This window comes from Protopterus annectens, chromosome 1.part0 (genome assembly GCF_019279795.1).
Source record: "Protopterus annectens isolate FY-2018-M chromosome 1.part0, PAN1.0, whole genome shotgun sequence".
Classification (NCBI taxonomy): domain Eukaryota; kingdom Metazoa; phylum Chordata; order Ceratodontiformes; family Protopteridae; genus Protopterus; species Protopterus annectens.
In genome coordinates this window covers 344,405,730-344,477,818 of record NC_056725.1, presented here as the reverse complement: position 1 = coordinate 344,477,818, position 72,089 = coordinate 344,405,730, and positions in this window count along the sequence as shown.

The following is a 72,089-nucleotide window of genomic DNA, read 5'->3' as shown; positions in this document are numbered from 1 at the left end:
GAGGGATTGGGATTTCTGTAAGTGGGGCATGTCCAACAGCTCTAGGTTTGACATAGCTTTGTATGTTAGGCAGAGATCGTCTCTGAGTAGGTGATATGCAATGGAGTAAAGCTGGAGTTTTTTGAGACGGTCTGTGTAGGGCATCTGTTTGAGGCCAGTAATCCTCTTTGTGAGGTATTTCTGTGGCCTTTGCAGTTGTTGTAGATGTCTTGTGAGGTACATACCAAAAGGGGAATTGTACTCTATAATGGGTCTAATGAGTGACGAGCAGAGGGGAACAATGACCTCTTTTTTCCTGGATGAATAACCTTTTGTGATGAGGTGGCCACATAGAAGGATTTCCTGACTACTGCAGTGATGTGATTATCAAAGTAGAGACTACTGTCCACCTGTGTCCCAAGGTCTCTTATCATACTTTCAGTGTTAAGTAGACTACAGCCTATGTGGTAGTTCATGGGTACAGAGTTTTTACCAAAGGGGATGACAATGCACTTTTTGGCACTGAGCTTGAGGCCATGGCTTTGACACCAGGCATCTGTCTCAGTAAGGTCCTTTTGTAGGATGTCCACATTGTTAGGAGTTTCAATTATTGCTCCTAGTTTGCATTCATCTGCAAACTTCATTAGCCAAAGACCTTCTGTGTTAGCCTGTACTTCAGAGAAGTAGATACCAAACAGGAGAGGACCCAGGACTGAACCCTGTGGTACTCCACTTGTCACTGGTCTGAAGTTGGATTTGGAGTCTGCTACTTTCACAGCATGGGTTCTGTCAGCGAGCCAGTTGTAAACCCATCTTGTGACATAGGGATTTATACCTAGTTTAGTGTGTTTATCTATAATTCCAGAGTGGGGGGTGGTGTGAAAAGCCTTGGCGAGCGCTAGATAGGCTGTGTGAACCACCTTACCCTCGTCTACGGCTTTGGTGACTGCTTCAAAGAAGTCTATCAGGTTTAGAAGACATGATCTGCCTTTTACTAACCTGAAGTGGGTGGGGTCCAGAGTTTGGAGATTACCAATGTCTTTGTTTATAAGTTCCATGATGATACGTTCCATGGCCTTGCAGACCAGGCTCATCAGGCTAATGGCATGGTAGTTCCAAGGGTCCATGGTGGCTCCCACTTTGTGGATTGGGATAACCATCTATGTGCACCATTCAGTAGGCACAAAGCCTGAGGTGAAGCTATGACTGAACATGGTACTTAGGTGGGGTGTCAGTTCCTTTTGTAGTTCATGTAGAAAGTAGCCTGGGATGTTGTCAGGTCCCATGGATGCTGTGTTCTTGGCCTTTGAGAGTGTGATTTTTTACCTGTGCAGCCATGATTACAGGAACTTTGCATTCTTGCAGTATAGAGATGGGCCTTTTAAGGGTGAGAGGGGGCTAAAGTTAGCACTGAACCTATCTGCTAGGATGTTGGCAATATCAGTTGGTTCTGTATATTTAGTGCCATTGTGCTGTAACTAAGAACAGATCTGATTCTTGACATAGCTATAGAATGCTTTGTGGTTGTGTTTAGAATCAGTGGCAATTTTGTTTTCATAACTAGCTTTGGAGGATTTTATGTGGCATCTCAGCTTCTTACTGAGGCTGACCAGGGAGTTCCTCCAATCATGGGATTTTACTCTTGTTTGCAACAGTTTCTTTCTTCTGTTGTAGAGTTTGTTTATGGCAGGGGACCACCAGATTGGCTTCCTTTTTTGGAGGATAGAATCTTGGTTCTGTTAGGGATAGCATAATTCATGCACTTGTGTAAGTGCTTATAAAAGGCATTTGTGTAGGATTCAACAGTCGTACCTCTATTGTCTGTCTGCATGGGTGTCGTGAAGTTTGCCACTTCTGTCTTAATAAGCATGAAGTTGGCTTTGGAGAAATTTTTTATGGTGGTTTCCCTAATGAGGGGTGAGGGTGAGATGTGGATGGCTAGGGTGATTAGCTTGTGGTCAGATCTGACCAATGAGGAATTGACCTCTGGTGTGGCACACTGGTCGTCCATGTTGGCAATGACCAGGTCTAAGATATTGCTGCCCCTGGTGGGGTGTAGATAAGTTTATCCAAGGCACTGGAATTTATGAATTATAGAAAATATTGAGCAAAAGAGTTGGTACATGAGTAGTTTTCCCAGTTAATGGTGGGGTAGATGAAATCGCCCATTATTAGGGTGTTGGGTTGTACCCTAATATTTTCCAGTGTATCAAGAAATGAGGACTGGGAATCCTGGGGCATGGTGGGAGATCTGTAGCAAGCTACAGTTTGGATTGCGGTCTTGCCTAGAGTTAATTGCATTTGGATAATCTTGGATGCATTATGCTGAGCAACTAGCCTGGAGGTGTGGATATCCTTAATGAATATGGACACGTCTCCACCTTTAGTGTTTTGGTCCAGGTTAGGTGGCCGAAAAGTGTGGTATGAATTATAGCCTGGTAATGCAGGGGTGCTCTCTGGAGCCTTGAACCAGGTCTCTGTCACTGCACAGATGTCAATGCTCTCCATTTTAAGGACTGCCTTGAGTGAGTGCATTTTGAGGTTTAGACTTCTATCATTGAGTAGCATTACCCTCAGATCTTACTTGCTTGTACCTGTTATGGTGGTGAATTTGTCATTTGAACCTTGCCTAAAAAAGGCACTATAGGGGCGGCAAGAGCCTTAGTCAGTATCCGGAATCCCAAGGGTGATAGGTGCAGGCCATTTCTGGCAAAGCATCGTGGTTTGTCGATCATGTCATCCGAGGCAGACAGATACTGGATCCTTTTAGAATGACACCAGAAGCTTAGCCATTTGCTGAAGTCAATCATTCTGTCCTTGTACTGTGGTATCATTCTGGGTGATGGCAGGATGCTACTCAGGGCTAGGGTCATACCTGCCTGGGCTACAAATCGGAGAGCTCCTCCATGTCTCTTTTCCTGTAGTCCAGGTAGGTAACTCTCAGGCCATTCACACCAACATGGACAATGACAGACTCATATTTGTACTTGTTGTGGAGTGAACTGAGTGTGTGCATTATGTGGTGGATCCTGGCACCTAACAGGCAGCTGACAGTAACTTTCTCCTTGTTTAGCCTGGTGAGTGGAACATCAGTGTGGCTGACTATACAGTCACCTCTGACTAGCATGTTGGGTACATTGTTATGCCTTATGGGCTGCGGTTGAGTGGCACACTGAGTTTATGGACTATGTGCCATTTGAGTATTGTTGGGGGTGGAGGTTGCTTGCATTTCTGCTTTGGAGGTCTCTGTTGCTTGAGCAGATTTTTATTGAGAGCCTCCGTGAATGTAGGTGTGTGTTTTGTGTTTCTATGTGTATGCTTTAGTGGTGTAGGTTTTGAGGGACTATGTGATGAGTGTGGTGTGGTGCAAGTGTTTACCTTCTCCTCTTAACTATCAAGTCCATTCTTGGGTGAAGAAAGCTTTGCTTCCAGTTTGGCTATATAAGTGCATCTCTCACAGGTTATATTGTTGGGTTGTAAGAGGAGAGGGTTGTCTGTGTACATGAGGCAATTGCTGAATTGCCCCAAGATGCCCAGATTCATCAGTTAGACAGGAGAAAACACCAGGAGCTGACCTTTAGACATGGCTGGATAGGTGCTTATTTATTAAGTACTAAAAACTGTTTTCCCCTAGACAAGTGAGGAAAGTTGAGTGCTGTAGTAAATTGTAGCTTATTTAGTGCTTACAATGAGTTCTGAACAAGTGCTGAGCTCAAAGAAACAGATTTGAGTGCTAAAAGTAAAAAAAAACTGGCTAGTTCTAAGGGAAATTTTGAATAGCAGACTTCAGGAATAAGCCTTTCTTCCCTTATAAACTGCACCGCATACTGTTCTTCAGTTTTGTTCTACATTTGCATCAGAGTAAAAACACATTTCATACAAAAGAATTTAAATAATGTACCAAAGCCCTAAAGCACCAAATTTCACTCACTTGCCAAAGATGAATTGAGTGTGTATGTATGTCTGTGTGTGGATCTGTGCATGTATATGTGTGTGTGTAGATGTGTGTGCATGTGTTTCTTTGTGTGTGTCTGTGTAGTGTATGTCTGTGTATGGATGTGTGCATGTGTGTGCGTGTGTGTGTGAATGTGTGTGTGTGTGTGTGTGTGTGTGTGTGTGCATGTGTGTGTGTGTGTGTGTGTGTGTGTGTGTGCGTGTGCAGTGTGTGTGTGTGTGTGTGTGTGTGTGTGTGTGTGTGTGCGTGTGTGTGTGTGTGTGTGTGTGTGTGTGTGTGTGTGTGTGTGTGTGTGTGTGTGTGTGTGTGCGTGTGTGTGTGGAACTATGTGTGTGACACAGCAGCCTCAGCTTTACAGTGCTTTTTCTAATTTCATATCCAGTGCTAATTTTTAAACAGATCCATAAGATTCACTACCTTCTCCCCTAAATACCAAACAAAACACTTTACCCACAGACATACTGTTGCCACTCAAAACATTACCAAAAGCAGCAGTGCACTGCTGTGAATCAACATCAATAACACTAACAGAGACCACAAAATGAAAGCAATGCATTCACCAGTATAAAAAAGCATATCTCATTTAGTAAGCAATAGCAAAAGAAGATCTCCATATCTAATCAAAATCCATAACATTCATAATTTCCTAAATGTCTTTCACTAGAGTATGACGAAAGCCACATAGCCTCATCAACAACAACATTTATCCTGCTGCCATATGAACTTCCTGCTGAACTCATATAGGGGTCATCCTTGTAAGGATTTAAAACTCCAGCATCAGAAGTTAAACAAACAGCTTCGATATTGCTCTTAATTAAGGAAAAAAAAAACATCCCAGTCCACAGAATCACTTTCATGCACTGAACTGACAACTATGGTGTAATGCCTTACATGACACCAAAGGTCAGAGGGCAATCCACAGAGCATTACATGGAGGCAGAGCATCACAGAATGAAGAAAATAATAGAACAAAAGGTAAAATGATCACAAATCATGAAATTAGTTTTGGCAAAACTATAGAAAGACGCACTAAACCAATAAAACAACCATGTAGGTAAAATCAGCGAACAATTCCTTTAATTCCTCGGAAACTTATTTTTTTACTCTTTTCTCTTTTCCCTTTAACACATTCTATCAGTGAAAATGTTGTAGTAGATCTATTTATCTATCTATATATATATATATATATATATATATATATATATATATATATATATATAAAAAGAGAGAGAGATGGAGAGAGAGAGAGAGAGAGAGAGAGAAAGCGAGAGAAATATAGGTACAGATCTAGATATCTATAGATATATATACATATATATACATACACATACCACAAAATTTGGTAAATGAATAAATTAATTTCCAAATGTTAGAATTTTGCATTTGTTTTTAGCTTTAGACTGCATGCACGCTGTAATTACATACAACAGCACAACTTCTGTAATATATATATATATATATATATATATATATATATATATATATATATATATATATATATATATATATACACACATACATATATACACATACATATATGAGAATATCAAAGTCTGTAATTAAATGCATTATTAACCAAAACTTTATGACTAAGAAACTGATGGTGAAACTCTATGAAAGAATGTTTTAGAATGCATCCAGAAAAGCACATCGCTTGCCATTTACTGCTTTTTGGAGATACACACGGCTAAAGTGCAATTCACAGATTCATCTACGCCCTTTGAAAGCAGATGTGATGAAGAAAGAAGCAAGCCTACAAGCCTTTTCCAACTTATCATAATGTCTAAGTCTGGAGCACTTTAAGGTAGATTATAATTACCTGAGAGGGTAATTTCAGTGATCAAATGTTTCAGTAGGGAGGACTTGACCAAATTTTCATAGATCATTCATCATGCTCCTTTTATTATTGCCTTCACTAAGTTTTGTTTATAAATACTCTGTCTCTGATGTACTGCTCTACAATGTACTCTTCAATTAATAAACCTATTACAAGCGTTACAAAGAAATATATATTTCATCAATAGAAATCATGACCTAGTCCAGTTAATTTGTCTTCTCACTACATATTTGACGATCTGTAGCTTTTAGATTAACAGTAGTGTATACATTTTATCCATCCTTAATTAAAACTACCTCAGTATGCCCAGTGCATTCCTGAATGTTGTTTTTTTTATTTTATTTTATTTTAGTTGCTGTTCAGATATAGTTTGGAAGCTGTCCACAATCAATGATTTTATTTATCTGTCTTTTTGCTTTGTATTTTTTTTTTTGTCATGGCATCCTCTATGACAATCACAGCATGGTTTTCAAAGAGGCCCATTTGTCACTCAGAAGATGTAAGGGAGTGAGAGGTTTGAGCAAGAGATCTCAGCCAGCACTCTGCTGAGAGTTACAAGATGTTAAAGGTATCTACAGTCCTTCCTGATGAGTGACAAGCACAGTGTGGTAAATGGCTAGAATTCATGCACTCTTAGTCAGGCTCAGACTCTCAAGTCATTGCACATATTGAGCATACTCCCAGAAACATTCTATAGGGTGTCTCCTACAGCAGGACAAGAGTAACACCCTTCCTTCAGTATGTGCAACTTAACATTAAATGCTCCCTTCCACCCCTCTCTACCTGTCTTCTTCAGTGCCCAGGCCACTGATCAAACCAATGCCATTGGTGGAACAGCTAGGGCTTCATCCATCCAGGTCACAGAAATCACTCCTTTCTGTGAAGTACAATCAACCTATAGTTTGTTTAGTTCCATGGAACTAAGTTTTAACATAAACAAAACTGAAGCCATGATATCTGAAAATGTTAAGTGCCTCTCTCAGGTCTCTAATGAGGCTTGCAACCTCATATCCGGAAGGGTATCTGCACTCTGTTAAATATTTGAAATACAGTGTCCATTGGCTTCAGCAGCAACTCACAGTCAGTACCCAGTCTTTACCATAATGACTAAGGTTAAGCTTATGCTGACAGCAGGTCACAAAATACAATATCTGATGACACAAAGCCAAACCATTAGAAAAATAGTACTGCTTCCTGACCTGGACTATGGTATTCCAGTGGCTATTTCAGGCTCTAATACCGACTACAACAGACTTCAAATCCTTTTGAATAAGATTTATGGGTTTTCTGGTGCAATTTCTTCACTGTGAACACCAATGTGCTATTTTGTCTAAGATAAAAGTTCTACCCATAGCATATGGAGTGAATCCTGCTTCTTTTTCCCCTATGTACCATTTTATTCTTGAAGTACTATCTCATACTAGGTTCATACCTGTACAAGGGTGGGTCAGAAGGCAGCTATTGTCTGGGGGTCAAAGTGTTAGAAGGTGTGATCAAGAGTTCCTGCAGCTGGTGCAGAAGTAGTTTTTTTTTCTCTTCAGCAGAAGAGCTGGGGGATATGCTGAGGAAGCTTATGCACCAAATCACTTCCTACGGTAAGAAAAAAGTATTTTTCTGGTTTGCTCTTAACTCAAACACCTGAGGGGGGCATGGATTTGGCTGTAAAGAAGCCGATGGACTATTTACTTCCTATAGTCAGCCAAAGTCCTTTTTTTTTTGCTCTTCACTTGTCGATCTAAGGGGCTAGACCAGTACTTAGGAGACCAGCACTGGGCATTAGTGAGTCAGTTACAGCTCTGGCAGTAAGTAGAGAGGACTGATGCTTTGAGCCATTAATAAGGTTTTCATGGTTTAATTCCTTTAGGCTCTATTTGCCTACTATATGACTCTGAGCAAGTCAGCTAACCAGACAATGCCCAGGGAAACTAAGAAATTAGGCAAGACAGCTCAATGTTCTCTAGGGCTGCATTCCTAGAAACTACCTATAAACCAATACAATGGAATGTTTCAACAAAGTATCCTCTTACTTGAGACCAAAACTAAGGAACAATTTGCCCTTAAATACACTGAAATCTCCTACATTTTCAAAATTTAAATTCTGTCTGTCAACCAACCACTAGACAAATGTTGATTGCAGCTGTTCTTAGTGGGAAGCCTTTGCATTTAGTTCAAATTCAATGTCAGCCACTGCTGTTCAACTTCTGATTTTGAAAACCTGTAAGTTTGTGTGTCTATATACACACACCCACACACAGAAACATACAAAGATGTATATATAGGTATTTAGAGAGAGTTATCTACAGTATGTATATATTCATACATAATATCTGAGTATATACATATATTTATATACAGCTGTGTATGTAAACATAGTTTATGTATTACATACACAAACACGTGTGTGTGTGTGTGTGTGTGTATATATATATATATATATATATATATATATATATATATATATATATATATATATATACAGTATATATTATATATATTTATTATATATATATATATATATATATATATATATATATGCATGTGTATATATATAGATATATATATATATATATATATATATATATATATCAGAGACAGAAAGCTTGCTATGTGTGTATATATATATATATATATATATATATATATATATATATATATATATATATATATATAGATATCTCTGTCTATATCTATCTATATGTGCAAACGGTTCTACCTGACTTCGTCGACAGCGCAGAAGACCGACATCGGAATCCGGAGCTCCAGAAGATCGAAAGCGAAGAAGACCGACGAATCGCGAGTGTCAGACCATCGCCAATGCAGCACACCGTCACGCCGGATGACAACACCAACGCCGAGGATGCCGACATGGGGAAAGGCTGTGAGTATGCGGTAGTGACGGACGTTAGGGTGCGAGGCAGGTAAGTGTGGAGATTGACGGTCTGTGGGGATAGGGGTGGGTTAAGTGAGTTAGGGTTAGGGAGCGATAGGGGTGGGTTAAGTGAGTTAGGGTTAGGGAGCGATAGGGGTGGGTTAAGTGAGTTAGGGTTAGGGAGCGATAGGGGTGGGTTAAGTGAGTTAGGGTTAGGGAGCGATAGGGGCGGGTTAAGTGAGTTAGGGTTAGTGAGCGGGTAGGTAAGTGTGTGATAGTGACGGACCTTAGGGTTAGGGTAAGGTTTAGTGTGGGCTTGTAAGGATTTTGGTGTGCTTGTGTTGTGTGTGTGGTTTGTGGAATGGGGATGTGTTTTGTTTTTAATAATTGTTATTGTGGTGTGTGCAGTGTATGGGGTTTCGTGTTTGTGTACCGTCGGTTATTTCGTTGTCGGTTATGTGTGGTTTCGTGTTTATGGACTGTCGAATATGTGGTGTCGGTGATGTGGTTGTCGGTGTTGTGTGGTTTCGGCTATGTCAGGTAGAACCGTGCAAACATATATTTGTATATAACTGTGTCTGCAAACGTAGTTAACGCATTGCATACACACATACAAACACACAAACATGTTCATGTATGTAAGTGTATGTGCATGTGTGTGTGTGTGTGTGTGTGTGTGTGTGTGTGTATATGTATCACTATCAATGTCAGTGGCACAACATGTAGTACACTCATCTTTGATGTATAAGGCTATGAGTTCTAATCCCAAAACAGGTAGATTGATTGCTATATACACACACACACACACGCACACACACACACACACACACACACACACACACACACACACACACACACACGTATGTATCTGTATGTACACAAATCTGTTTACACACTCATACTAAATTTTCATCCCTTTTAGACCTTCACTCCTTTTTCTATAACCGCCATCTGATTTTACTTAATATTTTTGCTAAAATCCATTGACTATTAAAGAATAATTTAATTGACTCTTTCATTCCATATAACCCATAAAACATAAAATAACTTTTTATCTAGTCTTTCAACATATTCTTTATTTCTCTTTTTATCGTACCCTTATTTAATCATATCTATGATTATTATGTACAGCTCTTTTTTATCTTCAAAAAATCATATTTACATAGTTTTCTCCATAAATGTTTTACTCTTTTACATTTCAAAAACACATGTTCCATAGTTTCTTCTTCTTGATAATGTAAACATATTCTATCACTTTTCTTGTTATATGGCATATTTTCTTTTACTGGCAATCTATTACTAGTCTCAACAAAAAAAGTTTGCCTTCTATTTTCTGATTACACCATTTGCATCTTAATTTTTTCATCTGTTAGATTTTCTCATGGTTTTACATAGTAATGTTTTATCATTACATTTATATACCATACTTTTCTTTTTCTATATCATCCATTTTCCCCGAAAATGTTTTTCTTGATAATATTTTATTTCATTACTGATAAACTCTTTTTCTCTTTTACTCTTTTTTACCACATGCAAATTTATCATAAGTATATTTTACAATTTCTTTACTAATCTGTCTTATTTTTCATTAAACCACTTTAACACTTTGTACAAATTTATTGAAGCAGCCTATACTACTGGGTTAATTAACCCTAACCATCCACAATTTTTATAACTATTATTATTAAGTATTGGCAACCCTTTCCCTTTATACTATTCACTATCTTCCACAGTATTTTCCATTTTAGTTCCAAATCTCTTTTGTATTATTTTCATAAAGATCCTATAATTATTATTATTCAATACTATTGATTTTCAGTTTATCCTTTCTTCTTCCATATGAATTTAAGCATTCCACTACATAATTCTTTATATATAAAAGTTTCATTTAAACATTCATTCAAAATCTTTATTTTTTTTGTTTGCCAATCCCTTAAATTTTTATACATTTCATACTCTATTCCATCTGGTCTGCACCCAAATCTATATTTAATTGCCCCAATACTTGATATAGCTCATTTAAAGAAATCTCATTTTCCAACTTGTTATTTTCTTTAGTCTGTTATTTTTTTTTCTTTCCATGTGTTTCACTACCTTCTTTTTTTTCTTTAAACATTTCTTTTATATATTGTAATACACTATTCATAATCTTTTCTTGAGTTCTTTCTATTTATCTTTTTACATGTTTTATTTCTCTAATTACACTACCATCTTCCTTTACTAATCTGCTTAATTAATTTCATGCTTCTCCTTTTCCTTGTAAAAATATATTTGCTTATATAACAATTCCTGTATTTTTCTTCATTTCTTTCATATAATTCTTTTTTTCTGTCAAAGTACTTTCTATCATTATGTTCCTTCCAATGCTTCATTATATGTTCTTTTAGATTTTTCTTTCACTACTTTTTTCACATCATATTGCTACTAAAAAAACATTTGTTTATATTTTTTCTAAAATATCATCCACAGTTCAAACCAATTTTTATAAAATGTTCTTAAAGTAATATGATCCTTCCATTGCTGTATTACTGATCTCTTCCCTTGTCCATTCCATGCTTTCTCATTTATCCTTTTTATTCCTTTGCCTATTTTTATATATCTTTCATTTTCCTTTATCTCTAGTCATATTGAAAAATGATCAGAAAATCCTGTATCAACTATATCCCCTTCTCCTATCACTAAACATTGTGATACTATAAAATAATCTATTTGATGTCTATACCTGCCCATTTTGTAAGCCCATAAGAAGCAAGGGATGATGTTCTGTCACACAGGAGCAACGTGGCTAAACCTTATTTTTTCTGGTAATAATACCGTATCTGATAGGAATAGTAATATACCTCATAATGCTCCTGGAATGTGTGTAACCTATTCCAATGATGTTTGCTTGATTTGTGATGTGGTTAGAAAACACTGTCATAGCCTTACATGTGATGATATGTATAAAGAGCTACTTGGTGATACTCCTAGGCTTAGGTATAAGACTGATAGTTCCCTGAAGAAAATGTTATAATACAAGCCCTTTAAAAACATGATGAATAGACCTGTTAAGCAAGGAACTTTTTGTTGTGGTTCATGTAGCATGTGCAGACACATTAGGATTTCAGACTTTTACATACATCCTGTCACTAGGATTAAGTATGATTTTAATTTCTTTGTGAATTGTAGGAACTGTGATTTGATATATTTAACTACCTGCACCATATGAGATAGTTGTTTATGCTGGTAAATCTGTCAGGGCATTGAGAGATTACATATAGTAACACATTTATAGCATTAGGAAATGTGACAGTAAAAATGCTTTATTTAAATATATTTTACTAGCTGGCACTGATCACACATTTAAGTTTCATGTTTTAGAGCTGTTTAAAATTAATGCTAGAAGTGGTGATATTAAAGTGAAAACAGAATGTATTGAAACAAAATTTATCTTAGATCTGCAAAGTGACAGAGGGAAGGGCTTAAATGAGTTTGTTTCTTTAAGACCACTGTTAAAATCATGTGGTCTGAGGAGGTAATTTTGAAATAATGTTTTAAGCTGTGTTTGGTTACTTTGTTTTAGATCTCAAGAACTGCCTATATAGGGAGTGAAAGTGTTAATTTTTTAATTGTATATACTTTGTTTTCATCATTGATTAAAGTATTCTAGCCTGCCATGTTGACTGATTGCATATCTCTTCTAATACACCATGAATTTTTGTGCCAAGGTTTTAACTTACCACATCTTAAAACTTCTAACATTTTTTTCTTATATAATTTTCTTTCTTTTTATGCTTGCCTCTTAAATCATAATTCAAGTCTCCTGTTATTATAATATTCATATTTATCACTACATAGTCTAATGTCTGATGAAATAATCTTCCCTTTCTTTACAATTAGCATAAGCATATAATGGTATAATTCTACATACTTGCTCCTTCTATTTTAACTTTGCAATAGTTAATCTACCCATTTTTGCTGAATTTACATCTAATATCTTTAATGTAATTCTACAGAATCTGGCTATTTCAGAGCATCTCTCATTTCATAAATTCTGGATTATCCTTTCTCCCCATTGTCTCTCTGTAATCTTTCTTCAGTTGTTAAAATTTTTATGTCTTCTAATATAATGACATATACCTCACATGTGTTACACCACTCCAAAATTCCTATCTTTCTTGTTATATTCTTAAAACTATTTACATCTACTTTAAGCACTGTAAAATTTTAATTTTTCCTTTTCCTTAAATTCATGGTTTCACAAGTTCATAGCAAATTACTAGACTCTCTTTCTTAATAGACCATTCTAAGCCTAGCCAATTTCCTCCCCCAGGCTATGAATCAAACATTGTACCATGTGTCTGTGAGTTAAACACCTTAACCATTATATCAAGCCCCAATCATTATCGGTATATATTCTTTTTATCAATTTCCTTTCTTTTTCCTTTTATACTTATTCCTTTAAATTTTCTTTTCTCCTGTCCTTTACCCTTTTACCAATAGAATCATTTATTTCCCTTTAACTAATTCCCAGTTTATGCCTTCTTCATCACTTATTTCAGTGTTCTTCTATGTCTTAATAATTATTGTTCTCATCTTATTTTTCTTCTATTTCTACTACTTCTAATTTTTTTTCTGTTTGTTCATTTTCTTATCTTTCTTCTCCTTTTCTGTACTGTTATTTTCATTTTTGCAATCCATCCATACATGTGCAATTTTGTTACATTTATAACATGTCAATTCACATTTTTGCATTATGTTCCATTTAACCACAAACATAAGATTTTCGTTGTTGCTGTTACTTACCAAATGTCTTTCTTTTCCACAAAAAAATGCTTTCTGTTTTCTCCAGTATTTTACAACATTTCCATTCCCCTCCACATTTACCATACTTGGTATATGCATATTTTTTTCTCTATTTTTAACACAATATTACAATCATAGCCACCAGTCCATAAACCTCTTTTGGCATAAACTTTTTTAATGTCCAGGGTTTCTTTACATAAAGCTTTCAAATATCCTTTCAAAGTCTCTCTTTCTACCTCTGTTTGAAATTGTGCATGGATTTTCTTTTTGTTTCCCTGTTAAACTCTTTTATCATATAAAGATTCCATGGGTTACAGGCTTTCTTTTTTCATATTCTCCAAGAATATTTTCCAGTGAAAAAAGTCTCATATATAATGTCACAAAATGTTTATTTATTTATAAGAATAAATGTTTTACCTTATGTGCTTTTACACTCAAATGAGCTATTAAATTGTCATACACTTCATACCTGTCCATTTCTTTGTCTTCTTTTCTTTGAATCATTGCCATGTGCTTCCATTTTTCATTTTATTTTGCCTTCTTTTCTGCTACTCTACTTTATTTTACTTTCTATGCATATGTTTTCTTTTCCATCTCACTACTATTCTTCAGGATCCTCCTTTTGTATTTTCTCCATACTGTCTCCTCCTAGGAAACATCTTCTTCATTTTTTGGCTCACTCTGCTCCACCATTTTTTTAAGTAAATCATTCCTCAACCTTCCCAACTGGAGGTTATAAATACACATCCATTAATTGTTGACTGATCTCCATCAGACAGGTTTCATAGGTTCATAGGTTCATAGGTGTGTACTAGGCTAATAGTCCTGGAGCCTTTACAAGCCAAGCCCATAGAAGTGCCCTGGCACTGTGCTACGCAATGTTAGTTCCCAGTGCCTCTATCAAGTAGAGTTACTGGAGTGAACCCAGGGGTGAACTTTCAATTTCCCAGCCACTCAGCAAGATTTCTCTTGAAGAGGAACAGTGAGGTGCTCTGTTTGACATGTATGGGAAGTCTAATCCAGAGCATGGGCAGTCTCGGGGTTATTAACCTGCCCCTCCAGCATGTTCTATTTTTTGTGGTAATGAGGTTGAGGTCTCTGGAGAATGTGGTGTGGAGGGATTGGGATTTCTTTAGATGTAGCATTTCTAACAGAGCTGGGTCAGACATGGCTTTGTAAGCCCAACAGAGATCGCCTATTAGTATATGATATGAGACAGAGAATAACTGGTATTTTTTGAGTTTGTCCACATAGGGCATGTGTTTGAGGCCTAGGATCCTCTTTGTGAGGTACTTTTGTGAACTCTTCAGCTGTTGCAGGTGTCTAGTGAGGTACATGCCAAATGGGGCATTATACTCTATGATATGTCTAATGAGGGAAGAGTAGAGAGAAATGATGACCTCTTTCTTCCTGGATGCTAAACTCTTGGTAATGAGATGTGCCACACAGAAGGACTTTCTGACCATAGTGGCAACGTGGTGGTCAGACGAGAGGTTGCTGTCAACCTGTGTTCCCAGATCTCTTATAACACCTTCAGTGTTCAGTGGGCTCCCATCAATGTGGTAATTAGTGGGAATTGAGTTTTTCCCAAAGGGGATGATGGCACATTTTTTGACATTAAGCTTAAGCTTAAGACCATGGTTTTGACAGTGAGGCCTGTCTGTAGGAAGTCTGCATCACTTGGGAAGTTAATAATGGCTCCCAGCTTGCAGTTGTCTGCAAACTTGGTCAGCCAAAGTCCCTCCATGTTGGCCTGGACTTCTGAGAAGTAGATGCCAAACAGGAGAGGACCCAGGACTGATCCCTGTGGGACTACACTCATGACTAGTCAGCAGCCTGACTTGGAATTCGCTACTTTCACACTGTGGGTTCTATCTGTGAGCCAATTTGTAACTCACCTAATGATATAGGGGTTGATGCCTAGTTTGTTGAATTTATCAATAATTCCTGAGTGTGGAATGGTATCAAAGGCCTTGGTCAGATCAATGTAGGCTGTATGAACTGGCTTACCCTCATTCTCAGCTCTGGTAACTGACTCAAAGAAGTCAGCCAGGTTAAGCAGGCATGATCTACCTTTCATAAAACCAAATTATGTGGGATCTAGAGTTTGGAGTTTCCCTATATCCTTGTTAATTAGGTCCATGATGATGTACTCCATAGCCTTACATATCAGACATCAGGCTAATGGGGTGATAATTTCCAGGGTCTGAAGTCACTACTCCTTTATGGACTATAGCAGCACACCATTTGGTAGGGACAAAGCCTGAGGTGAGGCTGTGAGTGAACAGGGCATACAGACATGGTGCCAGTTCACTATGTAATTCATGTAGAATACAGCCAGGGATATTGTCGGGTCCCATTGAAGCTGTATTCCTGGTCTTCGACAATGCAGCTTTAGCCTGTGCTGCAGTAATGCTGGGTGCCTGGCATTTTTCCTGTATTGAGATTGGTCCTTTAGGGGGGAGTGAGGGATATTGTTGGTACTGACTCTGTCAGTCAGTATATTGACAATATCTGTTGGCTCAGTACAGGTGAAATAACATTGTGCAATAACTCAGAGCAAATCTGGGTATTGCTGTGGAGATTCTTGTTATAACTATAAAAGGTTTTGTGGTTGTTTTTAGTGTCTGCCACAATTATGCATTCATAGCTGGCTTTGGAGTTTTTGATGAGGGATCTCAACTTTTTGTTGAGGCTAATAAGGGATTTTTTTCAGTCTTGGGACTTCACCTTTTTCTTCAGCAGTTTCTTCCTTCTGTTGTAGAGTTTATTAATGGCAGGGGACCACCAGATTGGCTTAATTTGTTTGGAGGAGAGTTTCTTGGTGCTGTTGGGTATTGCTAGTTCCATGCATTTATGTACGTATTCGTACAGTGCATTTGTGTATGATTCAGCAGTCATGCATCTACTTTCCATTGGCATGGGTGCCGTGAAGTTAGCCACCTCTGTTTTTAGGAGTCCAAAGTCAGCTTTGGAGAAGTTTTTCATGGTGGATACATTTGCTTGGGGTGTGGGTGAGATGTAGATTTCCATGGTGATTAGTTTCTGGTCAGATCTAACCAGGGAGGATTTGACCATTGGTGTAGAGCAACAGTTGTCCATGTTAGTAATAACCAGGTAAAGAATGTTGCTTCCTCTAGTGGAGGTAAGAATGAACTGGTTCAGGGCATTGGAATTAATGAATTTCAGGAAGTGTTGGGCCAGTGCATTGGTGCATGAGTAGTTTTCCTAGTTATTGGAGGGGTAGTTGAAGTCACCTAGTACGAGAGTGTTGGGTTGGATCTTAATGGTTACCGGGGTGCTTAGGAATGTGGAGTGAGAGTCTTGGGACATGGTTGGGGACCTATAGCAGGCTATGACCTGAATCGCTGTCTTATCTTGCTTTGAAACATTTCCTCAGAAACCTGCACACATTCTCTTATCTCAAGATATGCTTTCTCTTTCATTTTGTTTACCACTCCATTGTCTCCTTCTCTCTCCATCTGCCTCCCCATTTTTCCATGCTGTCTCTGTACCTGGAACAGAAACAGGAAGTGTCCTGTAAAATGGGTCCCACTTGCAACAATGATAAATAGTTTTTTTATTGATGTATACATTACATATTATTTACATGTTTACATATTTACATTATTTACATCTATTTACAAGTCTCCATCCATTATAAACTTCATTTTAAGCATTTCCCCCACAACCAAAACATTATTTTTTCCAAAATCTTTGTCAAGGTCCATTTTCCATTGTATTTAATTTCATTTATTCACTCGTTCCATATAGCCCATGAAGCATAAAATATTACTCTGTTCATTTTCTTCACTTCTTCCTGTTTACGTGCACCATAATAACCAAATTCTATTATGTCTATATTTATTTGTTCAAATTTTAACAAACTTTTCACCGTATTAGCTTTACATATTACTTTCCACAATTATTGACTCTTTCACATTTCAAAAACACATGGTCAGTAGTCTAAAACTCTCCACATTTATTATATATAACCCAAAAAAGTTCTGGGCCGGATTTAATAACCTCCTCCATCCTGGCAAATCTACCACCCCCACCCCTGAGAAACTTATAGGGAAAAATCCTGTAGAAATTTTTAACTCCTTTTTCACGGATACCATACAGTCCCTAAAATTACTAACACCTCCTTCCACCCCCAAGTACTTCCGACTCAACTCCATCCTCCTTTAAACTCAAACCTGTTCCTACCCAGTACATCCATCTCTATTAAAAAACTAAAACCAACCACCTTAGCGGCAGATCACCTTCCAGCGAATACCTTCAGATAGCGTCAGATGTTATCTCCTATCATCTATCTTGATCAATAGATCCATAAAAGAATCCATAATCCCATCTATTTGGAAAATCTCATATATCATCCCTCTCCACAAAGGTGGTCCCTCCACGGAAACTTCCAACTACAGACCGATAGCAATCTTGTCCCCACTAGCTAAAATCATGGAGAGGTGTGTCCACAGACAACTTATGAACTACCTTACCCTCAATTGTCTCCTGTCCAATTCCCAACATGGGTTTCGCCCCCATCACAGTACCACCACTGCTCTCATCTCCTTTACTGACTCAATTAACAATAACTGCAACAATAAACTCATTTCCTCTGACATGGTCAACCACCAACTACTGCTCCAAACACTGGAAGGCTTTCATCTAGACAACCCAGCCCACCTCACTGGTAGGCAACAGGCTGTACAATGGCAAGACAGGCTATCTGACCTACTACCTAATACCATTGGTGTCCCCCAGGGCTCTATATTAGGTCCCCTCCTATTCTCAGTCTTCATCAACAATCTTCACGCCACCTGCATTCAATATGCAGATGACTCCACCCTGATCTGCTCTGACATCTCTCTCTCACAACTACAAATAAAGACCCAAAACTGTTTCACGAAAATTGAAAATTGGTTCACTGAATTGAAACTACTACTAAATCCTGCAAAAACCAAGATGCTACTATTTTTTCCATCAGTAGCTACTCTAGGTAATGATCCTCTTTTTCCTAATAGTCTCTCATTCCATGTAAAATCCACCAACGGGACCATCATAGACCCTGTTCCCAACACTAAACTATTAGGAGTAACAATTGACCACAAGTTGAAATTTGACACTCACATTAGCAACACCATCAGGACAGTCAATAAAAAACTTGGGTCAATGTATCGTCTTAGGTATTTCCTAACTCCTCACAACATACTTACCATTGATCGAACTCATCTTCTCTACCCTCATGTACGCTTCCCTATCCTATCTTTCCTCAATAAGCGTGAACTCAACATGCTCACATAATCACATAGCAAGATTTGTAACAGGAACCCCATCATTGCCTTAACCTAAAGAAACTTGGCTGGCTTGAACTGCCCAATCTTCTCAAATTCACTCAACTTACGGAAGTATTTAAAATAATTAACCAGCCTGACAGAGTCCCTGCTCTGGCCAAAGTATTTCCACCCTATTCAAACCTGAATTTCCTCCGTTCAGTGCATAGTGTTCAAATTAAAACCATCATATCCAAGAACTCGGATGCCATCTATGCCAACTCCATAGGGAAAACCTGGAATGCACTTCCCAACAATTTAAGATGCATAACCATTCAAAATTAACCTCAGCCAATTTCTGAAATCACACTGGTTATGCCCTTGCCCTAAACCAGACTAAACCTAGCCAACAACCACTTCGCTAGACTCTTTAATCCATGGTAGACTAGTTGACTATCATCCCCTCATCTAGTATCTCCTCCCCACCTCACCTCCACCGTGAAGGAATCGTGAATTAATTACTAGTTGTTATCTTTGTTCTCATTTATATATATGTTAAAAATGTTTTTTTTGTTCTCTACCTGTATTTTATCTCCTTAGAATATTATGTATGTCGGTTACTTTCTTAGCATGTTGTAGTGGAGCTTTTCTCCCCGGGCCTCTGCTGAAAATGGACAAGTATCCAGCTAGACCAGCCCGGTCAACAAATGTAAAATAAAAAATATATATATTCTATCTTGCTTTTTTTTGTATGGCAAATTTGCCTTAACCAGCAATTTTCTAATAGGCAATCCCCATAAAAATCATTACATTCTTTAATCTTTTTATAGTTATTATATCTCATCATTATGACTTTGTTCTTATCTATTTGTCAGTCTTTCCATGGATCAATACAATAAAATGCTTTCATATTACTTAAGTACCATTCATTTCTATTTTTCTCACATATATTTTTTTTATTTGCCATAACAGAATTTGTTTTGGTACTCTTTCATTTCTTCATTCACAATGCTTTTACTTCATTTTTAATTTCCATTCCTTCCCACATTTCTTTGTATTTATAATATAGTATCACTTCTATCAAGTTTTTATTTTCCTTTTAATTCCTTTAAATACCTTTTATAAAATTAAAGATGCTGCATGCATTATTGGGCTTATTAAACCCAAACCTCCTTGTTCTGTTTTCATATACAGAATCCCTATTTTGTCTGAATTCAGTCTAGATACTCATATAAAAGAGAATATAATCATCATTAATTCCTTTTCATACTTAATAAGAATCATATAAATGTTAGCAACATAAGCAATTTTTCCTATTACTATGGTGTTCAACAAGTGTTCTTTTTTCTATATGAAAATCTATCTGATTTCCAAAAATTAGTCTTAGCCTTTACTTCTTTGAGTACGTTATCCCATTGTTGTTGTCTGTATTCATTCTTTCCAAATGTTATTCCGAATATATTTATATATCTTTCATTGAACTAAACACCTACTATCATACATTCAAAATCAAATCCTTTAATTTTCTCCTTATTTATACTTAACATTTTTTGTAAATTAATACTTCATTTTTCATTTACTTTTTTATTTATACTTTATTTTTAACAATTAATATAATATCCACATAATTATACATTATTGACAATTTTACTTCCTTCATCATTTTGTATCCACTGCTACTTGACATTTTATTAATTTCCTTCACTATTATATTCATATCTAATGAGAAAATTACCCTACTAGCTGGGCAGCCCTGCTTTATTCCTCATTCTATTTTTATTTGTTCCCCAATCCAGCCAGTAACATTTGGTTTCACATAGTTCCTATCATAAACAGATTTTATTACATTTAAAGGGGTGCTGTTTATAATGTACATAGCAGGGATGTCAGCCTTCCCAAAGGGAGTAATAATGCATTTTTTTTTTTTTTTTGCATTTAGCTTTAATCAATGGCTTTGGAACCAATCATTTGTCTGCATAATATTTTTGCTTACATTATTTGTCTTCAAAATCCCCCATAATGATTTATATTGAATATTATCATAAGCTTTACTTATATCCCTTATCATAACCTTCTACATGTTATTGATCATATCATCAATTATTTCTCTTGTTATCCATAATAACTCATGACTTCCTTTTCCTTTTCTTCCAAATATATTTTTGTTCATATATTCTATCCATTTTTTCAGTAACCTTTTTGTTATTATTCTCAAAAAACAATTATAATCTGTATTATTCAATGTTATAGGTCTCCAGTTTTTATCTCTTCTTTATTTCCTTTTTTAAATATAAATTTTATAACTCCTGTACATACCTCTTTCTCTTTAATTCCAGTTTCTAGCCATTCATTCATAACTTCTACAACAATTATTTTTTGCCACACCTTCATTTCTTTATACAAACCATATTTAATTCTGTCCAGTCCTGTTGCAGAATTCATGTTAATATCTTTCAGAATTTCATTCAATTGTTTCATGGTTATTTTTTGTTCTAGATACTCATTATCTTCCTTATTTAATTTTTCACCTTTATAAATTTGTTCTATATTTTCTTCTCTCTTAACAAATAATTCCAATACATATTATTTAATTATTTCATATATTCCTTCTTGCTGTCTTATTTGCTTACTTTCCTTATTTTTAATTATCTTATTATTTTTCCTTCTTTTATTATTTTACTCAAATTTGGTGCTACCACTTCTTTCTTTCATTGTAAACAATACTTTTGCTTATATAACAAATTGCTAATTTTAATTTGATTAATTTTTATATATTTCTCTTTCTTTTTCATAAAAGGAATTTTTCTTCTCTAATAAGTCTCTAAATGTTTCTTGACTTAAAATGTATATCTCTCTCTTTTTCTTTTCTTCCTTATACATTCTAGAATACTTTTTTATATTTTTCTTTAAAATTAAGCCTCCAAACAGTCCAGTTATCATAAAACTCCCTCACAGTCATATGATTTTTCCATAATTCCACAAGTTCTTTTTTCTTCTTCTAAATCTAATTTATTTTTATTAATGCTCTTTATTAATTTCCCTATTCTTATATATTCATCATTTTCCTGTATTTAACACATATTGACACATGATCTAAAATCCAGCATACTTAATTCCTTTTTTATAACTTTTAAACTATCAGATATTAAAAAAATAATACATTTCTGTCCTAATTACATTCCTTTTATAGGTCCAGTGGTTATTCTCCCATACACTTAACTCTAAAGTTCTTATAATTTCTTTAGTCATTTTAACATCACAATTGCTCTTAATTGTCCTTAAATTACAATTAAAATCACTGAACACTATAATGTCCATATTTACACAAACATATTCAAGAATGTTTTTAAACATCATTTCTCTCTCTTTTTTGTTACATATGCATATAATTCTATACACATATTTTTTTCCATCTCACATATATTACCACAGTTTGGCCTAGTTCCACTATGGGTACATCTAATATTTTAATGCTTCCTTGGCATAATATACATATGCCCAAGCATGTTTCTTTCCCCATGTTTCAAACTACCACAGCATTCCAAAGTTTTTCAATTTGTGTTCTTTCTTCCTCTGTTAATAATCTGATATCTTCTAAAACAATAATATGTGCATCTACTGCACCACACTACTGTAATATACCTATTCTCCTCTTACAATTTTCATACTGTTTCTTGTCCAGTTCACATTTAAAGCTAATATTTTCAGCTTTTAAGAACAGTTAGTATAATAAAATGTTTATCCCTTTCCTTTCTCGTTTTCCCTAAGCATTATATTTTTGAATTTTCTTTTCCTTTCTTTAACTCTTTTCCCTATTGAATTCTTTTTATTTCTTACTGTGCACCAATCCACTTCTTCCTCACTTATCTCCTCTGTTTCTTTTTCCTTTTTATTTTCTTTAACTTCATGTATAACCTCTTTATCAGTCATATTTTTGTACATTTTCATATATAACACATTCTACTATATCTTTATCCTTTATAACTTCATTTTCATTTTCTTGCACATTCATTTCATATTCTAGCCATAAATGACCAGTATTGCCACATTTTCTGCACTTTAAATCACATTTTTTGCATTATGCTCTGTTTTACCACATAAATAGCATTTTTTATCACATTCATTGTTTAAATAATTATTTTTTTCACAAAAATAACATGTTTTTTGGTTTACCCCTGTATTTCACAAAACCCATATTACCATGAGCATTAATAATACTAGGTATGAGCATAACGTTATCATTTTCCATTTTCAGTATTACTCCACATTCCCGTCCCCAGTCCATAGTCCTCTTTCATCATATACTTTCGTAGTGTCCATTACTTCTTTACATATAGTTAGCAAATGTTCTTTCAGTTCTTTTGCTTCAACTTTAGTTCTAAACTGGATCATTATTCTTTTTTTTTGTGTGTGTCTGTAAAAAGCGTGCACGACATATTCTGACCATGGATAAATATTTTTCTTTTGTTCATATGCACCCAAAAAAATTTTCCATGGCCTGCTCAGTCTCAAATATAAAGTCACAAAATGTCTCTTTATTAATTAAAATGAATGCTCTTACGTCTTTTGCTTTGACACCCAGAGGTGCTATGACAGAGTCCCAAACCTTATACCTGCCCAAACTTTCTCCTTTTTCACAGCTCACATGTACTGTATACTTCTTTTTTTTCTTTTATTTCTTCTTTCTTCTTTGCTCCTTCTCCCACCATTTGTGAATACGTTTTTTGTCTCTTGAACTTTTTCTGGCACAGTCTTTTCTTCTCCTTTTTCTTCTTCTATTTTCTCCATGATGTCACTCCATGAAATTGCTGCTGCACTTTCTGGTTCACTTCGGTTTACCATTTCTTTCAAATAATCACCTGCAACCCTCCCAATTGGAGGGGTGTAATTATGCATTTCTCAGAGGTAACTATCTCTCCTTCAAACAAGCTCCTCTGAAAGTTTTCCTCTGAATCCATCTCTGATACAGCTACAATATCCTTTTCTTCCAATATCACTATTTTTATGCACTCACACCATCAGAAAAAAATTCTGGTAGTGATTTTACCATTTCAGCTACATTTTCATCAACCTTCTCTTCATTTTCACCCAAAGCTAAATCAGCCATATTTTCTTCCTGTTCCTCCTGGCTGCCTCTGAGCCTGGACAAGAAACAGAAACTCAGGATGTGTAACACACAAATCCTTCCCCCAACTACCAAGAGTAGGGGAAGTTCCCCAATGTCCTGGACAAATTTCCCCTAGTAGTATAAATACCACCTTGTGTCTCTCCTGTAAAGAGGCTATAGCTTAGTGGGACTAACACCATCAGCAAAGCATAAAAAGGATAAGTAAATACATGCATGTACTGTATATATATATATATATATATATATATATATATATATGTGTGTGTGTGTGTGTGTGTGTGTGTGTGTGTGTGTGTGTGTGTGTGTGTGTGTGTGTGTGTGTGTGTGTGTGTGTGTGTGTGTAATTACATGTATTACTACTCAAGGTCCAACATGCATAATGTCAAAGTCTGGCTGACACCATTTCATGGGCAGAAACAGATGGTTGACATGTGCATGACATTGACAATTCTGAAGTAGGGAAATATTTCCTTTCCCTGGGATCTGTGTAATCTCAAACTTAGTATTAGCAGGGGATTGCCCCCTTGCAAAAATCCTTACTGTCAGTTTAGCTTACTCTGAGGTAATCCTCAGAGCATTTGTATAATGTGTCAATATTTTTACATTGATGTTCCAGATACTGACGTTGTGCTTGTTTGACCTATTGTAATTATTCCATATTCATATATGGTTGTAAAATGTAGAAAATGCATTTGGTAGAAAAACTTTTGCTGATGTAAAAAGAGAGAATACATGAATGAGTGTATGCTCATTGGTATGACTCACATATGGTTGAATTTAGGTTTATATTGTTTTGGTAAGCAGGACTGTGCAGGAAAACTAATGTCTGAATTAAAAAGTGATGGCTGTAAAGATGTGCAAGACTGTGTTTTAGTAGTTGGTGTAAATATGCAGGTCATTGTGGGTTAGGGAGAGATGGAATGTTAGTGGTAAGTGGACAGATTCAGTGTTGGATATGTTTTATGCTGCGTGTGCTTTGCATCCTTTTGTCTGGTGTAGTGCTACTACTGAGGAACGGATGTTTAGTAATGTAATACGTTGGGTCACGTTAGGATCAGAGGTAATGTTACGGTTAGGGTTAGCACACATGAGTACGGTGCTGCAGGGCACCAAAGCCCCAAACCCTAACCCTACACATTAAATTCCTAAAAAACACTGTCCCATACAGTATCACTGCCGAGACAATATAACTTACACAACTAATATATTTATATTTATTGATATAGCTGTTTCTTAACTGGGAGAGAATTATTCATTGTTTTGTGATTCTCTCTTAGGAGTCATTCAGTGTTTTGTGATTCTCTCACTCTTTTTTGTTCTACCATTTGCGATTCTCTCTTTTGAGATTTTCACCTTTCGTGATGTAATCATATCCATCCATCCATCCATCCATCCATCCATCCATCCATCCATCCATCCATCCATTCATTCATCCATCCATCCTCAACCCCTTTTCCCATTTTTACACATGGGATCAGTGTCACTTCACAGTGACAATCATCTTGAGCCTAGGTTGACATTGCTGGGTGGCTAGCCCTGCTGCAGTAATTCATTTGCACCACTCATGCATGCACACACTCTCACCTATGGCCAATTTAGAATGTCCAATCCACCTGCTTCATGTCTTTGGAATGTGGTTGGAAACAGGAGCACCCAGAGGAAACCCATGTGAACATGGAAAGGACATGCAAACTCCACACAGAAGGCTCCCCAGCCGAAAATCAAACCAGAAAATCTCTTGCTGTGAGGCGACAACGTTAACTACTGCACCACTGTGGCACCCATATTATATATATATATATATATATATATATATATATATATGTGTGTGTGTGTGTGTGTGTGTGTGTGTGTTAATGCATACGTATATGTTCTCTTCTTTCAACTATGCCATTATTTCCTGTTTTCCCTTTATATACTTACAGAACAAGGTTATAGCTAAAGAAAGCTGTAAAAAATAAAAGTAAAATTAAAATAAACAGTACTAGCTTGTACCTTATTTTAGCCCTCAACTTTATTTCTATGAGTTTTGTTTTCATTTTTCTTAAGATTCTTTTTTCTGAAGAATGGTACCCACCTTGATTCTATGGATTCCCTTGAAGAAATTGAACCTCCATCTTTGCCTACATTCCTTAGGACAACACAAGTTAAGTTCTTCTTTCTTTTCCATCCTCTAGATCACCTCTGTCCTGTGTGTTTACAGGGATAAGATATCCTAATCTAAAAGGAATAACCTAAATTAGTCTTGACCAATTGTCTACACAAATGATTAATTTCCAATGTTTTTCAGTTTATGCATTTTCCTCTTTATCTGGATGATCTGCTAACATTCTTACTGGACATAAATGTTTATGTACAAACTGGGCATGCACAGAAAGGCATGTACTTAAAAGGTCTGCACTGTGGGCCTTCTGACAATCTAAATTATCATGGTGAATTGGAGGAGATAAACCTAATGGCTGCATAGGTGATAGCCCTGTTTGATTAGAGAAGCCTACAGGATACTGATATCACTGCATCTGTATAGTTACTGTGCAAAGGGATAATTGAACCCTAGGTGACCAAAATTCATATAGTGGGCCAAAATTCTGGAGAAAATGGTTACAGATCACTGGTGTTAATGTTTATGCTGCTTTATTGTCCATTAAGAAGGTGTGACATATTAGACAGAGTATACTACTTGTTACATATTAGCCACAGCTTTTACTTATGGCAGTAATTTACTGACATGTTTGCATTGCTGTGGATTACATATAGGTGGGAGTGTGGCATCCAAAAGCACAAAAGATTTCACAAATGGCAATGTAAAAGTCTGATGCATGTTCACACTTTAAAGGCAATGGGTTATCCAAACCTGGTCATATTGACTTGCAATCTGCTATACCCACTGTGCTGAAGTCTATACAATGTGAAATATAACTGAGTACATGTGTGAATATAGACTAGGGATCCCATTTCTAGGATAAGATGTAACAAACTGAATTTGAGAACAGAAGTGGAAAATGTGTTACTGGAATTAGATACATCTCACTGTGTTCATGTATAAAGGTACAGAATATTATCTACTGCAGCAATCTGAATGCAACAACATGCATTTGCTGATTAGCTTCTTCACAATGTGAAGTCTTCTTTAATGCTGTACATTTGATTTTACACTTATGAAATGCTTATATCATTTGACTTCCACTTATACTCCTGCATCATTGCTCAGGTTGTAGCTGCAAAGGGTCCTCAGCCAGCACACCTACCAGGCTGACATATCAGCTTATAAACAAATACATATCAGGTTGTGAGCAAATAATTAAACAACATTTTCTGCTTGATAAAGGCCTTTTTTATTTTATCAGTTTCTGCATAGTAGTTGCATAACAGATAGAGCTATTAACTGAATCAGAATCCTATATCTTGGAGGAGAATTTCCTTTGGGTTTCACTGCCTGCACCCCACTGTATGGATGAATAAGTGGACGGTCATGATTTAGACTGATGAGGCACATACAACCAGCTATGGAGTGTGTGCAAACTAGCTAGGGTTAATGGTGGGTGGAAGTCCCATCCACATTTCCTATGTTAACTCTTTCACTGCAATGGAGCTCAGAAAGTTTGCACTGTAACTTCCAATGGGTGGACCCTAAGCCTTTTGACAGAATCAAATTATGTCATCACATTTCAAACAAATGTTTATATCTCTGGAACCATAGGGCACAGGTCTCAACCTGCTAAGAGCCCAATGTAGAACACAGACCATAACAATGTGTGACAATCAGTCAAAATGTGGCATATCCTATTTTTGCACTGCATGAAAAGTGTGCCTTTACCATGGCCATGGCCTTTCAACCAAAATACACACATACATACACATTCATCCTGGTCATACCTTTCAACTGCCCAGAATTTTACAGAATACCCAAATCTTTGCCTCATGTTTTTAGTTTGTTCCTCATAAAATAATGTAATTTTCTGGCAAACCACAGAGGAATTAAATAACATATAATGACAGAAATTTGAGTCTCAGACATCATATCCTTCAGATCATGTATGGTAACACAAAATGTGTTATTCTAGCAACTTGCTAAGTTTGTAAGAGCTATACTTAATAATTGTCCCTAGTTGTGTGGCTTTATCACCACATAATGTTTGGCTATTGGCTTTATCCAGATTTCTTACTCTAGGAGATTGAGAGGTATGTATTTAAAGGGAGGGGAAAAATAAAATAGAATCAAAACAGTACCAAAGTAAATAACTGCAATACCAACAGTTGAAAGGATTCCTTGCAGTTATTTACTTTGGTACTGTTTTGTTTTTATTTTATTTTTTCTCCCTCTCTTTAAAAACAGTTTTCCACAACCTTTCCCAATAAACTGAAGTTCAAATACATGCAATCAGGGGACTACCTCTAAGTTGCTATCCAGCAGACTTGTGACAATAGTCATAGCAAACAAACTTATTACAGATGCCCCAAGGATAAAATGATGTTCCATACACTTAAACACCTTATGAGCCAGTCTCTGTCTTATAATGTTAATTCCCTCCCTATTTTACATAAAAAATTAAATTAAATTAGCATCCATGTTTTAAATCAATGTTCGGTATTTCAAATTTTCTCCTACAATAAGCGCATCTGATAAGGAGAAAAACATTAATACCAAGCACTGATTTAAAACACAGATATTAATTTTATTTAATTTTTTATGTAAAATAGAGAGGGAATTAACATTACAAGACAGAGACTGAATCATAAGGAGTTTATGGAACAAGCACATTGTTGCCTCACAGCAAGAGGTTCTCCGGTTCAATTCTTGGCTGGGGTGCCTTCTGTGCCATGGAACAACTAGTCACCGTCCCCACAAGAGGAGAAAATATGCTAGATCTCATCATCACAAACATGGGGACAAAATGCTCCACACCGGAAGTATATCCCTCTTTGGTGAGATCAGATCATAAACTAATCTCACTAGAAATCCACATCCCGCCCCCACCCCAAACAAAAAAGACCACAGTGAAGAACTTCTCTAAAGCAAACTTCACACTACTCAAGACAGGTGTGGTATCCTTCAAGGCCCCGAGCCAATGGAAACCACAACCCAATGAAGCCCTTACAAATGCCTTCTATGAACACCTTCAGGACTGCATGGATCAGGCAATCCCAAATAAAACCAAGACTCTTTCCACCAAGGGTAAATGTCCAGTCTGGTGGGCCCCAGCCATAAACAAACTTTACAATAAAAGGAGAAAGCTATTACATGATAGAGCAAAATCCCAAAGGAAGGCATCTTTGATCAGTACTAACAAGAAATCATAAAATCATCCAAGGCCAACTTTGAGAAAAAAATTGCCATAGATTCAAAAGACAATCATAAGGCCTTCTTCAGCTATGTCAGAAACCTGGGTGGAAACTCCCAGATATGCTCAGAATTAGTCCAAAATGATACAAAATCACTGAACCCACCGACATTCCCAACATACTGGCAGACAGGTTCAGCACAATCTCCCCCAAAGGAGAGATAACTATCCCAACAGAGTGTAGCCTCCCAGACATCTCAAATGCGCAGGTGAAAGCTGCTCTCTCTAAAGCTAAAAACACAGCATCAATGGGACCGGATGGTGTAACTCAATGAAGAACTAAACCCGCACATAAGGCAGCTGTTTAATCTTAGCCTTACCACAGGACATGTGCCCAAGATGGCAACTGTGGTCCCACTCCACAAAGGCGGTGCCAAGCCTGGTCTGCAAAGCTATGGAGAGGATCATAATGGAACTCATAAACAAGGACATAGGGGACTTGCAGACCTTGGACCCAACCCAGTTTGGCTTTGTCAAGGGCAGATCTTGCCTTCTTCTTGAAACAGTTACCAAGGCCATTGATGAGGGAAAGGCAGTCCATACAGCCTACCTTGACCTTGCAAGACACAATACCCCACTCGGGTATCATAGAGAAACTTACCAGCTTAAATGTAAACCCATATGTCACAAGATGGGTTGCAAACTGGCTAAAGGACAGAACCCACAGGGTTAGAGTTGCTGGAGCCATGTCAGACTTACAAGAGGTGTCCCACAGGGCTCAGTCCTTGGCCCCCTATTGTTTGGCATCTACTTCTCAGAAGTACAGGCAAACATAGGAGAACTATGGCTGACAAAGTTTGCGGATGACTGCAAACTGGGTGCCATAGTGGATAGTACATCGGACACAGACATCCTTCAGAGGGGTCTCACAGAAACTGATAGCTGGTGCCAGAGCCATGGCCTGAAGTTGGTGTATAGTCATACCCTTCGGGAAAAACAAGGTAACCCCAAGCTACCATATAGATGGCAACCCACTAAGCACAGAAGAGGTTATCAGGGACCTGGGTACCCAGGTTGATAGTGGCCTCTCGTTTGACACTCACGTTGCTAAAGTGGTTTGAAAGACCTTCTACATTGCCCATCTGATCATGAAGAGATTCACATCCAGATCAAGTGAGGTCATTGTTCCCCTGTACTCTTCACTTATCAGGCCAATGATCGAGTACAATACCCCATTCGGGATGTATCTCACCGGACACCTGCAGCAATTGGAGAGACCCCAAAAGTTCCTCACCAAAAGGATAAAGGGACTCCAAAACCTGTCATATACTGCCAGACTGAAGAAACTCCAACTCTATTCAGTTGCATACCGTCTGCTCAGAGGTGACCTGTGCCTGACATACAAGGCCATGACCAACCAGGAATTAATGGACATGCTCCACCTCAAAAAATCCAAATCCACCAGAACCACTAGAGCAAGTGACTTAAACCTTAGCATGGATATAAATAGGACGTGCTGGAGGGATAGATTTATCACCCAGAGACTCCCCATGCTGTGGAATAAAATCCCGGTCCATGTGAGGCAGAGCACCTCGCTGGCTCTGTTCAAGAGAAATCTTGACCGGTGGATGGGAGATCATAGGTTGAATCATCTCTGTGTCACTGCTGGACAGAGGCACAACAAACTAATGGGCACATTATTTCTAACATAAGGTTATAAATGCCTTAGGGCAGATAGCCTAGTATAAACCTATGAACCTATGAACCTAAGTCTGCATGTCCTCCCTGTGTTCGTGTGGGTTTCCTCCGGGTACTCTGGTTTCCTCCCACATTACAAAGACATGCTTCTGGAGCATTTCTCCCCAGGCCTCCACTGAAAATTGGCTTCATTCCAAGTTGGACTTTCCTGGTTAACAAATGTTAAATAAATAAATAAAATAAATAAACATTGTTTTATCCTTGGGGCATCTGTTCCAAGAGCGACCTTTTAAGGGCTGTGAAGAAGACGTGATTGTACTGAGCTTAGCACCTACATTTCTAGTATCCCACTGTAACAACCTTTCCTGGTGCACAAATGGTAATGTATTTGGGAGCTCTCATTGCCTCCTGTACTCAGGAACAATTATTTGATTGGTTTATATACTGCAATAGTGACTGGCTGTAATTGCAGAATATGAGCCAATCAAAAACTGAGTAGGACACCAAACGTTGTTCACTGTGGAACATCGGAGTAGCTATTTGATTGTTTTGCATACTGCGATACTGATTGACAGTAATTGTGGTATACAAAGCAATTAAAAGCTGTGTAGCAGAGCCAAAGCTGCTCAGTGCAGAACAGCAGAACACTGGTTTCACATATGGTCAAATGCAGAGTTTTCCACATAATCTGGAGCACTTGGCTGCTCAGCCAAGGGATTATGAAAGAAGTATAAATGGCAATCCCTTCAGCACACTATATTTATAGTGGTATTAATCTTTAGGTTCTAGTCTTAAATTGAATTTTATAATTCACAGTAAACAGAGAAACTAGTATGTTTGTAATATTTTGTAAACAACTTACAATATCTCAGCGACCACTCAAGTTACAAACATACTGTCAAGCAGCATTTTTTAATTTAACTGAGACCATTCATATAATGTTACTTGGTTGTTGAAGTATTTAGAAAAATATGAAAATTATATCTATATAAATTAATATAATGAAAACAACAGTTAATATCTCTTTACCTGCACTAGACATAGATCAAATATTAATGCAGTTGAGTTTGACATTGTTTAAGCTTTAAGATGAAATCTCTTAAGCCCTTGTACATAGCATGTTTTTCAAATTAGTGATGTAAATATTTACAAGCAATATTTGACGCCTAGAGGCATCAGTAGGAGCTAACTGCAGATGCACCTGAAGGCGTCACTTGGATGTAATGTGTTAAATGTTATTATGAATAGGTATCATATATGGTCTTCCAAGTTTTTAGAATTCTTACAGTTGTCTCATGACTTTTTAAACATGCAATTTTTATTTACTGCTTTTCCAGTTATTTTTCTAAGACATCTTACCTACAGCATGCTTTGAGAACAGTACATTACATGCCATCATCAGAGGTCCTATTCATGCTGCCTCACACCCGTCATCTCTGAATCCTACCTTAATTACTCAGGCTGTACAATGGTGTTATATTTTGTGCACTGAATATGTCATATCCATGTACTTGAGTAGCAAATTGTTCTGTTTCTGCTGCTTACTCCGCAGTATCACCTCACATTCTTTCAGCACCACGCACTACAGTCATGCCATTCCTTTTCTTAATTTAACTTTCTTTCAGTTTTGTAGCTGGGGTTTACTGATGTAGGTCTTTCTTTAGTGGGAGAGTATGCAGCATACTGCACAGATATGTAAAATGTTTATGCCTACAGAAGGTACCTGTAGTATAGTACCTCTGCTTTTAGAATGAGTCAAAGTAAACACCTCATGGAGGCTAGATGCAGATCTTGAGTGGCGGTCCTCTTAACTGAGCAGCCTCTTCAAACATTATGTGGTATCAGAATGTGAATAAATATATTTGTTTCTGACAGTTTATGTTCTTAGAAGTAAAGCTCTATAATTCAGAGTAAAACAGTGGTCCAGCTGCAACAACCAGAAACTCCAACACTGTTGGATAATTTGTTAAACAACTGAAAGAAATGGCAGAAATTTGATTTTATCCTTAGTGTGATTGCCTTAACTGAGAAGCTTGAACATTTTCAGTTTGCTGTATTTCTGCAAGTTTCTGGGGAAAAACCTTGAATGTATTTAAGACATTTATTTTTTAATAATAGAAATAAGAAGGCCTAGGTTCAAAAGGGTTCATGGTACCACAATGGAGATGTGCTACAATACAATACTGACTTGAACTATCTCATCCATTCTGCCTCCAAGAGTGACATCAGTATGGGGGAAGTACATAGGAGAAATACCGTTTGCTACGCTGGGAACACAGTTCAGAAACAGTGTACACTATGGCTAAAACATTCAGAAACATTGTGTGTTAACGAATCTCATTACCCATTTTTCACAAAGTCCAAGATGTCTCAAATACTTGACTTTGCCTCCTGCAAAGTGTAATACCTTTGTACACCATGGTTTCACCTGTACGTCACCCTTAGCAATGCAGGCACAACAGAGGAATTACAGCCATTTGGGTAATTTTGTGGCAGATATGCAACAACTAGAACAATCTTTTTCTCTTAATATGCTTTGCGTATTATTCTTACGGTACAGCATGATGCACCCCCTTTCTACACAAACGATAACAAGAAGTTAAAAATAAAAGCAGATGTATGCAGATGCTGGCTAGGAGTCCTACTACAATGCTGCCATGCTCCCCCTCTATATCAAGAATGTAATGCCTGCAGGTCTGTGGTCAAAATATAGGGATCTTCAATAATGCTGTTATTGATGCATGATATTCTATTGGATTCAAAAGGATGCGTAGGTATAAAAATGTATAAATCTAAATACTGTGCTAAATAATAGTTCCCTGCTTTTGGGGATAGTTAGGGTGAAATTGTTTGTGGAATCACGAAAGGGCCTAAGTGATTCACCACAAGAATATGTTGCATGAGGATCATATATATTTCTTTCAGAAGCAGTCAAGTTTGAAAATACAGTAAAGTATTTTACTCTAAGCTTAAGGAATTTTAGAATTTGGTCCAAATTAACAGTTGAGAGAAATTCAGGAATTATTTTAAACCTTGACAGATTTTACCTTTACTTACTATGTGCTCTTCATAAGTGGGCTGAGAATACAGATGTCTGTGTTGTGGAGCTAAACAGTCCAGTCGAAGACAATTAAATGGTGAGTTAATTATTTATTCATTAATAAGAGACATAATAACTTTTGATGCAGGAAATGTTGAAATAAGAAGCATGCAATTAATGAATCAGACCAAACCTTATCAAAAGTGTGAATATATGCAAAGAGAGTGAAATTGCAAATATACAAATTAACTGAGGAATCAGAAAGGAATGTCAGGCAAACAAAATATGAAAATAAAAAAGATAAAGTGAAAATGTATTTTAATTTTAAAAATTTAGAACTTCAAAATAAAAAAATAGTAAACAAATTATTTAAATTATATTCATGCACAGATTGGAATGTTCAAAAAATGCTTTTGAAGGATTAGAGCTTAAAGGCACATAAAGTAAAAATGGGTGCATTCTGTTAGCATATTTAGTGGACAGTAGAAGGCCACTGTGCCAAAAGCAGTAAGTTCTGTGCACCATCCCTATAGCTCTGGTTCATTGTAAACTAATGCACCAGGCTATGTAGATAAGAACTGAGTAAGCATTGTAAAGTATTGATTGGCTTAAGTGTTCATAACTGACATAAATGTATAAAGGAGTTTTTGGATATGCTGCAGGCTTGTTATTGGTTGATTGGGAGGGGAAGTCTCAGGCAGAGGGAGTTTGGGAACACAGTACATTGTTCTGACTGTCCTTCAGCTCAAGGTAAGTCTCATATAGGTTGAATAAAGAGAGTAGAGAGGGGACCAGGTGACCTATAGATCCTGGAGGGGCAAGGCAAAGCAGAAAAGGAATGGTCAAGTTCAGGAAATGTATGACCCCAGGCAAAGTGTGGTTTATCATCTTTCACAAACAACATGTGAAGAAAGGAGAGCCTCTTTCCCTCCCAACTGGTTAAGTGCTCCTAGAGAGAGAGAGAGAGAGAAAGAGAGTGCTCCATAGAGAGGTTGATACCTCCTTATAAATAAGGGAGAATCAGCAGTGTGTAGAGGATCTTCCTCTGGCCACCCTGGCTGAATGTTGACCACATGGATAAGCAGCAATAGTCATGGATGATGTGGTGGAATAAGATTATGTATCATGATACGGAGGAGAAAACTTTCACCACCAGTAGGGTAAGGCAAAAACCACAAGGGTAGTAAATTAGGGTAGTGAGCTAGTATGAGAATGCTTCCACTGGATTAATTATTCAAAGATGCAGATTGTGTGGTCCTACGGGTCATTATGTTGGAGTATACCCCACAGCTTTACAGCCATTAGGTGCAGAGGTGTCACTGGTACTTATCCAAACTAATAGCGGTCTAAACAGTCCTTAGCTATAACTGTCAGATATCAATACTGATAATGGTCTAATAGAATTACTGAACAAATGACCAGGTTGCTGGGGATGGCTGGAAGATGTGAATAGTTTTCAGGACGTGTGAATATGAATGTGTTAAATTATTCTTCAAGATAAAATATCTATCTATCTATAGAGAGAGAGATAGGAGAAATAGATAAAGAGATGGTTACACACACACACACACACACACACACACACACACACACACACACACACACACACACACACACACACACACACATACACACATGCATAAACAGTGTATATTTATACATCTACATATATATATATATATATATATATATATATATATATATATATATAGATATATAGATATAGATAGATATAATAGATATAGATATATGTCTGGTTTAATGTATAATATGTACAAGGTTGTATAACTAATGATTAAATCAGTATGGAAATGTATTTATTAATTTAATTGTAGACACCTGACAAACTGTATAATAACGTAATTTCTGACAATGTAACAGAATTATCTGAATGTGTGCCATTGCTGCCATAGGAAGAGGAAAAGACTCAGGGCAAAATCTCTTGTAACGCCTTCATGTTCGGTGGGCTCCCATCAATATGGTAATTAGTGGGAACTGAGTTTTTCCCAAAAGGGATGACAATGCATTTTTTGGCATTAAGCTTAAGGCCATGGTTTCAACACCAGTCATTGGTCTCTGTAAGGCCTTTCTGTAGGATGTCTACATCACATGGGGAGTTAATAATGGCTCCCAGCTTGCAGTTGTCTGTGAACTTTGTCAGCCAGGGTCCCTCTGTGTTGGCCTGGACTTCTGAGAAGTAGATGCCAAACAGGAGAGGACCCAGGACTGATCCCTGTGGGACTCCACTCATGGCTGGTCAGCAGTCTGACTTGGAGTCCACTACTTTCACACTGTGGGTTCTATCTGTGAGCCAATTTACAACCCACCTAGTGATATAGGGGTTGATGCCTAGTTTAGTGAGTTTATCAATAATTCCTGAGTGGGGAATGGTATCAAAGGCCTTGGCCATATTGAGGTAGGCTGTATGAACTGCCTTGCACTCATCCACAACTCTGGTGACTAACTCAAATAAGTCAACCAGATTGATCAGGCATGATCTACCTTTCACAAAACCAAATTGAGTGGGATCTAGAGTTTGGAGATTCCTTATATCCTTGTTAATTAGGTCCATGATGATGCACTCCATAGCCTTACATATCAAACTCGTCAGGCTAATGGGGCGATAATTTCAAGGGTTTGTGGTCGCTCCCCCTTTATGGAGAAAGATGACTGTAGCAGTGCACCATTCAGTAGGGACAAAGCCTTAAGTGAGGCTGTGATTGAACAGGTGTGTTGCCAGTTCACCTTGTAGTTCTTGTGGAACACATTCAGGGATATTGTCGAGTCCTATGGAAGCTGTATTATTGGCCTTGGACAATGCAGCTTTAACCTGCACTGTAGCAATGCTGGGTGCCTGGCATTCCTCCAGTATTGTAATTGGTCCTTTAGGAAGGAGAGAGGGGTAAAGTTGGCACTAAATCTGTCGGCCAGTATCTTGGCAATATCTGTTGGCTCAGTATAGGAGGTACCATTGTGCAGTAACTCAAAGCAAACCTGGCCATTGCTGTGGAGATTCTTGATATAACTGTAGAAGGCTTTGTGGTTGTATTTAGTGTCTGCCACAATTCTGCCTTCATAGCTGGCTTTTAGAGGTTTTGATGAGGGATCTCAACTTTTTGTTGAGGCTAATAAGGGTTTTTTTCCAGACTTGGGACTTCACATTTTTCTGCAACAGTTTCTTCCTTCTATTGTATAACTTATTAATGGCAGGGGATCACCAGATTGGCTTCCATTTTTTGGAGGAGAGTGTCTTGGTTCTGTTGAGTATGGGTAGTTCCATGCATTTATGTACGTATTTGTACAGTGCATTGGTGTATGATTCGGTAGTCATGCATCTATTTTCCATTGACATGGGTGCCGTGAAGTTAGCCACCTCTGTTTTTAGGAGCCCAAAGTCAGTTTTGAAGAATTTTTGCATGGTAGTTACCTTTGTGGGGTGTGTGGGTGAGAAGTGGATTTCCATGGTGATTAGTTTATAGTCGGATCTAACCAGGGAGGAATTGACTATTGTTGTAGAGCATCGATTGCCCATGTTAGTAATAACCAGGTCAAGGATGTTGTTTCCTTTAGTGGGGCTAAGAATGAGCTGGTCCAAGGCATTGGAATTAATGAATTCCAGAAAGTGTTGGGCCAATGTATTGGTGTACGAGTAGTTTTCCCAGTTGATGGAGAGGTATTTGAAGTCACCTAGTATGAGAGTGTTGAGTTGGACCCTAATAGTTTCCAGGATGCTTAGGAACATGGAGTGAGAGTCTTGGGACATGGTTGGAGACCTATAGCAGGCTACGACCTGAATTGCCATCTTACCCAATGTTAATTGTACCTGAAGTATCTCAGATGCGTTTTGCTGGGCTACTAGTCTGGAGGTGTGCATATCCTTTATGAATATGGAGACACCGCCATCTTTGGAGCTTCGGTCCATGTTCTCTGGATGAAAGGTGTGGAATAAGTTATAGCCTGTTAGCGCAGGGGTGCTTTCTGCTGCTTTAAACCAGGTCTCCATTACAGCACAAATGTCGATGTTTTCTATTTTGAGGAGTGCTTCAAGCAAGTGCAACTTGACATTTAGACTTCTAACACTGAGCAGCATGGACCTCAGATTGTATTTATTTATAGCTGTTATGGTGGTAATTTGGTCTTTGGAACATTGCCTAAAAAAGGCACTATAGGGGTGGCAAGAGCCTTAGCCAGTATCTGGAAACCCAGGGGTGACAGATGCAGGCTATCTCTGGCAAAGCATTGAGGTCTGTTAATCATGTCATCCCAAGCAGACAGATACTGGATCTCTTAGAATGACACCAGAAACTTAGCCAATTGTTGAAATCAATCATTTTCTGCTTGTACTGTGGTATCATTCTTGATGTCAGTGGGATGCTGCTCAGGGCTATGGTCATACCTGCCTGGGCCACATAATCCGAGAGCTCCTCCATGTTTGTTTTCATGTAGTCCAGGGAGGTGCATCTCAGGTCATTCACACCAGCATGGACAGTGACAGAGTCATACTTGTACTTGTCATGGAGTGACCTGAGTGCATGTGTTATGTGTTGGATTCTGGCATCTGATAGACAGATGACTGTTACCTTCTTCTTATTCAATCTAGTGAGTTGGACATCACTGTGCCTCACTATCGAGTCACCTATGACTAATGTATTGGGCAAGTTTTTTTGCCTTAGGGGCTTAGGTTGAGGGGCACACTGTGTAGGTGAGCTATGTGTCTTGTGGTTTGTGCTGTGTTGTGGTGGTTAAGTGCATTCCTGCCTTGGAGGTCTCTGCTGTTTTGGTAGATTTCTATTGAGAGCCTCCTCGAAGGTGGATGTGTGGTTTGATGTTTTATGTGAGAGCTGTGATGGTGGGTGTTCTGGATGGCTATGTGTTCATGTGGTGTGGTGCAGGTGTTGACCTTCGCCTCTTGACCAGCTGTTCTGGTCTTGGCTTGAGAGTGTATGGCTTCCAATTTGGATATATAAGTGCATCTCTCACAAGTCTGAGTGTTGGGAGGTAAGAGGAGAGGGTTGTCTGTGTACATGAGGCAGTTACTACACTGCCTCAGAATGCCCAAGTTCACCAGGTTAATAGAAGAAAGCACAGGGAACTGACCTTTAGACATGCCAGAAGGGATGGTCATTATTACTAAGTACTGGAGCTGTTTCCTTATATAGTCCTTTTACAGGAAAATGTCACTCAAGGTGTCTGAGTCTGTACAGAGCACTGCCAAGCACTTGAGGGGAAACTAATATGTAGACCCGGAAAATTTAACGATGAAGTATTTAGGCAGATATTCTGAAGTTAGAATGAAATCAAGCAGTACTTACTGAAAAATAAAGAATTAGCTTGTCAAGAATGATGAAAAGAGGGGAGTCACATGAATGGCTACTGCCTGCCTACTACTAATGCTGGTCTCAGCACAGCTTCACTCTTTTGGGATACAATGTTCCTTTGCTTCTTCTCTCACCAGAACCAAAATGTTAGCACCAATCCCAAGAAGAGAAGCAGGCCACGGCCTGTTTGGTGATCCACAGTCTTGTCCCAGATGATGCAAGGGTATGTAAGCTTGTAGGCTTTTTCTGGTAGATGCCTCAAATAGCAACCAGACCAATCAGGTATGTTAAGCATAGACACTCTCCAACCTGAAAGAGTCAGGAATCAATACGCTCTGCTCCTACTCTCACCAGGATCAGAATATAAGCGCGGATTCCAAGCTGTCACCTATAAAGGAGTTATTAAGCTTTTTGGTGATCAGCAGTCTCCAGCATTCATGCTTTTTCATTTTTTTTCGGTAGTTCTCTTTTTTTTTTTGCAGACCAGAGCATGACAGTATGTGATCAGTATATTATAGATTGCATTGAGAGGATTAACTTAACCAGTGTGCTATTTGCTTTTACTATGATGCCCCATGTAGATTTTCCTAGTAGTTCTTCAGATTCATTTGTGTGTTCATGAGAGTCAATGAGAAAAAATATTTTTTTGTGATATATGTAGTGCTTGGGCATCTGCAAACACTGTGCTGATATACATGTTGCAGTTACAGAATAAAGAATCCGGGTGCAGGTGCCTATTACGTTATAGAGTATGTTTATGGGTTTTGCAGACAAAAGAGTATACAATTGTTTCTTTAGTTGATAGTTTTTGAGTCAAATTATGATATTGTGCATTGTATAAACCATTCTCATCCTTGTTAGGCAAGGTGTAAAGGAGGTTTGAAACAGAATTTGTTTGTCAAGTCTCATGAGATGTTGATCAACATGACCAAGCAACTTTCTTGTATGGTGATTGTGAGATAAGGGGAACGTGTCTAGGAATCTTTTAAATATATCACTTGCCTTTTGACTATTGTACACATAATTAAACTTAAGGGACTTACACCTCATTGTGCTAAAGAGGTATAGATATAGACATCATTTTTAGTCCTCCTGATTCATAAGAATTGGGAATGCATAGGTCTGGGACTACCTAAATGTTGTACTAATAGCAAGTACAGTAGCCTGTTGGGGTCATACCAAACATGCTTGTTTTTTTCACTTTTAGAAAAACTACCATGATTGCTTCCTACATATATATTTGCAAAAGGGGCATGTGCGTATAATGCACATTTTGTTGCATGCTGTACTATTTAAAGTAAGCTCTCTTATACTACCTTCTTCAAGTGTGCAGAATTCTAAATGTGCGGAAATGGGTTGGACAACCATCTGACTCATGAATTAGCTGTTGTGTAAGCCCATATTAAGGCAGTGACACCAGAAATGTTCAGTGTAACACTGGAAGTATTATAACAGGATAAAGGATGTCACAGAATGGGAGGTGGGATAGTGGCTATCATAAAAATAAAATACATATTTATTTCCTGAGAGGAGTGGGCAATTGTCACTATATGGGCAATGAGCAATGGGCATTGGGGGAGGGGCTGGCATAATGTTTAAGGTATTTACCTCAGAAACACAGAGCACCTTTGAGGGAAATTGGCTAGCCTTAAAATGACCCACAAGAGTAGTTACCATAGTACTTATCTATAAACCTATGAATCTATATTTACTTATTTCATGGATGGGAAATGGGAGACACAAAAAAAAAAACTCAATTGAATCTTACAGGACAGAAGTGGAAGGGGGCTACAGCTGGAAGTGAGCATGCCTATTTCATTTTACATGGCATGGGTAGGGCAGTGACCCCAGACAATTAGATCTTCATCTTTTATTTTATTAGTGACTGCTGGTGGGAAGGAAGTGATACAAGATATGAAAAGCTTTGTACAATATAAGAGGAGGAGCACAATAATATCTATATGCATATATAGCATCACAGGAGTGCAGCCTCTGATGCATTTTGGCCAGAGGAGTTGGCAGCCGTAATCCATGCTGTACACCTCTCTAATGCCACCAATGAGTTGTTATTGTGTAATATCTATGCCTTGTATAGGCAGTTTATGCTGGATAGTAAGGAATATGGTGGATCCAGACTGCAATGTACAGGCTGAGCTGGGGTTTTTTTTTTTTTTAATTTTCTTGAATTGTATCCAGTACTAGTCATGCATTTGTTTTCTGTGCTTTTTTACATGGTTTTGAATATGTTGCTGTTTAGTCTTAATTCTGTGCCTTTGCCATATTTTAATTCTAGGGGCTCAGTTTTCATTTAGTGAAAGTTTACATAAACTCAAATGCCCTGGATGAGCTGGTAAACACCCTTAAAATATATTGGTCCTGGTCATCACCAACATGGGCGAGAGGTGTTCCACACCAGAGGTCAACCAGTTACCGCTTAGATCAGACCATAAACTAATCACTCTGGATGTCCACACCACACCACCACCCGCAACCAAGGAAACCACAGTGAAAAACATTTCTATAGCAAACTTCACCTTACTTAAGACAGAGGTGGTAAGTTTCACAGCCCCCACGCTAAAGGATAACAGTGTCCAAGATGCAGGAACATTTACAAATGCACTCTATGAGCACCTAAAAGGATGAATTGATCATGCCATCCCTAACAAAACCAATACTCACTCCCCTAAAAGAAGGAAACCAGTCTGGTGGATGCCTGCCATAAACAGGCTATACAATAGAAGGAGGAAACTAGTTCAGAAAAAAAGCAAATGCCAAGAAGGAAATACATCCATGATCAGTATCAGTAAGAAACTAAGGTCCCTCATAAAATCATCCAAGGCTAACTTTGAAAGAAAAATAGCCAAGGATTCAAAAGATAACCACAAAGCCTTCTTTAGCTAGGTTAAGAATCTAATTGGCAACTCACAGATATGCTCTGAGCTAATGCAAAATAGCACAAAATATACTGAACCTACTGATATTGCCAACATCCTGGCAGATAGATTCAGTGCAAACTTCACTCCCCCTCTCACCCCCAAAAGGGCCCACAACAATACCGGAAAAGTGTAGTGTCTTGGAAATCACAGACGCACAGGTGAAAACAGCCCTTTCAAAAGCCAAAAGCACAGCGTCAATAGGGCCAGATGGTGTCCCAGGCTGCGTCTTGCATGAACTACAAAACAAACTAACCCCCCCATCTAAAAACACTGTTCAACCTCAGTCTCTCCACAGGCTACGTGCCCATAGAATGGTGCACAGCAATGGTTATTCCACTCCACAAAGGAGGGGCCGCAAATGACCCTGGTAACTATCGCCCCATAAACCTGACTAGCCTGGTCTGCAAGACTATGGAGAGCATCATCATGGAACTCATTAACAAAGACATTGGGAACCTCCAAACACTTGACCTGACCCAGTTCGGCTTTGTTAAGGGCAGATCATGCCTACTAAACCTGGTTGACTTCTTTGAGGCAGTCACCAAGGCCATAGATGAGGGGAAGGTGATTCACACAGCCTACCTTGATCTTGCCAAGGCTTTTGACACTCGGGAATTATAGAAAAACTCACCAGCCTGAACATAAACCCCTAAGTCACGAGATGGGGTGCCAACTAGCTTACAGACAGAACTCACACGGTAAGAATAGCGGGCTCCAGGTCTGACTCTAAACCAGTCACAAGTGGTGTCTCACAAGGCTCGGTCTTGGGACCCCTACTGTTCGGCATATACTTCTCAGAAGTACAGGCAAACACAGGAGGACTATGGCTAACCAAGTTCACTGATGACTGCAAACTGGGAGCCATAATTGACTCTCCAGCTGACATGGACATTCTCCAAAAGGGCCTTGCTGAGACAGACACCTGGTGTCAAAGTCATGGTCTCGAGCTAAATGCCAAAAAAATGCATAGTCATCCCATTTGGGAAAAACAAAACACCCATGAATTACCACATAGGTGGCAGCCACCTTAATACAGAAGAGGTAATAAGAGATCTGGGGACCCAGGTAGATAGTAATCTCTCCTTTGACAATCATATTGCCAAAGTAGTTAGGAAATCCTTCTATGTAGCCCATGTAGTTATTAAATGGTTCACATCTAGAAATAAAGAGGTTATAGTGCCACTCTACTCATCACTCATCAGACCCATCCTAGAGTACAATGCCCCATTTAGGACGTACTTCACAAGACGCTTTCAATAGCTGGAAAGACCACAAAAGTACCTCACCAAGAGGATTACTGGCCTCAAACATATGTCCTATGCAGCCCGACTGGAAAAACTCCGGCTGTACTCAGTGGCATATCGCTTACTCAGAGGTGATCTCTGCCTGACTTACAAAGCCATGTCCAACTCAGAATTGATGGACATGCTTCACCTAAAGAAATCCAAGTCACTGCGAGCCACTCATTCTAGTGAGATAAACCTCGCCACAACAATAAATAGAACATGCCAGAGGGATAGATTCCTGTCACAGAGACTACCCATGCTTTGGAACAAAATTCCTAACTACATTAGGCAGAGCTCCTCACTAACACTATTCAACAGAAACCTTGACGAGTGGATGGGTAACAGAAAATACACCCCTGGGATCACTTAATTTCCTCTTCTTGACAGAGGCTCAGTTAATTAATCAATGGGGCGGCAAAAGCTGACACACTCTGGCTAGGCTTATAAATGCCCTCGGGCAGATAGCCTAGTACCTACCTATGAACCTAAATACATACTGTAGCAAAGTATATTTTTCATTTCACCAAATTGTGTTTATTTCTTGTGTGAATAGGAGAGTATTTTCTATGTTTTCAATTTTATGACCACCAGTCTTTTGCTAGCTGACAAGTTGTTGTATTTAATGTCTTTTTTTTGTGATCTCCTACTATGTTGGGTTACTGAAGGATATTTTTTCTTTAAAATTTCCCTGTGCAAGCATGATCTCAGCCAGCACTCCCCTGTTTACTGTGTGTGCGTGATGGGTGCATTATATTATGCTATTAATATTGAATGGTGATGGAAATTAATGTGAGGATGTAAGATTATTAAAGATGTCAGTCAAGTCATGAAAAGATGGGCAGAAGCGGTGCTCATCTGTCATGCATGCACCTTGACTATGCCCTGCATGATCTTACGTTCACAGTAGTAACAAGAAAGAGAAGTGATCTGGAAACCTTAAAGAACAATGATTTGGGCATATTCATCTATTGTTTTAGCAGACTGAAAGCAGGGAATGGAATTATAGAAAATAAATGAAAAAGGGGAAGTAAGCAGAGTTTAGAACATAAGATAAAACCTAAGAAATGATTAGGATGGAGGTGGAAGAGGTGGAGGTAAACATTTTTCTTTTGTCAGGTGTCTGTTTTTCATATATCAACAGAAGGTAAGTTAGAGAAGAAACTAAGGGAAGTAAGAGGAAAGTAAGAGGGTTAGGGCAGATGACAAGGACATACAAACAAACAAACAAACAAACAAACATAAAAAACAGACAAGACTGACAGGGGGTATGCCAGCACAATGAAGGAAAATTATGAAGGAAACATCAGACAAACAGAGGGGAAGACAATGGTGATGGAGAGGAAAAAACAACAAAGAGGAGTGGTATAGAGACAAAAATTAACAGAACAGTAAGATGGCAGATAGGATGAAATTGTACAGCTGTTGTCCATTCAATCTGTGACTAAGTGGGAGATTACTCACCACTTAGGCTTCTCTCACCATTGGACTCTCTCTCAGATAGGACAGCCAGTGCTGGACCAGGTCACAACTCAATGAGTCACCAGTGGAGGTTCTCCATGTGGATAACAAAGCTGCTACCTCCACTGGCAGTTCCATCAGTGGGGTATAACAGTACCACAGTGCTATCAGTGGGGTATAACAGTACCACAGTGCTATCAGTGTGGTATAACAGTACCACAGTGCCATCAGTGGGGTATAACAGTACCACAGTGCAATCAATGGAGTATAATAGTACCACAGTGCTATCAGTAGGGTATAACAGTACCACAGTGACATCAGTGGGGTATAACAGTACCACAGTGCTATCAGTGGGGTATAACAGTATCACAGTGCTATCCGTGGAGTTTAACAGTACCATAGTGCCATCAGTGGGGTATAACAGTACCACTGTGCTATCAGTGGAGTATAACAGAACCACAGTGCCATCAGTGGGGTATAACCATACCACAGTGCAATCAATGGAGTATAACAGTACCACAGTGCTATCAGTAGGGTATAACAGTACCACAGTGCCATCAGTGGGGTATAACAGTATCACAGTGCTATCAGTGGAGTTTAACAGTACCATAGTGCCATCAGTGGGGTATAACAGTACCACTGTGCTATCAGTGGAGTATAACAGTACCACAGTGCCATCAGTGGGGTATAACAGTATCACAGTGCTATCATTGGGGTGTAACGGTACCAGCAGCCAGTGCAGGGCTACCTATACTAGATGTTGCAGGCTGAGCAGGAGGTGTAGAGGTGACTGTGGCAGTCTGGGATCCTAATGTTGTGGTCTTTTTCAGGCATTAGGAGTGGTGGTACTGTTTGAAACCAAAAATAAAAAAACAATGAAAAATAAGAAACCTGTAACCCACAGCAACTCCGACAGGTACAACAGCCAGTAAATGTGCAGTAAAATGCAAAACAGTACAAAAATAGTTTTTGGGCTGTTTTGAATTTTACTGTAGATTTACTTGCTGTTGTACCTGTCAGAGTCTCTGTGGCCTGGTGGTGGTACTGCTGTTGACACATGTAAAGGGCCAGCAGGCCTTGCCTGAGGGATCGTTGTACATCTATATGCTACTGCACATAATAGCAAAATGCATTGAGAGAAATAAAATAATAAACCAAACACATATATGTATAGAAAAGATAGTGACAAAAAGGGTAAAGGAGAGAGAAGTACAGATACAATAAAAGAATGAACCTGCTGTATATTTTTACTGTGATAACACAAGCTAATACTAATATTATATTATATTATATTATATTATATTATATTATATTATATTATATAATATTATATTATATTATATTATATTAGGATAATACTTGAGATAAGAACAAATACACTTTTTAATTTGTCATGGCTCTTAACATACAAGGGTAAGACGGAATCGGGTCTATATTACAAGACCAAAAGAGCAGAACCGCGAACACTTAAAGAGCGAAAAAAACGGAACCTCGAAGTGCTGTTTGTCAGATCACGTTACAGTGAAGATTGGAATATTTGCCATTTCCTCACTGTAGTGTGATCTCAGTGTTGGAATATATATTTAGCGGGGGTGGGCACAGCCCCCCACAATAGCAAGTTCGAGGTTCCGTTTCTTTTGCTCTTTAGGCATTCGCTGTTTTATTTTTTCGGTCTTTTAATATAGACCCGAGGGAATCAAACCCACAGCCATCACCGCAAGCATTTGAAACAGGGAAAGTCTTAATATGTAAAGCTACTTGTACAACCTAACTGAAGTCTGTAGGACAAAACACAGAGTAAGGGGATGTCTGAGACAAATGTACATATGCAAAGAAAAAATGATGCTCATACATTCCTCACACAGTCATTATAATCAAAGAACTACAAAAACATTTCCCATATGGTGAGGGCAGGTGCACACCCAAGTATGGTGGTTGTGACACTTCATTACACATAGTTCACAGTATCACTATAAACAAATTATCTAATACTGAAGGTGCATCTCTATATTCAAATAGTGTAAGTAAACTATGGAATCACATCCCACCACTACTAAAATCCATTCATAAGACAAACACATTTAAAACAAAACTAAATCACTTAACAAATCAATGGATCTGCTCTTATACATCTCCATGATAAATCTCAGTGTTATCTTCAGCTTGCCATATCTTCAGACCATTTCTCTTTATTCGGAATCCTATGCTTCCACAAACAATCTTCACCAATACCAGAATTGTTTTACTTGCATTTCCCAGCCATATACATCATTTTGTGACACTGCTCACCTTGCTCACATCCCCAGCTCTTCACCTCTAATATAAGCTTTATGAAAGCTGTAAATATAATTCCATGAAGCTGCTTCATACCCTACTGCTTAACTATTATATTAAGATTTTCCTGGCCTATCTAGTTCCTCACATTACCTCCATTTCTTTTTATTTCTATGCACTGATCTCACGATCTACTATCTATCTGACTAACCCACTACTACGCCTCTATATGTTTAATGTTGAACGCCTACTAATGCATGAGTGTCTTTTATGCTGTAATAGTTGCCTTTATTTCATATGAATGTAACCTAATTAGCAACATAAATGTTACTGTATAGTACTGATTGTCTGTTTAAAAATATTTGCAATATTTTGCAGCTTTTCTCCCTGGGCCTTAGCTGAAATGGGTTTTTGATTAAACCTAGTTTGACAAATTTGGTAAACAAAAGTAAAATAAAATCAATTAAAATTAGATAAAATAAATTTTAGACACTATAATAAAACAGACACAAATGATATCATGATACACAGTGTGTGGAGATGGGGGGCAAACCCACAGGCATCATCATATTGTGAAAGGCATAATACCTCAAGCCACTGCTCTAACCACATGATGACAGCAGGCAGAGCAATAGTGATACAATCCACACCTTTTGAACTTTGGAAGTTAGTACAGAGCTGGCAGTAACATATAAAACCTAGACTGAATGAAACTCCATCTATACTACATGAATAAATTGTTAACATATTAACCTGTACAGCGTGAAGCAAGTACAGTTACCCCAGTGTTCCCTTAGGTACCCCATCCTCTTGTGGAACTGCCTGTCCTCTGCAACAGCTGCAGAGGGTCTGTGTAAGATCTGTGGATGAAAGGCAGTGGTAGGTTGTATATGTACTCAACACAAGCTGCACTTCCAGTGCATAGGTGGTGCTCACTGACCTCAACCTTCCTTTGGCCTAAGAGGTCGGGATGGTGGTGCTTTATATCACTTTAATGGTGATGGCACTGTTTTTCCCTGTATGGGATGCTAGTGGCACAAGTGACTGCCTGGAACAATTATTTTTCAGTCCTCCAGTCATATATTGGGGTCCTTTATAGCTCTCCTGCAAGAGCCTCTGGCTATAGTCTTTATGGAGGAATTGGAGAACGATTTTAGTCTCCTGTACCCTAATGCTCTAAAAGGGGCACAACCTTCTCCTTCTCTCTTGCCTAGAAGTCAGGGAAAATGGCAGCTACTTCATGTTCATACCTGTTATCATGTGTGTTATCTGTTGTGTAATAATGAAGGCACATCTGAGGGACTGATGGTGGGCCAGGTTAAAATTTGTACTGTATTATAATGGTTCGCAGAAACACTTTAAGGTGCGAAATATGGCAGTCTTGGACCCTTTACATGCTGTTACGAAAGCTGGCATTATAGTGACTCCGTTTCTATGAGATTACATATAGACTTGTAAATCTTCCTATAGAGGCATGGTGTGGACTGCTGATACACAAAAACCTAAGCATGTGAACAGCACTGAATAAAACTGAGCACAGTATTCAACAAGTTATCTTAACATTCCAATTCAATGTTTCAAAAACAGTAACGAATAATGAATTGAGCCTTAATTTGCATAATCACTGTAACCAGGCAGCAGAATTTGCATAATATAAGCATGAGTGAGAGCAATGAGCCCCATTGCGCTACAGAATCATTTATAAATGCAGCAACTTGGAAACTTGCAACAGGTGAATTTCAGACTAATTGTTAAGGCAAACTAAATCTCAGCTTGTACAAGGAATGTGCTACTTTATAAGTTCACTGCTGTTGTATTTAACTACATAATAGAATAGCTTTGCCAATACTTTTAAGAGTTATTGAAAGGTGTATTGGGAGTGTTACTGCAAGGCAAGAGCTGGGCAGAAGGATTGTTAAGCATAATAGGGAAACATACCTGTCAACTGTCCAGATTTTCACAGAATGTTCAGATGTTTGACTAATATTTTTGGTCTGCTTCTCAAAAAATTGTGGTTTTCTGAAAAATCAATGGCAAATCATTGAGAAATGAAATCAGAAAATAATGTCACACATTTGAATTTCAGACTTCATGTCCTTCAGAAAATTCATGCTAATGCAACACCTGTTATTTTATCAACTTTCTAAGTTTGTAAGAGCAATATTTAAAAAGTGTCCCTATTTTTGGGCCTTTGTCTCCACCATTATTTGTGGCTTTGTCCAGATTTCTTGCACTAAGAGGTTGAGAGGTATGTGGGGAAATATACCCATCAGCACATACTCTAAACACAATTCATCATTTTCTGATCAACCTTGCTCTATCACTTTCAGTAAAAGCATTTGCCTGTTGTATAGCTTACATGTATATCTATAGTGCAAAAATGTTTTTTTTACCTTGAGGGAAAACAGTAATGACATCTTATTGAGTTTTATGTTATAGGTGTTGTGATGTAGGAGACATGTGCTCAGTAAAGTTATGTGCCTGATGTTACCTAATCAGTGTGGATGGGGATATATGACTGTCAGACAGACAGACAGACAGACTGCATGTTATATAGGCAAGGGACACCGGGTATGTAAGGGATTATCAGGACCACTAACAGAAAAGATGTTAATACCAGTGTTTTTCCATGCCTATAGATTAATGTCTAAAAAGCAGACTAAACAGAAAAACACTGCAGACTCTGCTGGAAAGAGTGCATAGTAACCTAAGTTCGCAAAAGTGGAAAATGGGGCCCAACTCCAGGCCCTCCTTCAATATGGCTGATGGCCTTTGGGTTTGTATGCTGCCAAACAGGTATACTGAGAATGTGCATGGAAAGATCAGATGGTGGACATTAATATGGCTAGTACTTATGAAATGGTGTGCTGCAGGGCCTATGATATTAAACATGCTGCTGAACAAACAGCTGTCCCCCTGGCACTGGAAGTTAGATTGATGGACACTGGGATGCAAGTCAAGCTTTTATCAGAGGTAATGGCACCTCCATTTGGTCCCTTGATGCTGTGCTGGATATTGGGACACAGCTTGAACAACCAACAAGAGTATCTATGGGAGATGGCCCAGTTATGTAGTTTCTGTGTAAGAGTACTTGTAAGTTCCCTTGACATCACAGTCACTGTACAACTTATTAATACTGCCTGAGTTGTGGTGTAGAGAAACATCAGGGTTTCCCCCAGCATGTCTATCTGCATAATGTCTGCAATTTATTTATTTTCTTTTGTCGTTGTTGTTTTAAACAAGTACTATTCACATACCAGACTTTAATATATCATTCTGGTGCTGGGTCATACTTACACAAGATATACTTTCGTGTATTCACAGGTGATTGTTTATCTGTCATCAGCACTTTGGAACTGCCACTGCTTGATGTTGGAGATTTCTCAACATATGATGATGATGGTGGGGACAAGCTGGCACATTCAGAGAGAAGACTGTGTGTGTTTGTGTGTGTGTGTGTGTGTGTGTGTGTGTGTGTGTGTGTGTGTGTGTGTGTGTGTGTATGTGCATGTGTGTGTATCAGTGTGTGTTGGTCACAAGAAATTTGAGTATTGCATTCCCCACACAAACCATGAGCAGAGCTGCTGTTCCAGCAGACACCCTTGAAATCCAGATCACACAGGGGGCACAAGTTACTGAAGACACTAGCAATCAGGGAAGTATGGCACCCTCTAGTGGAGGTGTGTCAGGATTTGCTCCTATATAAGGGGGGATGGGTAGTGATTCTTGCTGTAGACATAGTCATCCCTCTCCCTTGGAGGCTTGCTGTATCAATAGCTGCAATCCAGGATATGCACAGGGCCATCATGGTGGCAAAGGCTAGTATCACCACAGTCATGGCAGAATTAGTAAGGTTGATGCAGGGTGTATGAAGTGACCTACAAGAGTACATGTGTCATATATGTGATTGTTTTGATATAGTCAGTCACACACTGGAATGTGCCATGTCCTCTCAACCTCAACTGCCGAGGGTGAAGTGCTGTCCATGAAACAGTTCCACCATTATCATCACAGATGGTGGCCACAGTAGGCATGAATAACCTAGATCAGTATGCATGTCACAGTACTAATGGTCCATGGCTACATCTGTTGTGAAGGTGTCTAAGCCCAGGAGGGGACATCCCCATTAGTCATGGCCTTCATGGAAGTGGCATGTCTCAGAGTAGATATCACTAAGAGCCATGCAACATGCCAAGATCTAGCTAGGGTCATGGTACAATCAGTGCAATTCCTGGAAGAGCCAGCTCTCAAGGGTGAATGCATGCACAGGATGCTCAACTAGTACCATGCATGCCCTGTACCTGTCCTCTATGTTGAGACACATTACTGTAACAACTACTGAGGATGTGACCCACCAGACACATACTCACATCACCACAATCCACAGTACAAAACACACACAAACACACACACACACATGTGCGCGCACACACACACACACACACACACACACACACACACACACACACACACACACACACACACACACACAGTTCCACTAACGCTTTCACAAAGCCTTTTATGTTACACCCCCCCACACTGAAAGCCCATAAACACAGCAGGACTTTTGTTTAATTGTCCTTAGTGCTCTCACATTACCCTGTGGAAGGCATCTCCACATGTGCTTCCTCCTCCACCTGTGCAAATGATGATAATTGTCTCCCGCTCTTTGTTCTTTGTTAATTGGATTGCTTATGTCTGGCTGAGGTCTGCTGCTTCTGCATGTGGCAACACTGATGTAGTTGCCTTCTAAGTATCATTCTGTGTAACACTGAACATACTGAAAATAGTTTTGCACATGTGCCAAGGTCGTACAGCAGGGACGACCAGATGAATCCAGATACCAAAAGCTTGCTTCAGCAATCCAAACACATGCTCAATAATTATATACACAACAACAATAACCAGCCTTAACCAGTACCCAAGACCACTAATTTCAATAAAACAGAAGATAACAAACAAACAAGTGGACCCAAAGAAAGCCGAATAATCCAGTACTATAAAATATATATAACGTTTATTCAAGGTAAATAGGCACTTTCACAGTTACACTGCCTCTTCAGATGTGATTCAACAAACAAGTAACACTGTTTCAATACTCTAACCTTCACAAAAGTAATTAGTCACATGATCATTTAAAAAAGCAGTCCTTAAACAGACACTCACACGAAAACATATGTGAAATTTTATATATAATATAGTTAAAACATTTAAAACATTTAAACAGCTACACTCCTGATTGCAAAACATTTTTGCAATATCTACCATATAAAAATGAGAATTAAGAAATGGAAAATATATATATATTTAATTATCTAATTCATGTTAAAACACTATATACTAATATATATATATATATATATATATATATATATATATATATATATATATATATATATATATATATATATATATATATATATATATATATATATATGTATATATACATATATATGTAAACATATTATTCACCTAAACAGGGGTCTAGCTTTTAGCATTGGTCTAATAGGTACTCTGTCATTTAAACCATGTCCATAATCACCCCTGAACCTGATAATCCATTTAGCTTCCAGTTGTTCTGTCAAGTTCCTTATATCTTTCTCTCTAATATTTTCATATATTCTACCTATACCATAAACGTGAAACTATGTGTACTATCAGTTTCCTGGATGTGTTTGGATAAAGCACTAGCACTACTCCATCTACTAATATGATAATTATTTTCCTTTAGTCTATTCTATAGTGCTCTGTCTTCTCCACATAAAGTGGGACAGCGTACAATAAGCTAAATAGACAATGTGAACAGATTCACTTCTGGCATATACACTAAATGTGTATGTTCTACCTTGGCCTGGATGTAAAAGAGTACCACTACTATGTACCTACATGCCACACATTGACCACATGGTACTGTGCCCTTGACACTGCTTGTATTAAACTTTTTCTTGGGATAACATAATTGCCTCTTTAATGACTTAATATTCTTATATAGGAACCCAGGTTTAGACTCTACTATACCCTTAATTTCCTCATCATCTGTCAAAATGTCCCAATGCTTTCTGATAACTTCCATATATGGTCTTATATCATTTGAATAAAACATGGGGATTTTTAACTTCCTTACCCTCTTGACCATATCATCCTTAACATTATTTGTGTATTTCTTTGAAAAATGCAGTCTAACTTTACTAGTCCTTAAGCTCCTAACTTCTTCAATGTTACTGGTGACCTCATTCTTAGCCTAACCTCTATCAGAAAACGTCCTTACTAAGTTTTCAGTTTGGCAAGAAAATATTGGTCATAGACATTTAACCTTGATGCTCAAAAGGCCTGACTTTTAACTACATTTTTAAAAACACATGGTGGGTGAATGCTGTCCCTAAATATTAAATTATTGCAGTGACAAGTTTTTCTCTATAACTGTGTAGACACAGTACCTGTGCTTTCAAGTATGATCTTAACATCTAAATAATTTATACTATCTGCTGAAACCGCTGAAGAAAAACTCAAAAATGCAGTGGTACCATTGATGTATTCCTCAAACTTGTGGAAGTGCTCAAACGATCCATTCCATAACAGGAATACATCATCCACAAATTTATGATAGAACACTATATGTTCACTAGATGGACCTTCTAATACATAACTTTGTTCCCATATAGACATAATGGCATTGGCATAGTTATTGGCACATGATGTGCCCATAGCTACACCAGTCTTCTGCCAATAAAAAGTCTCTTCAAGCAAAAACATTATTGTCTAAGGCACAACTCAATAATATACATAACAGCTCAATTTTTTCTTAGTAAAATCAGTATAAATTCCCAAGAACTGTTTAACACTAGTAATGCCAACATCATTGGGAATAACTGTAAAGAGTGAAACTACATCTAACGTTACCAATAACATATGCTCATCAACTGGAAACAACTTTGTATAAAAAAATAAATCATTAAAAATGCTGTGTGCCTTCCAAAATGTGTATAGATTGATTCAAAATATGTCTAAGGGCTTTTTCTATATATATGAACATGGGTTCAGTACACCAGTTCCGTTCTGCAACAATCAGACAGAAAGGAGGGTGGACAGTGTTCTTGTGCAGCTTCAGGAGGCCCTGTATAATAGGTGAAAAGGGATTAAGAACTATAAAATAATCAAATAAAGATTGTTCTATAATACCATGCTTCAAAAGATTCTTAAGTGTGTCAGTGACACTATTTATCATAGAATCAACATGTTTCTTATGTACCTTGACATAAAAATCACTGTCGGTCAACATCTTTGTCATTTCAGCATTATACCACTCACTATCAAATAAAACAGTGGACCTAATACAACAGATAAAAGTACCAAAATCAACACAGATGCAGGTAAAATACAAGTAAAAAAATTTAATATAAAAAATATAAAACAGAGTAAGCACTTTCACGATATGCTACCACCACTTCATCAGACTGATGGGGCTACCCTTGTCGGCAGGTCTTATAACAATACTTGTATTATTCTATAAAGCTTTTAAAGCTAAAAATTCTTCCTTATATTAAAATGTTTATTACACTTGTTTTTAGATGCATTTATCTTATTCCTCCTGGCTCCCAATTCTCTTGAAGTTACCACCTCTTCAATTTCATTGGTTGCCTGCAAATATGACCCATTGTTCACCCTCGTCATAATATTGGCCATCAGTGCTGGAGTTTGCACAATTACTGAAAACTGTTCATTAACGGCCAGTCTACTAAAATACAAATTAATTCTCAGCCAAGTGAAAACATTTGCTTCCTTAAAATCAGAGTGATCTCTGGTTAACTTTCTCAGCTTAATTTTAATCAGTTTCTTTTCATAGACTGCAACAGAGTCCATAACATCAGCAAGATATTTATCTACCAAATCTTCCTGGAACTGCTCCAACAATTCATTATATTGTTGTTTAATAATAGCTGAAAGAGAGTCAGCTTCTTGTTTAGAATATTTAACGAGGAGCTGCATATACTTCATGCTGCAGTCCAGATTTACTTTTTACCATTCCATTAACAGTCCAGGAGCATAATTGCCTTGTGATCACCACATTGCCACTATGGTCAGAAAGTCCTTCTATGTGGCACATCTCATTACTAAGGGTTTTGCATCCAGGAAGAAAGAGGTCATTATCTCTCTCTACTTTTCCCTCATTAGGCCAATCATTGAGTACAATGCCCCATTTGGCATGTACCTCACTAAACACCTGCAACAACTGGAGAGGCCGCAAAAATACCTCACAAAGAGGATCCTAGGCCTTAAACACTTGTCCTGTATGGACAGACTAAAAAAACTCCAACTATTCTCTGTCTCATATCGCCTATTTAGAGGCGATCTCTGCTTGACTTACAAAGCCATGTCTGACCCAGCTCTGTTAGAAATTCTACATCTAAATAAATCCCAATCCCTCAACACCACATGCTCCACAGACCTCAACCTCATTACCACAATTAACAGAACATGCTGGAGGGACAGGTTCATAACCCAGAAACTGCCCATGCTATGGAACAGACTTCCCATACATGTCAAGCAGAGCACTCGCTGACCCTCTTCAAAAGAAAGCTTGATGAGTGGATGAGTAACAGAAAATTCACCCCGAGGATAACTCCGGTGGCTCTACTCAACAGAGGCACTGGGAACTAAGGTCAGGTGGCACTATGCCAGGGTAATCCTATGGCTAGGCTTGTAAAGGCCCCAGGACCATTAGGTTAGTACACACACCTATGAACCTATGAACCTATGTAGACATTTTTAATATTCATAGTCCTCTAGGGACAATTCCTTCATTAACACATACTTCTAAATGGAAGCTTTGGTATTGTTGTGTTTTTAACTTGTATAAATAGTTTTTTGTATCACATGCATCTTTGTTTTTAGCAAAACAATATCTATAGTTGTATTACCAGAATCATTGTTAAGTTCAAAAAAGTCCAATAAAGGGTTTGCTAAACCATTATGGGCAGATAAAAACTTCCCAGAACATTTCTTACTGTCCAACTGTGCAGTCTTGGGAATATAATCCAGTTCTACGATACTATCAAATCCTTCGGCCATGTCACTGGTTAGGTTAGTGGAAAATGATACTGTAATGACAATTATAGAAACAACGACAACCACCAACCTTAACCCATACCCAAGTCCACAAATTTCAATCAAACAGAAGATTCTAAACAAACAAGTGGACCCAAAGAAAGCTGGATAATCCAGTACTATAAAATATGTATAATGTTTATTCAAGGTACATAGGCACTTTTTCAGTTACACTGCTTCTTCAGATGTGATTCAACAAACAAGTAACACTCTTTAAATACTCTAACCTTCACAAAAGTAAAAATGTCTTGCAATCATGAGTGTAAATGTTTAAATGTTGTAAATGTTTTAACTATATTATATACAGACTTTCGCATATATTTTCGTGTGAGTGTCTGTTTAAGGACTGCTTTTTTAGTTGATCATGTGACTACTTTTGGTACGTTTGAGTATTTAAAAAGTGTTATTTGTTTGTTGAATCACATCTGAAGAAGCAGTGTAACTGCAAAAGCACTTATATACCTTGAATAAACATTATATATATAGTTTATAGTACTGGATTATTCGGCTTTCTTTGGGTCCACTTATGTGTTTGGAACATGCTCAGTAATGTTGCTTGTTTGTAATTGCATATGGTTGTACCCCAGGCCTATTTAATTTGGTGTATTTTTAAATTGGTGTCATTAGTTGGGGTTCAAGGTCATATCCAACATTGCCAGCAAAGTGCCCCCTGTTGGGCATCGCCCCTCACAAAATGTTGGTACAGATCACAGTTGTGCCATATGTGGGAGGTGTGATATCTGCCTGGGGAGCATGCAGACAGATTGTAGACAATATCATGTGTGTTTTAGACCACCTTTCAGTTGATGGCGTGATACACTTTGCAGGTTATGTACTTCTTCACAGTTCACCAGGCGGGACCTTAATTTTAATATGAGTGCAGTCAATAGCCACAAGTATTTCAGAAAAATGGGCTATGTCATAGAAGTCCCACATTGTGTTTTCTGTCTACCCTCTGTGATTTGTGGAAACCACATATGCTCCTCTATGGGTCTATATTACATAATCACAAACTCTACATCGAAAGTGCAGTTCATCAAATTCTACCCCACACCCCTGCTAATTGTATATACCAACTCCAAGATCACATTACAGTGATAAAAGGGAACATTATCTGATCTTCTCTATACTGTGATCAAACTATGAACAGTTCAATGTAAGTGCACTGAAAATGCAGTGCAATGAACTGGATGTTCGATGATCTAATGGGGACTCCTCCTCTACATGCTGCAGCATGGCATCAAAAAACAGATGGAATATTCTCAAGGGAGATGCCAGAGATATCCCCACTATGTCTCCATTAGGTCATTGAAAGGTCCCTGTAGCTAATATACATAAAGCCACACACACCTTGTCATGCACTAGCATAGGCACACTACAACTCCCAAGGGGATGCAGGCAAGGTTTACATGTCCACAGTGTATTGCATGCTCTCTGACTCCACACAGTTTCAGTCCACAATGTGTGTGTCATGAAATATTAAGCAAGGTCAGATGACACAGTACCCCAGGGATGACAATGGACACTGTTGTAGATCATAGTGGCAATGAGAGGTTCTTGCAGATCCATATTTATTAATAGAACAGCAACCCATAACATTATTTAGCAATTCCCTTGATGTGAATGCAAACATCCATTTGAGTTCATGTTCAAAGTGTGTGCAGCTCTGAAGCATGGTTTTATACATCTATCAATAATTTCACAATATGACCCATTTACATACCATGAGATGCTCAATTTAATAATGAAGCACATTACCATATCATTATATATCCTTCAGAATACAGAAGGCCTGACCTTGCTGCTTTGCATTCTCCACTAGTTGTATGTGTGTCTTTGAGTTACACACACCCTGTACATGACCACTCATTTTGCAAATTCATTCTCTGCAATGTAGCAAATCTTCTGAATCCAGACCTCTATTCATTTAAAAAAATTAAAAAGCATAGAAATGCAATGTTAATAAACACTTAAAAACATATATAATTGAATGTAAACCAACTAAAATAAAGAATCCACCATATATTCTTTGATCTTACTGATGACTTTAGTGCAACAATAAAAAAGCATCATATATTACATTATGTAGAAAGCAATATTAAGTTCCATTTTATCAGGGATTAGTTTGCTCTCCCTTTCTAGGAAAGCACATTCTAGGATATTATAAAGAATATTTTATTTCATTCAAGCCTATAGCATTTGTTTTTATAATTGCAGTTCACATCCATAGCTCGTTATGGTGAACAGAGTTTTTTGGGTCTGACTTCATTAACTAAAGGGACTTGCAAGCTAATAATGGTTCAGGAAGTAATTAACAAAATGACATGAAGATTGTTAATCTAAGATATCCTGCAATAGATAAATTAATCACTGTTTGTCACTTATTGTTCATATTTTCATATTTATGTTCATATTTTTATAACTGAGAAGCCTAAATGTTATTCAAGGATATGGTATGATATGCCATGGTGTGAGACAGGAAAAGTCATTGTCCATGTCCATTTATATCAGACTATACATGAGATAGTGCTAGCTGATTTCTCATAATTATGAAAATAAACAATATTTCTATATGCATTTAATACTTTAAAAACCAAGGGACATACAAACTGTTGCATGACATCAGGTGAAACTTTAAATGTTGCTGAAGAAAACTATCCTTGACATCTGTGCTACAAATTATCTTTAGAGATATTCAATTTTATTTATACTGCTAATTATGCAATTAAGCATGTTTTCATATTTCAGTAAATATCTTAATAAATGGACAGTCAAAGAGGAATTTCTTGTTGTCATGTGAAAGTTTATGTCTAACAAAAGATATCCTAAATATATATGTCTAGGTTGTACAGCTTCTAAGATATGATAATTTATTTGTTAAAGCTTAGCAAATAATAGTAATAATAACAACAATAATAATAATCGAGTTTGTGTGAGTATAGTATATTATAGTAATTATGAAAAGACTATGAATGCACTATTGTCACTGTGAAGAATACTTACTGAAAATATTACTATTTGCACAGATTTTATAGCTGTTTATGTTCAAAAAATATTTACATTTCTTTATCTTTTGCTTTTAAGATTATTTTTCAGAAATTGCTCAGGAATGCAAGATGTGTATAAACTGCTTGATGTGTGACATTCCACACAGATGTTAATGAGTTATTCAATAGTCAAGTCTCTGACTTAGAAAGAGCAATATGGATTTCATTATGGCTGTGGAATGGTTGACTATTTGTCTTTGTACTGATATTGAGGGGGATTTTGTGAGTTTCTTAATACTGTCTGCATGTTTTATGAACATGGCAGAGGTATATGATGGAGTACCTTAGACTGTCTCATGGGAAGAGTTAGAACAGTATGGGTTTGAAAACATCTTCTACATTTTGAATATATAAGATCAGAAGCCAATGTAGCTTCAAGATTATGGTGGTTTGAGTACATGTGCAGAAGGTAGAATAGTGGCACTGAATAAAGAGAGACCACAACAGTTGATATAGCACCATGACCCCATGTACAAAATGGGAAAAAGGGAGTTGTTGATGATGATGATGATGATTATATTTGATCCCTGTATTTTAAAAGTTACTTGTGTCCACACTCTTTGCATTAAGTCAATATTTAAGGTGGGTATAGGACTCTGCCAAGGGTGTGCCTTGTCTCCTCTCCTTTTTGTGATTTTCAAAGACAACATTATCTAGGCAAAGACAGGGTTTGGTGAAAATCCAGCCTGTGGATATGACGGCTTTGTCTTTATTGTTTGCCGGTGATACTGCCCTTCTAGCCTCAAGTAAACATGATCTTTTAGATTGCACTGGAGGAATTCACTGCCATACGTGAAGTGGTTCAGATGAAAAATCAGCACCTCCTAATCAGATATCATGGTTCTCCCAGGAAAAGAGTGCATTGCTCTAGTCAGATGATGGAAGCTCAGTATGTTCTTCACAAGTGAAAGCAGATGTAACGAGAAGCATTACTAGACTAGTAACTAGTTGTAGCAGAAGCTGTACAGCAGATAATGTCATAGATTGTTGTGGGGAAGTGAGACCTGGATCACAGGACAGAGCTCTCACTTCACTGCTCTGCATGTTTCAGTCTTTACCTATAGCCTGAGCTTTGGATAATGAAATTAGGCAAACAAGCAGCAGAAAAGAGATTTCTTTGAAGGATGACTGGAATCTTTTTCCAAGACAGACTGAGGAGTTCAAAAATCCATAGTCACAAAGTATGATCACATCTCCTAGCCATGCAGAGGAATCATTTGAGCTGATCTGAGTAACCCTTGATGATTTCTTCTGCAATCCACATATAGGAAGCATACCAGTTTGGCCCACAAGAAAGAGACCTCAAGGCATATCCAGGGTACTTTAGAAGTATTACATATTATCTGTTCGCCTTTGAATGCCTGGATATTTCACAGGAATAGTTGTATGCTGGGAACAGGTATGTCTGGTCTAACCTCCTGAGTTTGCTGTCACTTAGCTTATCTGAAAAATTCTGTGTTGATTTGTGATTGACTGTGCAGTTACCTGAATTCTTTATTCATTTCCAGCTGAGTATGGATTCCTTAAATGAGTATGCCATTAATGATTTGCTAAAGCACAAGTGTCCTGTACAGTGGATTAAATGCTATGAATATTTAAAGGTAATACCTGATATTACTTGTGATCTGTATTTCTCTTGTCAAAGACTGGATAATTTGCTTACCATTATTAGTAGTAAATCTAGACTTACTGATGACAATTGTGCTTGTAAAATTGGTACAGCTTGGAGAAGTGTCGTTACATATATTAATGACTGTAGCAATGAGTTAACTAATGTTAGACAAAGAGCAAAGAATGGGGGTTCTGATAAGTACATGCAAATAATGTCACATTTAGGAAATTAAGTGTATATTTTCAGTAAAGATTACTCAACCCCTATTAAACAAGGTAATACACTGACAACTTTGGAATTCTGGATACAAGTATTCAGCAATCTGAGGATTCAGATCATATAGATGAAAACAAAAACAAAGAAAGAAAGGAAGGACAACACATACTAATGAAGAAAAGGAAAATGAATAATGTTGATAAAGCAAGGTTCACAACAAATCTGCTAGACCACTGAGTTCCTCTGTACAAAAAGATTTTATTCAGATAAAACGATTGTTTAAAAACGCTTTTCATCCAAAAGAATCGTTTGGACTTCTTCAGACAAAAGAAAAATGTTTGATACCATTCAAATCACGTTTAAATAACCTCCGTCATGTCACCTGATTAACAAATGAAACATTTTAAAGTTACAAATACTTAAAATTATTTAAACTGTTAATATAAAACTTAATGTTTTAAAACCAGACATATTGTATTAACAGCAACAAGTTAAATTCAAATCATGCAAGCATAATAATTAGTTCTGATAAAAATGAATATAATGATAATAAATAAAATATACAAATTAATCGTGAATGATAAACCAGAAAAACAATATAAAAACAATAAAAAGATTATTATTAATAATAATGAAAAAAATCACCCATTCCTCCATTTCTAAAACTAGTACTAGGCTAAATTCTCATATTTACATGATAATTTTAAATTTAAAAATATATATATATATATATATATATATATATATATATATATATATATAGTTAGTCTATGTACTTCATCTTTCCAAACTTTTTAATTTCAATAAGCACATTATTGAACACTTTTCGTAGGCATTTTGTCTAATTTGCCACATTAATTCTATTTTTTCCAATATTAAATTAGATGGACCACCTCTGGTATCTTGATAAACCTGATCTATCACTTTAAATTTGAATCTGTGATCAGGATATATTAAAACATGCCTTGCTAAAACATTTTCTTCCTTGTGTTGGGTTATGCTTCTAAGATGCTCATAAACCCTGTCCCTCAGCCTACGGTCCATCTTACCTATATAAAAAGAGGGGCAGACTTGGCATTTTGCCACATACACCACCCCTTTAGAGTTATAGTTGAATCTATTTTTTACAATTTAATCTGAAACCATTTATATCTGTTGTGATTCCCACTTCCATTGCAAAACAGTATGGACAATTCCCACACTGCATCATGCCCAAATTCCTCATCTTTGGATTAATTTGTTTCTGCAATAAATTCCTAAAACTTAATCCTTTTTCTCCATACTATTTTGGGCACCATTCCCACTTTTGAGATTAACATATTGTCATCTTTCAATAGAACCCAAGTTTTTTATTAGTATTTCTCTGATCTTCTTGTAATCTAAAGAAAAGGTAAAAATACATGCCAAACTGAATACTGGTGGCTCGCATTGCTGTATAGGTTCCATATGACTGATAATAGTTTCTTGTTCCTCGAGATTAATAGTCCTATTTGTATAGTTCTTTAGTAATGGTTCATATAAACCATTAGTCCTTTTGTATGAAACTTCATGAATTAATTCTTCGATCAATTCTAAAGGATATTCCCTACTTAAGAACATATGTTTTAAATTTAAATATTCCTCTATAAACTATCTTCTGTAGTGTTCATCCATGCTGCTCGGACTAACTGGCCCTTCACTACAGAGTGTTTCTGATGGAATGGGTGTGCACTAGTGTAATGTAAGAATTTATTAGAGTAAGTAGGCTTTCTATATATTCTAGCTTCATATGTTTTTTGATGTTCATTTTTAATAAGTTCCACATCTAGGTAAGATACAGATTTAGTGTGAAAAAGGTGTGTCAGTTGTAAAAATTTAGATGTATTATTTAATGCTTTTACCAAATTTGAAGCAATTATTTCATCACCTTGAATCACCATAAAAATATCATCTAAAAACCTTGTGTAGAACTTGATTATTTTTTTGAACTGTTCATTATTTAATACATAAGTGTGTTCCCAAAAGGCCATTACTAAATTAGCGTAACTAGAACCGTATGGAGAGCGCATCGCTACGCCTTTCTTTTGAATATAATATTGGTTATTTGACAAGATATAATTATATGATAGAATTATGTGTAACAGCTCCTGTACTAAAGAAATCTCTTCTTCTGGCGCACCCTTTTGCCTCATTCTTAAAGTTGCTCATTCTATACCTTGTTGGTGAGGTATACTAGTATACAATTCCTTCACATCCACTCTAAGGAAGTTATACTCTTGTTTATACTCTAAACCATTCACTTTTTCTAAGAATGCCCAAGAGTCCTTGGAAATCTTTTCTTCTCTTGACATATTTTTTCATAATGGAATCGACATATTTTGCACAAGCATAAGTAGATGAACTTCTCCCATCTACTATTGCCTTAACGGGGGGGGGGTCACTCAAGCTTTTATGAATTTTAGGTACCCCAAACATACAGGGTACCCTTGGTGATAAAATCTGCAAATAGTTATAGGTATGCAAGTCAATTCTTGCTTCTATAAATAGATCATTTAATATACTCCTAATTAACTGATTTGACCTGTTATACTCATTTAGGGACACTAATTCGTATGTATCAGTACTCAATATATCTTTTATTTTATTTTACTTTCATAATCCTCTATGTCCATAAATACAAGGCCACCTCCCTTATCTGGGTTCATCACCCGTACTTTAGCAGCCAAAAGAAGTTCAAGAATTTCCTTTTCACCCCTATTGATATTATATGTATATTCAGGTTTCATTTCATTTAATTTCCTCAAATCTAATTCACAAACTTTTATGAAAACATATAGCAAATTGTGCAATGGTGGGTTAAAAGAACTCGAGACTCTAAGTTGATTACTCATGACATTTTGACATCCTAGAAGTTGTTTTAAATTCAATTTTCTCACAAACAATTTAAGATCACATATAGTTTGTGCTAAATCCATTTTACATATAGGGACAAATGTCAGGCCTTTGTCTTAATCTGAAAGTAAAATAAAAGATATAGTGAGTACTTATACATACAAATTAGCGTCCCTAAATGAGTATAACAGGTCAAATCAGTTAATTAGGACTATATTAAATGACCTATTTATAGAAGCAAGAATTGGCTTGCATACCTATAACTATTTGCAGATTTTATCATCAAAGGTACCCTGTATGTTTGGGGTACCTAAAATTCATAAAAGCTTGAGTGACCCCCCCGTTAAGGCAATAGTAGATGGGAGAAGTTCATCTACTTATGCTTGTGCAAAATATGTCGATTCCATTATGAAAAAATTTGTGTCAAGAGAAGAAAAGATTTCCAAGGACTCTTGGGCATTCTTAGAAAAAGTGAATGGTTTAGAGTATAAACAAGAGTATAACTTCCTTAGAGTGGATGTGAAGGAATTGTATAATAGTATACCTCAGCAACAAGGTATAGAATGGGCAACTTTAAGAATGAGGCAAAAGGTTGAGCCGGAAGAAGAGATTTCTTTAGTACAGGAGCTGTTGGACATAATTCTATCATATAATTATATCTTGTCAAATAACCAATATTATGTTCAAAAGAAAGGCGTAGCGATGGGCTCTCTCTGTGGCTGTAGTTATGCTAATTTAGTAATGGCCTTTTGGGAACACACTTATGTATTAAATGATGATCAATTCAAAAAATAATCAAGTTCTACACAAGGTTTTTAGATGATATTTTTATGGTGATTCAAGGTGATGAAATAATTGCTTCGAATTTGGTAAAAGCATTAAATAATACATCTGAATTTTTACAACTAACACACCATTTTCACACTAAATATATATCTTACCTAGATGTGGAACTTATTAAAAATGAACATCCAAAAACGTATGAAGCTAGAATATATAGACAGCCTACTTTAATAAATTCTTACATTACACTAGTGCACACCCATTCCATCAGAAATGCTCTGTAGTGAAGGGCCAGTTAGTTCGAGCAGTATGGATGAACTCTACAGAAGAAAGTTTCATAGAGGAATGTTTAAATTTAAAAAAATATGTTCTTAAGTAGGGAATATCCTTTAGAATTGATCGAAGAATTAATTCATGAAGTTTCATTCAAAAGGACTTATGGTTTATATGAACCATTACTAAATAACTATACAGATAGGGCTATTAATCTCGAGGAACAAGAAACTAATATCAATCATATGGAACCTACACAGCAATGCGAGCCACCAGTATTCAGTTTGGCATGTATTCTTACCTTTTCTTTAGATTACAAGAAGATCAGAGAAATACTAATAAAAATCTGGGTTCTATTGCAAGATGACAATATGTTAATCTCAAAAGTGGGAATGTTGCCAAAATAGTATGGAGAAAAGGATTACGTTTTAGGAATTTATTGCAGAAACAAATTAATCCAAAGATGAGGAATTTGGGCATGATGCAGTGTGGGAATTGTCCATACTGTTTTGCAATGGAAGTGGGAATCACGACAGATATAAATGGTTTCAGATTAAATTGTAAAAATAGATTCAACAGTAACTCAAAAGGGGTGGTGTATGTGGCAAAATGCCAAGTCTGTCCCTCTTTTTATATAGGTAAGACGGGCAGTAGGCTGAGGGACAGGGTTTATGAGTATCTTAGAAGCATAACCCAAAACAAGGAAGAAAATGCTTTAGCAAGGCAAGTTTTAATATGGCCTGATCACGGATTCAAATTTAAAGTGATAGATCAGGTTTATCAAGATACCAGAGGTGGTCCATCAAATTTAATATTGGAAAAAATAGAATTAATGTGGCAAATTAGACTAAATGCCTATCTGGACCAGGATTAAAGGAAAAGTGTTCAATAATGTGCTTATTGAAATTAAAAAGTTTGGAAAGATGAACTAACAATATATATATATATATATATATATATATATATATATATATATATATATATGTATTTTTTTTAATTTAAAATTATCATGTAAATATGAGAATTTAGCCTATTACTAGTTTTAGAAATGGAGGAATGGGTGATTTTTCATTATTATTAATAATAATCTTTTTATTGTTTTTATATTGTTTTTCTGGTTTATCATTCACGATTAATTTGTATATGTTATTTATTATCATTATATTCATTTTTATCAGAACTAATTATTATGCTTGCATGATTTGAATTTAACTGGTTGCTGCTAATACAATATGTCTGGTTTTAAAACATTAAGTTTTATATTAACAGTTTAAATAATTTTAAGTATTTGTAACTTTAAAATGTTTCATTTGTTAATCAGGTGACATGACGGAGGTTATTTAAACGTGATTTGTATGGTATCAAATGTTTTTCTTTTGTCTGAAGAAGTCCAACAATTCTGTCAGACGAAAAGTGTTTTTAAACAAGCGTTTTATCTGAATAAAATCTTTTTGTTCAGAGGAACTCAGTGGTCTAGTGGATTTCTTGTGGATTAGTTGGTGTCCGAGTATCGTGTTTTGATAAAGCAAAGTTAATCGATACCAACAAAGACACTACTTTCTTATGTAACACACAGATTACAGGGGATAACATTTTGTCTTCCAGAAAACTTTCGGTCTACAGACAAAAGTATAATTTTTCCAAACAAGAATGTTAAAAACGAGACAAGAGGCAGGTGAAAATGAAGAAATCAAACTTGAACACAGAAGGATTGAAGAGCGTTACTGTAAGAAAAAGAGGAAAAGACAAGTTGGCAGCATAGCTCAACCTGTGGATGAAGCCAGCTGGATGAGAACTGTACGCTTGCAAATGTAATAAGCAACGAAACCAGTGGGATTAATAAGACTAATGGTGATGAAGATCATTCCTTTTTAACAATTGATAAGACAGACATTATTGAATTAGAAGTTGAAGATTCTTCAGATCTAGTCAGAAAAAAATATTCTTGAAACTGGAGATTTAAGTATTAGAGGAACTGATTCTTACATTTGCATATAAAATAATGCACATCAAATAGTGTTATGCTTGCCAGGAAGAAAATAAATGATGTGGGACAGGAGTTAGAGTGCCTTAATGTCAGGAAGTGTGGATCTGTTTTTATTCATGTTGATAGAAAGGATCTCATCTACAATGATTCTCTGACTGTTATTAGAGAACTTGCAGCACTCTTAGCATAGCTTGTACAGGTGTAAGGACATATTTTTTCTAAATCACATGTAGAAAGGAGAGTCAGGTCATTGTGAATGAAAATAATTTTTGGGTAAATACCTAGATGAAAAATGTCATGTTTTAAAAAATGGAAATGTGTAGAGCATCCAGTCCTAATTTTGGGCACATGTGTTTAAACAGGATGGCATGATCTTGTCAAGATCAGGGAGGATCATTTTTACAGCATGTGTTTTGCAATATTTGGCAGGATTTTAGCCAGGTCAAAAACATAACAGTTCACAGATAACAACACCTGATGCATCTGTGATGGTTGTTAATGCTAGGAGCATTAATAATAAAGTTTTTTTTCCACTGGAAAATGTGCTACATTGCCACAAGACTGATGTTGTTACTGTTTGTGAAACATAGTTTAAGAACAATGACTGGAAACCAGTTCTGTCAGAGTATAAATGCATTACTGTAACAGACATTCTAACAAAGAAATCAGGTGGAGGTGTTTTGATAAGGATTAAAGATTGCAGTCAGACCTGTGATTATGACATATTCAGTGAAAACACCAATACTGTAGATTGCATAACTGTAACAATAAAAACAACCCTGAAACATAAAACAACTGCTGGAGTATATAGACCACCAAAGTCAAGTGCAGATGACCTAGAGGAATTCATACATTTCTTGCATGAAACACAGGATGGAAGAATAGTAGTGACTGGAGATCTAAATTTACCAGAAACAAACTAGAAAAATATTGATTCAGCAACATTTCTAAGGACATTATTTACAATTTATGTTCAGGAACAACAACTGCTTCAGGTTGTAAAAAAGCCTACAAGGAAGCAGAACACACTAGACATTGTCTGTGTTCCTAAATGAATTACTGTTACTTCATGTCAAGTTTTACCACCATTGATGTGCAGTTATCATGGGATTATAAAAGTTAATGTACTGCTAGATAATTCTTTCAAACTGAAATCTAAACCAATGCAAATAAAATTAGTAACAGATTATATGAAAGCAAAACAATCACTATGTAAAACTAATTGGAATGATGTGTTCAGTGGAAAAGCTGCAGGAGGAATGTGGAAAGTTTTGAACGAGAAATTGTTTGAATGCAAAAAATAAAAAAAAATGTTTAATGTCAGGATCTAGGCATACAACTTCAAGAGGCTATATTTCCATATGAATAAGATACATTATTAAAGATGAGAGACAAAAATAGAAGATTTGGAAAAGATCTAACAATTACTTTGAAAACTAAAATAAACAAGCTGATTGGACAAATTAAACATAGAGTGAGACAAGATCAAGAAAAAATTGAAGAAAATGTATGTAAAGATATTGAGAAGAAGAAAGACATATAATGATAAACTTTGTGTAGTTTCTAAAATTTATTCTCAGACAGAAAAGATTATAGATACATTAAAGATACATTTACAAAATCTTACACAAAGCAGTTTGGCTCCATAAAGGGAGTAATAAACTATCCTAGTGGCATATAGATAACTTCAGATACTGAAATCAAATTAGATTATATTGAAAAAAGAAATAAGCAAATTAGATCTAAAAAAAGCATTGAGAGGAGACAGAATTAGTAATAATGACATGAGAACACTTCTAAATGAACTTACAGTACCATTATATCTGTTATTTACTAGGTCATACAAATATGGGGAGATTCCTCAAGACTGGATACATGTACTTGTTAAACCTGTCTTTAAGAGAAAGGGGAATAGGACACATCCAGAGTCATACAGATCCACAAGTTTACTTTCATGTTGTAGGAAAATAATGGAGAAGGTTATGTTGGCTAAATCATTGTCAGAATTGGCAAGGCTGAGACTTGAAACCATATATCAGCACACACATGTTGTATCATGACGTTTAGTGGCAATATAATAACAGCTATGAATGAAAAATTGTGCTGCAATGTAATATAGCCATAGATTTAACTTCAGCATTTGATAAGGTGATACACAAAACACTGATCAATAAATTACAGCAACTGGGTATTGATATACTCTTGTTAAGATAGATAGTGGCATGGCTAACAAATAGGTCAAGGTAACTATCACGCAGCAACTGGACAGGTCAAATTCGAGGTTACAGTCAGGTTGTTTCCCAAGGCTCTGTCCTAGGTCTATACTTGTTTAGATTGCATCATTCAGAGCTATCTTTTTCATCTAGGGTTTTCTACAGTCTGTATGCAGATGACTCAAAAATGGGTAAACTGTTACAGACAGAGCATGCCTACAAAAGAACTTGACTAATTTGACCATTTGGGCATAGGAGAAGAATATGCTGATAAATACATAAAAAAACTAAGCATGTGAGATTTGGGAGACAAATTGAAAGGTGAATATTAAGTACAGCACATAATGATTGAAACTGTAGGTTCATTTAAAGACATTGGTATATGGATAGATCCAGCTTTAAGTTTTTCTGATCATATCAATCAATTGGTTAATGATAGTTTTCAAAATATAGGTTGTATATAAAGATTTATGAGGTCTAGGAAATCAGAAATGATGACGTCATTGTTTATTAGTTATATTACATCCAAACCTGAGTATGGAATAATAATATGGAAACCTTATAAAAAACAAGGTACTGCTGCTTAATGATAGGGCACTAAACAATAAACTGCACTCTTTGGAAGCACTCTTCACTTTGGAAGATGCTAATGTCTTTGCAGTCACAGAGACATAGTTAAAGGTGCAGAAAGCACCCCAGCTATGCAGGGTTACAATGCCTTCCATACCTTCAGAACACAAACAGAGTTTGAAAGAACCAAAGGAGGAGGTGTGTCCATGTTCATTAAGGATAAGTGCACCTCAAGACTGGTCAAACAGTATAATTTTTTTGAGCTGCTCAATATCCAATTAACTATAGGCAAAACCTCCTACCACATCATAGCTAGCTATAGGTCCCCCACCATGAAACCGGAAAAGCACACCTCATACCTGGACTTACAGGAGTCACTTGCCATACAGCTCAACACCGTACTCACGGGTGATTTTCATTATTTTACCATCGGCTGGGAAACAAACATGACCACAAACATGCTGGCTCAGAGGCTGTTGGACTTTGTCAGTACAAATGCTCTGGAACAGCTAGTCAGCACTCCCACAAGGGGCTCAAATTTCAATGGACATATTACTCACTAACATGGGGGCAGCATTGCACCCCCCCCATGTGATGTCCTCCCTGGTAAGATCAGACCATAAATCAGTCGCATTCCATATAATTATAAGAACAGATACCCCATCGAGTTCAAAAATGCTTAAGAATTTTTTTAAGACAAAAGTTTAAAACTCCCTCAAATGCAGATAACATGGACTCCTATGCAGAGGTGTACACCAATGCCTTGTATAACCTGTAAGCAGTTGTATAGAATCAGCTGTACCTGACCACATTAAAACCAGATTTAGCCAAAAACACAAGCCATGCTGGGGACCCCTAGTATAAATAGGCTATACAATAAGAGAAATAGACTAATATCCAGGAACAAGAGGGAATAGGCTCAGCAGAGGAAGAAATCACTATCTAGCTTAAAAAAAACAAATTAGAGATCTTGTCAAGTCCTCCAAAGCTAATTGCAAAGCAAAAATAGCCTCCTTAGCTAAGAATAATCACAAGGCATTCTTTAACTTTGTCTGAAATCTAAAAGAGTATACTTAGCTATGCGCTGAACTGGTTGTGGATGGCACCACCCATACTCAACCAGAGATAATAGCCAACCATCTGGCTGACAGATTTGGAGAAAACTTCATTCCCCTTTCCTCTCCAGTCAACCCCCAAAATATACCTGCCACCATTCCTCAGCCTATTATCATAAGACAGCAGGTCATCTAGGTGCTCTCCAAGGCCAGAAACATGGCATCAATGGGACCAGAAAACATTCCATGTTGCCTTTTAAACAACATAAAACATGACCTAGCAAACCTACTTGAATCCCTGTTTAATCACAGCCTAAGAACTAGCTATGTTCTATCAGAATGGAGGACAGCAAAAGCAATCCCTCTACACAAAGTGGAACCATCAACTGACCCTGGGAATTATAGGTCCATAAGCTTGACTAGCCTCATCTGCAAGGGGTTGGAAAGAATCATTATGGACCTTATTAACAAAGACATAGGTAATCTCCAAACTCTGAACCCAACCCAGTTCGGATTTGTTAAAATAGATCATGCCTGTTAAACATGGTTGACTTTTTCACCAAGACCCTGGATGAGAGAAAGACAGTGCAAACCACCTATCTTCACCTGGCCAAGGCATTTGATATAATCCCCCACTCAGATATCATAGAGAAACTCTCCTAATTCGGAATGAACCCCTAAATTACCATATGGGTAGCCAACTGGTTCAAGGACAGGACACATACTGTCAAAGTGGATAACTTCAACTCTAACAAAAGACCAGTCTCCAGTGGCATACCACAGAGTTTTGTGTTGGGCCCCTTACTATTTGGAAAGTATTTCTCAGAAGTCCAGGCAAACTTGGATGGCCTGTGGCTGACCAAGTTCAATGACGATTGTGAACTGGGAGCAATCACTGAGTCCCCCAGTGATGTTAATATACTGCAGAATTGGTTTATGCAGACAAATTAACGGTGCCAAAGCCACAGATTAAAGCTTAATGCAAAAAATGCATTATTATTCCCCTTGGGAAAGCTAACATCCCTGGTAATTGCATTATAGATAGCACCATCCTAAGTGTAGACCCAGTGGTACATGATCTAGGTACTCAAGTTGATAACAATCTGAACTTTGTCCACCACATATATACAGTAGTAAGGAAATTTTTCTATGTGGCACATTTTACTAGTAAAGGCATTGCATCTAGATCTAAGGATATTATAATTCCATTATACTCGGTCCTCATCAGACCAATAACTG